Source organism: Schistocerca piceifrons, chromosome 4 (genome assembly GCF_021461385.2).
Source record: "Schistocerca piceifrons isolate TAMUIC-IGC-003096 chromosome 4, iqSchPice1.1, whole genome shotgun sequence".
NCBI classification, from domain to species: domain Eukaryota; kingdom Metazoa; phylum Arthropoda; class Insecta; order Orthoptera; family Acrididae; genus Schistocerca; species Schistocerca piceifrons.
In genome coordinates this window covers 358,160,072-358,232,160 of record NC_060141.1, presented here as the reverse complement: position 1 = coordinate 358,232,160, position 72,089 = coordinate 358,160,072, and the positions used below count along the sequence as shown (strand labels likewise).

The window sequence follows — 72,089 nt, the reverse complement described above, 5'->3', positions numbered from 1 at the left end:
CTCATTCTGGGGACATTTGCTATTATTGTACTTCTTAAATATCAGATTCTTTCTCTGTATTGTATTGGTGATAGCTAACCACATTTATTTAAATTTCGATACTTTTATCTAGATTTACTATCATTAAAACTTATTATTGTCTAATTTATTCGAGCTATACTGATTCAACTGCTCTATTTAGTTTATTACGAAACATTTTCTTTTCAAGGAAATCTGTAATTTATAATGTTCAAAAGCCAATTGTTTATAAAAAAAGGTACTGAGCTAATGATTGTTTGTTACCAGTGGGTCAAATCCCAATTGTAACACCTTATTTCCCTCTTTCTAGCAGACATGTTACTTTTCTGAAAATCATTAATAAACTGTTATTCATAATGTTCTCCCATGATAATCTTCTATTATTTTCACCTTTAACCACATTTCATTCCACGAATTATTGTGATGATTTTTATAACCTAAATTTTCTAATCTAGAAAGTACCTTTGGTTACAGCAGTAACATGTTAACTGAGAAATTAAGCAAATTAGAAAGTTTCATAACCTACGAAATTTACATGATGCTTATATAAATCCCTGCAGAAGTATACATAGTATTAACCAAACATTCCATCTTAACTTTTCAATTTTTCACTTATCTGACTTATAGTTGAACCAGGTTACTACTTGGTTCAGAGTGATTCCATTAACAGTAATTTTGACATTTTCCTGATTATGAACTTTAATTTGCATACAGATTTCACTAATTGTTAGTACAGTCATCCATATGTGAAAACTCTAGATAATATTTCCCGGAATCCACGGTAACATTCATTCACTCACCATTTCAGTGCCAAAGTACACACTCAGCAAGCATCAAGGCAATAGCTCATTCTCAAAGTTTGTTGTTTATATTCATGTAAGGACCTCTGTTTCAGAGATAGTAGTCAGTATAAATATGTTTATGTACTTCTTTAGACATACCATTGTAATATCTAAAGAGTTAGCAGAACTTAAGTGACCCTTTCAGTAAATCATCAATAATTGTAACTGTAATTCAAACTGCAATTTCTGGAAACATGATGTGTAGAGACACAGGTGCTGTTACAGAACTTTTTAAGAATATGTTGGCCACTGTTAAGGTTCCTGGCATGTACTTACTAGTTACAGTGGTGTAAACTATGAACAAAGTTAATAGAACAAGCTAGGCATCAAAAACCGCTTTGGAGTTAACATATGGAAAAAGATTCCAGTTATGGGATATGAGTTTCGCCGTTTTGCTATCACACTGGTTTTTCCTTTTAACTAAACATGTTTCAGCACCAATCATTAGCGAATTTTTGTTTACTGAAAACTGTAAACAGTGAGAATGTTTTAGGTTATAACCGATTTTAAAAAGTGAGACAACATAAAGTTTTTGTTCGTTTTGCTTCTTATCGTCATTTTACATCGTATGCTTTTGTAGGAGCCACTGTATGTTGTTCTGCAGTGATAGCCTGTCATCTACAAACCAAACGATGCAAAGGTAAATTTCATCAGCGAGTTAACAAGTCCATTGATTTTTAAAAAACGTGATTTTCTGTGTTAAAATATTTTGTGTACATATTTGTTACTACTCACGGTTTGTTTTGACTAATCCTTCTTCTTTTATGTTTTAAGGACACTACACACATATTAATGGACTTTGTTCCATTTCTTTCTTTATGAACGCCTTTTTTACTTCTGAAAACGCGGTGAGCACCATGTCGTTGTGTTTTTTAACCCCGTTGGTATTCATTTGTTCCCGAGAGAGTTTGGTGCCGAACTTGAATTTTGTTTACATTTTCTCTCTATGTCATACACACAGGTGTGTATGTGTGTGTGTGTGTGTGTGTGTGTGTGTGTGTGTGTGTGTGTGTGTGTGCGTGTGTGTGTATGTGTAAGCTCCTTTAACCGTTTGTATTACCTTTTCTGTAAAGTTCCTTTAATGTGCTAAATAATGTGCGTTTACAATGTGTAGTGTTTTCATTTAAAAATTCTTTGTGTTCTGTTGTTGCCTTCTGTATGTGGAAGTTCTCTTTTATTGTCAGTTTGTGGTATAGACTGTTTCTGGAATTCAGTATTTTCAAATCTGTTGCTACTGTATTTGGGTGGTGGTTATGGGCTATTAGATAATCAGTAAATGTGCTGTAGGTGCTGTTACTTTTGAGGGCTCTGAGGTCCTCTGAGTATCTTGTTTTAAAGTTCCTGCATGTTTCTTCTATGTGTACTGATTGACAAGTGTTGCATGTGAGTTAGAATATTCCGAAATTGTTGAATTTATCTGTGGGTGTCTCCCATGTTCTGAGTTATGACTGTTGTGTTGTCTGTCCTGTATCCTATTTGAAGTCCCTGTTTCTTCAATATCTTGCCTATTCTGCGGACGACTTTTGTTATTGTAGGTGGGTATGTTCAATTCATTTGTGTGTGTGTGTGTGTGTGTGTGTTGTACTGTTGTGTCTTGCATTTGGTCATTGTTTGTATTTGGGTTGATCTGTGTTGTGTAAGGTGTTATGTGTGTGTTGTGCTTTTGTTCCGGTTCTGTTTACGAATTTGTTGGTTTAATTTCTGTATCATGTGGGGCTTCTAACCATTTTCCTCTGCTAGCTGTTTTATTGTGTTTAGCTCCTGTGTGTGATTCTGTTTGCTTATGCAAAATGTTTTGGTACTCTAAAAACACGTTTTTTAAAATCAATCGATATGTTAAATTGTCAATGAAATTTATATTTACATCGTCTGGTTTGCAGATAAAACGCTATCATTGCGGGGCACCATACTGTTGGCCCTGCAAAACCACATAATGTAAAATTATGGTAAGCAGCAAAACGAGCAGAAACTTTCTATAGGCCTCAATTTTTAAAATCAGCTATAACCTAAAAAATTCACACATTTCACAGTTTTCGATAAACAAAAACCCACTTATGATGGCACAGGGATGCTGAAACAAGTTCGGCTAAAAATAAAAAGCAGTGCCTTTGCAAATATGCGGAACCTATATTCTATAATTTAACTTCAGATGCGTGGTTCATGGTGTGGGTTCCTGTAGTCATGACCTAGTTGATGAACCACGGGCAACGTTTGAGTGGCCAAGTAAGTAGTCCCGACAGTCGGGATACCAGTTACTTTGGAATGAGGCTGGGCATCTCGGACATATTCTGAGGCGTGGTCACCTTTGTGCTCATAGGCAAAGACTACCAAATCCACCGGTTACTCCTTCAACCGTTAGGGGTAAAACTCAATGGGACTCGGGGCAAGTAAGGCTAGCAACCTGCCTCCCTGGTACTTTAAATATGATGCTGGCAACAATCAGAGCACAATGCCTCGGAACTTTGGAGGTGACATGAGTCCCACCTGTAACTGACAAACCAGGGACTCCTAAGATACGAGTTGGCAAACAAATGGTAATGAGATGGGGAGCTATTAATATCAATGGGGGCTACTCTGGGATGAAGGTAGAGCTGGCAGAGGCTGCAAGTAAGATGGGGCTGGACGTTTTAGCTGTTAGTGACATTCGGGTAAGGGGTGGGAAAGAAGACGAAGTGGGAGAATACAAGGCCTACCTGTCAGTAGTCAAAGCAGGAATAGCACAATGGGGTGTAGGGCTTTATATCAGGAAAGAAATGGAACCCAGCGTAGTTGCAATAAGGTATGTAAACGAACGACTGATGTGGATAGATTTGACAGTGTCTGGCAAGAAAATTAGGATTGTGTCAGCATATTCGCACTGTGAAGGGACAGATCAAGATAAGATGGATAGTTTTTATGAGGCACTGGTGATGTACTAGTTAGAGTAAAGGATAAGGACAGTGTTCTACTCATGGGTGATTTTAATGCCAGGATTGGAAATCGAACAGAAGACTATGAAAAGGTCATGGGTAAATTTGGAGAGGATATGGAGGCCAACAGGAACGGGAAACAACTCTTGGATTTCTGCGCCAGTGTGGGCTTAGTAATCACAAACTCCTTTTTGAAGCATAAGAACATTCACCGGTTTACTTGGTAAGGCAGGGGAACCAGATCTGTCATTGACTGTATAATAACGGATCAGGAATTCAGGAAGGCTGTGAGGAACACACGTGTATTCAGGGGATTCTTTGACGACACTGATCATTATTTAATCTGCAGTGAAATAGGGATTGTGAGACCGAAAGTGCAGGAAGTCAGGTCCATATGTAGGAGGTTAAGAGTGGAGAAACTTCAGGATAATGAAATCAGGCACAAGTACATAACAATGATCTCAGAAAGGTACCAGTTAGTTGAATGTAGTCAATTACAGTCATTGGAAAAGGAATGGACAAGGTACAGGGACACAGTACTAGAAGTGGCTAAAGAATGTCTTGGAACAGTAGTGTGTAAAGGTAGGATGAAGCAAACAGCTTGGTGGAATGACACAGTCAAGGCAGCCTGTAAATGAAAAAGAAGGCGTATCAAAAATGGCTACATAATAGAACTCAGGTAGACAGAGAAAGTTATGTTGAAGAAAGAAACAAAGCCAAACAGATAATTGCAGCATCCAAGAAGAAATCTTGCGAAGACTTTGGAAACAGTTTGGAGACTTTGAGTCAAGCTGCTGGAAAACCATTCTGGAGTTAATTAGCAGTCTTAGAAAGGGAGGTAAGAAGGAAATGACAAGTATTTTGGACAGGTCAGGAAAACTGCTGGTGAATCCTGTGGATTGCTTGGAGAGAAGGAGGGAGTATTTTGAATAGTTGCTCAATGTAGGTGAAAATACGATCAGTAATGTTTCAGATTTCGAGGTACAATGGGATAGGAATGATGATGGAAATAGGATCACATTTGAGGAAGTGGAGAAAATGGTCAGTAGACTGCAGTGTAATAAAGCAACTGGGGTGGATGAAATTAAGTCCGAACTCATCAAATACAGTGGAATGTCGGGTCTTAAATGGTTACACAGGGTAATTGAAATGGCCTGGGAGTCGGGACAGGTTCCATCAGACTGGACAAAAGCAGTAATCACACCAATCTTTAAACATGGAAACAGAAAAGGTTGTAACAACCACAGAGGTATTTCTTTAATCAGCGTTGTGGGTAAAATCTTCTCAGGTATTGTTGAAAGGAAAGTGCGAGTATTAGTTGAGGACCAATTGGATGAAAATCAGTGTGGGTTTAGGCCTCTTAGAGGTTGTCAGGACCAGATCTTTAGCTTACGGCAAATAATGGAGAAGTGCTATGAGTGGAAGAGGGAACTGTATCTATGCTTTATAGATCTAGAAAAGGCATATGACCGGGTTCCTAGGAGGAACTTATTGTCCGTTCTACGAGATAATGGAATAGGAGGCTATCTTTTGCAAGCAATTAAAGGTTTTACATGGATATTCAGGCAGCAGTTAGAGTTGACGCTAAATTGAGTTCATGGTTCAGAGTAGTTTCAGGGGTAAACAAGGCTGCAACCTGTCTCCACTGTTGTTCATATTGTTTATGGATCATATGTTGACAACAATAGACTGGCTGGGTGAGATTAAGATATGTGAACACAAAATAAGCAGTCTTGCATATGCCAATGACTTAGCTGTGAGGGCAGATTCGATTGAAAGTTTGCAATGTAATATTTCAGAGCTAGATCAGAAATGTAAGGACTATGGTATGAAGATTAGCATCTCCAAAACGAAAGTAATGTCAATGGGATAGAGATATAAACGGATTGAGTGCCAAATAGGAGGAACAAAGCTAGAACAGGTGGATGGTTTCAAGTACTTAGGATGCATATTCTCACAGGATGGCAACATAGTGAAAGAACTGGAAGCGAGGTGTAGCAAAGCTAACGCAGTGAGCGTTCAGCTACGATCTACTCTCTTCTGCAAGACAGAAGTCAGTACCAAGACTAAGTTATCTGTGCACCGTTCAATCTTTCGACCAACTTTGTTGCATGGGAGCGAAAGCTGGGTGGATTCAGGTTACCCTATCAACAAGGTTGAGGTTACGGATATGAAAGTAGCTAGGATGATTGCAGGTACTAGTAGATGGGAACAATGGCAGGAGGGTGTCCACAATGAAGAAATCAAAGAAAAACTGGAAAGGAACTCTACAGATGCTGCAGTCAGGGCGAACAGGCTTAGGTGGTGGGGTCATGTTACACGCATGGGAGAAGCAAGGTTACCCAAGAGACTCATGGGTTCAGCAGTAGAAGGTAGGAGGAGTCAGGGCAGACCAAGGACAAGGTACCTCGATTCGGTTAAGAATGATTTTGAAGTAATAGGCTTAACATGACAAGAGGCACCAATGTTAGCACTGAATAGGGGATCATGGAGGAATTTTATAGGGGGGACTATGCTCCAGACTGAATGTTGAAAGGCATAATCAGTCTTAAATGATGATGATGATGATGAACTTCAGATGCGGAAAGGAAGCACAAGAGCTGCAGATGCAAAGAGGAAAATATTCCAGGTTATAATATCGATGCTGGTAAACCAATCGTTGACCTACTGGGTTACAAATCCAACAAGTTTCAGAGGAAGGCGTGTCAAGATTTCGTCATTACTAGAGAACTGCAGCAGTACAGACGGTTAGTAAAGTGACGTATGGTGCCTTCCCAGATGAGGATCAGCCTCTCTTCTGGCACTGATAACAAGAAATGAAGAAATGTATATGGGGCAGTGATTTGAAAACTGTGGCAATGAACAGTGTATGATAGCAGCCTGACAAAATGGACCACAACATTTTGAAGGTTCATGAAATATGTTTGCAAACCAAATAACACAGTTAATATTTGGAAATGAAACTGTGCTTTTGACAGTCGCAGGTTCGAATCCTGCCTCGGGCATGGATGTGTGTGATGTCCTTAGGTTAGTTAGGTTTAAGTAGTTCTAAGTTCTAGGGGACTTATGACCACAGCAGTTGAGTCCCGTAGTGCTCAGAGCCATTTGAACCATTTTGTGCTTTTGAAACATGGTTAACCAGGATGGACCATGTTGACAATCAACCACTGAAAAATCAGGAAGATCATAGCCATATTGGAAGTGATTTCCACCTATATGACGCTGCACAGCTCAACTCCATATCGATGAGTGGGGCAGTGGTACAGGCATAAAAAATGCATATCACAGACAGAATGTAAAAGACAGAAGCTGCCAGTGTGAAATACAGTACATTATAGCAGCAGCTGACACATAGAAAATATGAGGTAATATATTAAAATGTGTTAGCTGTAGACTTCGCAGAATGAGTGACAAAAAGCTGAAGCTAATGTCGATGAGAATGGAGATCAGGAACTAAGACATAAAGACGTGCAGAAACGAGCAGATTTGAGAGTTGAAAGTGAGATTTGTGATGGCAGTGAAATAACATCAGAGGTATCTACCTTTTACGATGCAGTAAAAGTTACCAAGGTTATTGATGAAATTCCAGTGGCAAAACGTACTGAATACTGTTACCGTCGGGAAGGGGGAAGGTGGTGTGGAGATAATAGATGAAATTCAAAATGAAGAGGAATCAAACAGTTGCTGTCATGTAAATGAGGAATTAGGTGATGCTGATGTAAATGGATTGTGCATAAAAATTGGCCCACTGTTCATGCAAATGAGATTAAATATTAAAGAAAATAATCGCAAATTATACAAAAAACGTAGTAACATGAAGAAAGAGTTTAAAAGTGACATTGGTAATCTGTGGTTTGAAATGAAAAAAACTTATCAGAGACTGTAAAAAATAGTGGCGACATTAGAACTGATCTCAGCAGAACAAATTAAAAATTGGATTTGAAACTGGACTAGACTAAGAATGACATTAAAAAGAATTTAAAAGTGATGTTAATAATAGAAATTCAGATTCGGTGAAAAAGTACACGCAGTGACAGTTTATTTAGAAACTAATGGAGAAAAGGTAAACAGAAACTTAGAAGCAAGAACTAATATTGTCTGCAAGCAGTAAGTATTACAACAAAAAACTTGGGAAAGTTGGTTGGTTGGCTGATTTTCGGCAGGTGAGCGATCAATGAGATCATCAGTCACATCGGATTAGGGAAGACTGGGGAAGGACAGCCATGCCGTGTCAAAGGAACCATCCTGGAATTTGCTCCCTGCCGCCGGTGGATAAGCAGCTGCAGCAGCAATCGTATACTCCTAGCTCACTCATTTGATACATAGTTTAATTCTTAATTTCTTTGCGTGTTTTTGGTACTTGCATTGTTTAATTCATAAATTTCGGGCATATTATAGTATTTGAGAGTTGTAGCATCGCGTTTTAGTACTTGAATAGTGTAAATTCGCGTAGTCGTTTGTCTTCTGTTTTTGTTTTGAACGGCCACTGTCGGTTGGTCACAGTTAGTGTGCTCCCTGCCGCCGTTGGATAAGCAGCTGCAGCAGCAAGCCGTATACTCCTAGCTCACTCATTTGTTACATAGTTTAATTCTTAATTACTTTGCGTGTTTTTGGTACTTGCATTGTTTAATTCATAAATTTCGGGCGTATTATAGTATTTGAGAGTTGTAGCATCGCGTTTTAGTACCTGAATAGTGTAAATTCGCGTAGTCGTTTGTCTTCTGTTTTTGTTTTGAACGGCCAGTGTCGGTTGGTCACAGTTAGTGTGCTCCCTGCCGCCGTAGGATAAGCAGCTGCAGCAGCAAGTCGTATACTCCTAGCTCACTCATTTGTTACATAGTTTAATTCTTAATTTCTTTGCGTGTTTTTGGTACTTGCATTGTTTAATTCATAAATTTCGGGCGTATTATAGTATTTGAGAGTTGTAGAATCGCGTTTTAGTACCTGAATAGTGTTTTTGGTACTTGCATTGTTTAATTCATAAATTTCGGGCGTATTATAGTATTTGAGAGTTATAGCATCGCGTTTTAGTACCTGAATAGTGTAAATTCGCGTAGTCTCCTTCCGCCGCCGAGCAGTGTCAGCTGCGCGCAAGTAGCAGCATTACTGCATTTACTAGGCAATCTTGTATTTTAATAACCGTTTAAATTTTGTCGTTTTGTTTGCGCTCTCTGTAGATTAGTTCAGACGTTCTTTGCGAAACAGTTTTTAGTATGGATAGGGACTGCAACTGCTGTGCTCGGATGCAGGCTGAGTTGGCATCCCTTCGCTCCCAGCTTCAGGCAGTGTAGGCTTCGGTCACACAGCTTGAAGCTGTTGCCAATGGGCATCACTGTGGGGGTCCGGATGGGGGTTTGTCGGGGACGGCCAGCTCGTCCCACGCATCCCCCGATCGGACTACGACTGTGGTTGCCGGGGATACTGCCCGCATTGAGGCTGATCCCTCACCTGTGGTAGAGTGGGAGGTCGTCTCAAGGTGTGGCAGAGGGCGAAAGACATTCCGGAGGGCTGAACGGAAGGCCTCTCCAGTTTGTCTGACGAACCGGTTTCAGGCTCTGTCTCAGGCTGATACTGATCTTCGGCCTGACATGGCTGCTTGTCCTGTTCCAGAGGTTGCCCCTCAGTCTGCAAGATCCGGGCGCTCGCAGAGGGTGGGCTTACTGGTAGTTGGGAGCTCCAACGTCAGGCGCGTAATGGGGCCCCTTAGGGATATGGCAGCAAGAGAGGGGAAGAAAACCAATGTGCACTCCGTGTGCATACCGGGGGGAGTCATTCCAGATGTGGAAAGGGTCCTTCCGGATGCCATGAAGGGTACAGGTTGCACCCATCTGCAGGTGGTCGCTCATGTCGGCACCAATGATGTTTGTCGCTATGGATCCGAGGAAATCCTCTCTGGCTTCCGGCGGCTATCTGATTTGGTGAAGACTGCCAGTCTCGCTAGCGGGATGAAAGCAGAGCTCACCATCTGCAGCATCGTCGACAGGACTGACTGCGGACCATTGGTACAGAGCCGAGTGGAGGGTCCGAATCAGAGGCTGAGGCGGTTCTGCGACCGTGTGGGCTGCAGATTCCTCGACTTGCGCCATAGGGTGGTGGGGTTCGGGTTCCGCTGGATAGGTCAGGAGTCCACTACACGCAACAAGGGGCTACACAGGTAGCAGGGGTTGTGTGGCGTGGGCTGGGCGGTTTTTTAGGTTAGATGGCCTTGGGCAAGTACAAAAATGGGCAACAGGCTCAACGGGTGCGGGGCAAAGTCAGGACATGCGGGGACCAAGCAGCAATCGGTATTGTAATTGTCAACTGTCGAAGCTGCGTTGGTAAAGTACCAGAACTTCAAGCGCTGATAGAAAGCACCGAAGCTGAAATCGTTATAGGTACAGAAAGCTGGCTTAAGTCAGACATAAATTCTGCCGAAATTTTTACAAAGGTACAGACGGTGTTTAGAAAGGATAGATTGCATGCAACCGGTGGTGGAGTGTTCGTCGCTGTTAGTAGTAGTTTATCCTGTAGTGAAGTAGAAGTGGATAGTTCCTGTGAATTATTATGGATGGAGGTTACACTCAACAACCGAGCTAAGTTAATAATTGGCTCCTTTTACCGACGTCCCGACTCAGCAGCATTAGTGGCAGAACAACTGAGAGAATATTTGTAATACATTTCAAATAAATTTTCTCAGCATGTTATAGTCTTAGGTGGAGATTTCAATTTACCAGATATAGACTGGGACACTCAGATGTTTAGGACGGGTGGTAGGGACAGAGCATCGAGTGACATAATACTGAGTGCACTATCCGAAAATTACCTCGAGCAATTAAACAGAGAACCGACTCTTGGAGATAACATCTTGGACCTACTGATAACAAACAGACCCGAACTTTTCGACTCTTTAAGTGCATAACAGGGAATCAGTGATCATAAGGCAGTTGCAGCATCCCTGAATATGGAAGTTAATAGGAATATAAAAAAAGGGAGGAAGGTTTATCTGTTTAGCAAGAGTAATAGAAGGCAGATTTCAGACTACCTAACAGATCAAAACGAAAATTTCTATTCCGACACTGACAATGTTGAGTGTTTATGGAAAAAGTTCAAGGCAATCGTAAAATTCGTTTTAGACAGGTACGTGCCGAGTAAAACTGTGAGGGACGGGAAAAACCCACCGTGGTACAACAACAAAGTTAAGAAACTACTGCGAAAGCAAAGAGAGCTTCACTCTAAGTTTAAACGCAGCCAAAACCTCTCAGACAAACAGAAGCTAAACGATGTCAAAGTTAGCGTAAGGAGGGCTATGCGTGAAGCGTTCAGTGAATTCGAAAGTAAAATTCTATGTACCGACTTGACAGAAAATCCTAGGAAGTTCTGGTCTTCCGTTAAATCGGTAAGTGGCTCGAAACAGCATATCCAGACACTCCGGGATGATGATGGCATTGAAACAGAGGATGACACGCGTAAAGCTGAAATATTAAACACCTTTTTCCAAAGCTGTTTCACAGAGGAAGACCGCACTGCAGTTCCTTCTCTAAATCCTCGCACAAACGAAAAAATGGCTGACATCGAAATAAGTGTCCAAGGAATAGAAAAGCAACTGGAATCACTCAATAGAGGAAAGTCCACTGGACCTGACGGGATACCAATCCGATTGTACACAGAGTACGCGAAAGAACTTGCCCCCCTTCTAACAGCCGTGTACCGCAAGTCTCTAGAGGAACGGAGGGTTCCAAACGATTGGAAAAGAGCACAGGTAGTGCCAGTCTTCAAGAAGGGTCGTCGAGCAGATGCGCAAAACTATAGACGTATATCTCTGACGTCGATCTGTTGTAGAATTTTAGAACATGTTTTTTGCTCGAGTATCATGTCGTTTTTGGAAACCCAGAATCTACTATGTAGGAATCAAGATGGATTCCGGAAACAGCGATCGTGTGAGACCCAACTCGCTTTATTTGTTCATGAGACCCGGAAAATATTAGATACAGGCTCCCAGGTAGATGCTATTTTTCTTGACTTCCGGAAGGTGTTCGATACAGTTCCACACTGTCGCCTGATAAACAAAGTAAGAGCCTACGGAATATCAGACCAGCTGTGTGGCTGGATTGAAGAGTTTTTAGCAAACAGAACACAGCATGTTGTTATCAATGGAGAGACGTCTACAGACGTTAAAGTAACCTCTGGCGTGCCACAGGGGAGTGTTATGGGACCATTGCTTTTCACAATATATATAAATGACCTAGTAGATAGTGTCGGAAGTTCCATGCAGCTTTTCGCGGATGATGCTGTAGTATACAGAGAAGTTGCAGCATTAGAAAATTGTAGCGAAATGCAGGAAGTTCTGCAGCGGATAGGCACTCGGTGCAGGGCGTGTCAACTGTCCCTTAACATAGACAAATGTAATGTATTGCGAATACATAGAAAGAAGGATCCTTTATTGTATGATTATATGATAGCGGAACAAACAGTGGTAGCAGTTACTTCCGTAAAATATCTGGGAGTATGCGTGCGGAACGATTTGAAGTGGAATGATCATATAAAATTATTTGTTGGTAAGGCGGGTACCAGGTTGAGATTCATTGGGAGAGTGCTTAGAAAATGTAGTCCATCAACAAAGGAGGTGGCTTACAAAACACTCGTTCGACCTATACTTGAGTATTGCTCATCAGTGTGGGATCTGTACCAGATCGGTTTGACGGAGGAGATAGAGAAGATCCAAAGAAGAGCGGCGCGTTTCGTCAAAGGGTTATTTGGTAACCGTGATAGCGTTACGGAGATGTTTAATAAACTCAAGTGGCAGACTCTGCAAGAGAGGCGCTCTGCATCGCGGTGTAGATTGCTCGCCAGGTTTCGAGAGGGTGCGTTTCTGGATGAGGTATCGAATATATTGCTTCCCCCTACTTATACCTCCCGAGAAGATCACGAATGTATAATTAGAGAGATTAGAGCGCGCACAGAGGCTTTCAGACAGTCGTTCTTCCCGCGAACCATAGGCGACTGGAACAGGAAAGGGAGGTAATGACAGTGGCACGTAAAGTGCCCTCCTCCACACACCGTTGGGTGGCTTGCGGAGTATAAATGTAGATGTAGATGTAGACATAATGGTAATGTTCATCCTCTTGATTTTATTAGCGAATTTAATATCCAGTCTACGTAATGGGACTGACAAAGACAAATGTTTGTCAGGAGTTTTTTGAAAGTATATCATTACGGATGGCAACAGAAGGCACAGATACTTGTAACTGTTGGGAAGAATTGAGTAAATTATTTTTGGAGAAACACTGGTCCAGAGATGAACAGTAAAGGATTCTAAGGGATATTTGGGGCCACCAGAGGAGGGACTATCAAGGGTTCCAGTCTTTACTGGATTAACAAAATTAAGTATTTGGGCAGAGTCAGGTTGTGAATCAGTAACAATGGGATTAGAGCATATGTTTCCTCACAGAATGATGGAATGGTTCTTTTCCAGCCCCTAGTAATAATATTAATTATTTTGTAAATTATTTTTGGAATGTAGAAATAGTCAAATAAACAGGAGTTGTGAGGACTAATGAAGCGAGGTATCCAGCAAAGAAAGACTGTCAAGTGAGTACAATGAATACGAAACGATCTGGGAGAAATATTAGAGGACTCAGAGCAAGTTTGGTAGTAAATGGTACAAGTGGGCGAATTTCCAATAGTACAAATACAGATAAGAGCGGTATGGGGAGTAGTAATTATAGTAATTACTAGGTAGACTATAGGTCGCTCCAATTGGATATTGCAATTAGGCAAAATCTACAATAGAGCCACCAATGAACCAGATTAATCCAGCATTATATGTAATAGAAGCAGTAAGAGAATGTAAAAAGTAAGAACAACCTAAACAATGTTTGATAGTAAAGAAAAATATTTCTGTGATGAAAATCAACCTAATTTATGCAAAATTACGAACAAACTGATGAAACAGAGGTGGTAGCTAGGGTTTGGTGTGATTTATCTTATATCAAGGGATGCTATGACCCCATGGAAAAGCGTAAGTAAATGCACAAAATTTTACATTTGTAGTGCCTTGCTTCCAGTTAGATAAAGAAAATAAAGAACAGCTAATTAAACAGGAAGTGGGAGACAGTAGTAGCGTCACAATTATTAGTAATATTAATTGGAAGGAGGGGAAATTTAAGTAGCAGAAGCAAAAGAGATATTCAATTTAATGAAATGTATTGAGTAAAAAAAGGTTAAGTAATGTAAATTAATAGTGTAAATGTAATAAAGAAATATAAGAAAGGGAGGAAGAAAATAAAAAGGAAAAGTATGCAATGTATCACTAACTGTAACAGGGGAAAATAAGTTTGAGAGCGAAAAAGATAGTTTTTCCAGAGATAAAATTAATGAAAATTTATTACATTGTAAAGGTACATTATTGAGTAATATAATAATATGCTATCCTACAATTCTAGTCAATAGACTGTGAATTCCATTTGATACTGGGTACAGAAACTTGATGCCCATGGAATGATAAAATTGATTTCAGTACATAAAGATTTATTTAATCACTCTTATTTTGTAATGAAAAGTTGAATGACATTAACTTTCTGAAAAAAATTGAATGTAAAACTGCATAGTGTATTGACTATGCCTTTGGGATATTTAGCCACAAGAGCTGACACAAGTAATTCTGAAGTGGGTACAATGCAAGCTGGAATAAAAGAGAAAATGAGATGCATTGAAAGTATATCAAGTAATGAAAGACAAGAATCAGCAAAAAATTTTAATGAAAAGTAGATCTGTATTTTATTAAAAACCAGGTTTAGTCAAAGATTCTGAATTTTTTGTTGAAGTTATAAAGCTATGAACCTTTTTTACCTTTTTTCATTAGATCATATGTTGTTCCTTTCCCTACGAAAGATTCTGTGAGGAAACACATAGAAAAAATTGCTAGAATGGAAAATATTTGAGGAATCTAATAGCTGAATAGCTGTTATGACTGCTGATCTGCAGTAGTAGGTGAAAGGAATATGTGTGAATGGGTGGGAGGGGGGGCAATCTGAGTTCTGTTAGATGCCAGAAAATTAAATTAAGTGGTAAAAAAGAAAGTGACAGACCTACCAGTGTTGTTGAAGTCTTACTATAATCTCATGTTTCTAAATGTCTCACCTCCTATGATGTTACGTGTGACTACTGGAATATCGATTCAGCTTACAAACACAGAAAATGTGCTGCTGTTTTACATAAAGGAAAGGGTTAACAGTATTGTGCGGTACCATTAGGATTAAAGGTGTTGTTTGTGAGATTATTAGGGCTACTCACATAATTTCAGGAGATGAAATACAGAATAAACCAACAGTGCATGTAGATGACATCGCATGATGCCATAAAACTACAAATGGGTTACTAAGAGCAGCCCAAACTGGAGGGACAAAGTTGAGCTTAACTAAACCCCAGTTTGTAAAAAGTTAATTTCATTTACAAGCCACATAATTGATGAAAACAAGGACCATAAAAATGTGAAGCCATTGAAAACTTTACTGCTTTTAAGAACAACTGAAGGCAATAATCGGGCTTTGGAGTGTTATAGTGGCCAGTCACAAGCGTTCGATCAACATGCTCAAAAACTGAATATTGGTATTCGACTAAAGTGTGTGAGGAGGCTTTTCAAAAATTGTAAAGTGAGTTAGGTAACAGAAGTCCATTATATCACCATTATTTTACTTTGCCTTCTTTTAAGAGTAAAATCTTGGGTGTTGATATATTTCAGTTAGTTGAAACAGATGAAGGGTGAATTCATAAAACAGTTACTTTGCTACCAGAATATTCCATGATGAATGAAGCATTATTATAGAGCAGAACTGGAAGCACACCCCATAGTGTACACATTTCAAAGATCTGAAGTATCCTTAGTTTCTTGCTACGATATAGACTGAAACACCAAAGATGAAATATGTGCAACTCGTTTTCATAACAGTCAGACATTGAAATAAGATAACATAATACAACTGTTTTTCCAGAATGCCAGATGGAAAAAGAGAAGGAGAGAGGCAGTACACAAGTGGGTGGCATGAAAGATTATTTTCTTTAAAAAAGGGTAAAAATGAAATATTGATTAGAAAAATTAGTAAATACATATTGTATGTGACAGAATGAGAGTGCAATCCTGATAGGGATGACCCACATTACAACTTTGACCATTGTCCAAAGATGAAGTAGTGTTACTAAGTTCTATTATTCAGAAGAAACTATTTATATAATCACAACTGGGTGTATTGTATTCTTGAAGAATATGTGGACAAACTAATTGACTATTAACTAAAAGTTATGGACATTATGGGACAATATGACTAGTAGCTAAGTTAGAATAAACAGTAATATTCAATAACTTATGAAGAAAAGAGAAAAACAGAGTATCAGAAGATGTGAAATGTCATCACTAAAACACCATTGTTCCACCTATCCTCCTGATGTTCCAAAGAAACTGACTGCAGATGATCTATTAGGAGAGTTATCTGTGCCAACTGTGGGATGCTAGGACATGTTTGCAGTATTGAATACCTTCACTAAATGTGTACAATTACAACGAATAAAAAGTTATAACAGCAAAACAATTGTGGGAAAATTAAAAAAGGATTACGATCATAAAGTAGAGGTTCGTAATACATTATTCTCTGGCATTAGGCGTTATTTAATCTCAGAGTGGTTTATGTAGTGTGACAGATATATTGTTCTCTGTCATTAGTCATTATTTTATCTCAGAAAGGTTTATATAATGTGTGGGGGGTGATCAAAATTAACCATAAAAGACATGGAAGGAAATATGAGTGAAAAAGTGATAAAAGAGATCAGCAGATTATGTTATATGTATCGTAGCAAGAAAACATACTGGTTGGACCAGCAGCATATAGTCTTTTAAAAATATATTACACAAAATGTGAAATTAATCAACTGGTTTTGCTCAGTGTGAATAAGAGTTACTGGGAAAGAGACACAATTTCCAATGTTAAATGAAATAACTCAAGATTAAAGGATTAGGATAACAAAAAAAAACACGAAAAAGAAACATGTGGAAAGGAGAAAACGGCATTATGGTAGAGTGAGACTCACTAATTTCAAAATAGAAAGTCTGGTATTAGTCAGAAACATGGAAAAGTCCATAAGTGTGAATGAGATAATATATAAATTCTTCGATGTAAATCTTTTGCTATTTGAAATAATCAGTACTGCCCACAATAATTGATATAATTAGCATTTGCTAAGTATAATAAAGAAAAGTAAGTTCAGATGAGTCTCAGGGACGTATGTTGGGATCTGGCTGTTCACATTGTGTATTAACGACATGGCGGACAATATTAATATAACTTCAGGCTTTCTACAGATGCTGCAGTTATCCATAATGAAGTACTGTATGAACGAAGTTGCATAAGTATTCAGTCAGATCATTATAAGATTTCAAAGCTTCGAAGTGGTGCAGAAATTGGCAACTTTCTTCAAATGTTCAGCTATGTAAAATTGTACAATTCACAAAAATAGAAAAAAAACGTGTCATCCTATGACTGCAATATGAATAAGTCATAGCTGGAATCAGCCAACACATACAAGTACCTGGGCATAGCACTCTGAAGGTGCATGAAATGGAAGGAATACTTAGACTCAGACGTGGGTAAAGCAAGTGGAAGAGTTTGCTTTATTCGGAGAATACGGGGGAAATGGAATCCATCCTCAAAGGAGACTGCTTACGAATCACTCATTTGACCCATCGTAGTGTATTGCACCAGTATGTGAGACTTGTACCAAATAAGCCTCTAGGGATACTGAACATATACAGATAAGGGCTGCACAGATGGTCACAGGGTTATTCGACTCCTGGGAGAGTGTCACAGAGATGATGAAGAAAGTGGAGTCAAATTAATATGCTGTGATTAATGAAAAAGCTGAGCCACAAAGAAATACGAAACACTACAGGAATAAAAAATTGGTAATCCCTGTTAAACAGCTAATAAATGATTTTGCAGAAAAGCTTAACTAAAAAAGAAACTAGAAATTTCAAAAATTATTTGTAAATGTATGCCAGGTGTTTGCCCTAAGAGACCTAGTAACCATTTTCACTAGTACTCTGGCAGATATTTGCAGTTTACTTTTTGTATTGTGTGGCTGGGTCAGCCCAAACAAATAGTACTCATTGACGTCCTGCGCCAGTACAATAAAGTAAATAACTTCCAAGCTGCACAAGCTACATTGACCAACCTTTATCAACTTGGTCGGCCCTCTTCCTCCTTCAGATGTATAAGGATACTTCTTCGCGGCCATAGACAGATTTATATGATGGATGGGTACAACAACAGTCACTGACATATCAGCCGAACTGTGACAGAAACGATATGTGTACATGGGTGGCACGTATCTACTAGCGTCCTCCACAAGTTATAACCGATCAAATCTTAACCCCCCCCCCCCCTCCCGCCGCTCCAGAACTAGCAAAACTGCGTGGGTTTCAGCGACACAACACGACCAGCTATAAATACAGCTAACAATGATGTGGCAGAATGTAGGCACAGAACGTAACAGGCGTCCCTAATCTGTCATAGAGGCACCTCCCTTAGCCCTGTTAGGACTCCAAATGGTGTACGAAAATGACATTGGTGCTTTCGTGGACGAAATGGTTTATGGTATCTCTACGAATTCCAGAGGCTACTTAGAGCCTGGATCATTACCTAATATGGCATCACTTCTGCAGCTGGTACAGATGTTTAAACACCACAGCACCAGTAGCCACGGCCTGCCAGCTTCTCACCATGGCAACCGTCAGCTATTTGTATACAGTAACTAGCACAGCTGTTTGTTTTTGATGCTGCTTATGGACTTAGTCAGATCGCCACAACAGCCATCGTACACGAGCTCATTCTCAGTGTCGAGTAGAGGGGATCGCGCCATGAAAATTCAATAACAGGCGCATCCTTGAAAGTATCCACCGACAACGTCAAAGTGGCTGGGATTTTAGCATGAATGGAGCCGGGTACCTCACCAGCACGTACAATGCAATGCTTCATCTTGTTAATAGACAAATAACAGATTTTATAGCGTTTTCAATAAACAGAATCTTTGCATACGTTGGGTCACTTGTTGCTGAAAACAAGCAACAGAAATGAGATTGTGATACACCACAAAGGTCATTAACAAACTCGCTATCGCATATATTGTCTGTCAGACGAAATCTAATCTACTCTGTGGAAATCATGTACCACTCAGGCTGAAAGTTGTTATCTGAAGGACTTCAGGCGCTGAAAACAAGTCGCATCATTCTGAACGTTCGAGAAAGGTGTGTCAGCCATCTTCTACATCTACATACAGGGTGACAATTGTTGAACTATGTGGAAAAAAACGTAAATTAATTACAAACTACAACGTGCACATACTTTATTCAACACGTAAACGCCACTACAGATATTCGGATTTAGGTTACAGCATGTTCGATGTGCCTGCCATCATTGGCGTTGGTGTGGCGCAAACGAATAGCGAAATTCTGCATGACCCGCTGAAGTATCAAAAAATGGCTGTTTTCAGCTAAGAAATGATTTTGGTGTTATTGCTGTACACCTTGTCTTTAACATAGACCCACAAAAAGAAGTCGCATGTGTTCAGATCCGGAGAATATAGCGGCCAATCGAGTCCATGCCTATGGCCTCTGGGTAACCCAGAGCCAGAATGCGGTCCCCAAAGTGCTCCTCCAGGACACCAAACACTCTCCTGCTTCGATGGAGGCGAGCTCTGTCTTGCATGAACCACACATTGTTGAAATCAGGGTCACTTTGGAAATGTGGGGATGAAATCATCTTCCAAAACCTTCACGTACCGTTGGGTACTCACCGTGCCATCAAGGAATATCGCTCCAATTCTCCCCTGACTAGACATTGCACACCACACAGTCACCCATTCAATTTAATTGCGTATTCTCAGTAATTCACTTCCTTGAATGCATAATGACATTTCTCTGTGCTGAAAGAAAGTCACGGAAAATGCAACCTTTTACCTTTTAAAAACTGCTTTCAACTTCATATCTTTTCATTACTTCTTTTTCAAATACGATAATTTCATAGAGATATGCCTTACAGTGTTCGGCTTCAACACCCTTTAAACTACATCCAGCAACTACTGAAACGTGGTTGAAGGGCTTTTGAAACCTAACAGCTTCTGCCAATACTGGTAAGGACATCTAGGTGCTGTAAAGACAGTTTTCGGCCCGTCCTCTGGCAGTACTTATAATCGATGAGACACACTACATATATCTACTGTGGAAAATATTTACATGCTCCCAAATTACACAGGATTTCTGTGATTTTTGGTATCAGACAGATATCTATGATTGCCCACTGTTTAGTTAATGTTAGCTATAAGAGATTCTATATTTTCTCATTTGATCCAAATAGCTTTTTTGCACTATGATGACAGTTGCACATCCTTAATGATGCCATTACTACAGCACTGGTCCATGAATTTTTCCACTGCTGGTTGTAGATGACAGGGCACCTTACATGGCTTATGGTAAACAGTGATTTACATCCTGTCAGAATTCTGTCTTGTACCACTAAAGTCCCCAGAAATCGACCCTGCGGCTCGACTCTTTCCCCACCTATTTTCAGTATGAAAACAACACTCCTGCATATAAAACATATTTCTTTACCTAATTCATTGTCCTCCTCCAGTGGTTCCACCACATCTGATACATTTACAAATAGTTCTCTTCCTACGATCACCTAAAGCATTTTCCTGTTCCTTCCAGTACTTTATTGTGAATTGAGTGTTAATGAGATTTTACACAGTGTAATTGGTTTGTTTACCACCACAGGCAAATATTGCAACAGGATATCATTGGCAATGGTTTACTCCAGTTGGAAAAATGTTGTTCCGAGTTCGACCATGTATTGCCGATGATCAGTTTTAGTATAGCATTCACACAGGGTATCTAATTCTAGGATCAAGTGGTGTGGTACCATTCACCTACATGCGTCAAAACCTCCCAACCCCACCTCAAAATTTAACATCACTGAACCTATTGATCATACATCGTTATCCTCCACTCCGCATACCGTGCCCTCTGGGGGGGCGGGATTGAACCACATCTTTCACAAGAGGTCCGGACTTGCTACAGACGTATGAGACCCTGTGTGCAATAAAATTATATTTTCACTACGGTCTGCTGCGCCAATGATGCAACATTCCACCTCTGCATACGTTTTTGTAGCATAAAAACTTATGGAGGCGCCGTGTGGAGGATTTGTAGTTCCCACTGCCATTTAAAAATCATTTGCACACTGGCCTTTCCTGTTACGCGCCCTACTTCTTCAGTGTTTCTCTCAGTGTCCTGCTCCCTCACTCTTCAGTGTCCTAGTCATTAGAAGACACACTCCTTCTATCCCACACTTTCATTACTACTTCCGTGCTGTGGCCACCAGGATGGTATCAATCAGGTCCTTTGGAAATTCTTCATGCATCCTTCATGATGCACCAGGAGGAACCCCCCTTAGGCATGTTGCTAACGCCCCATATTCCGATTTCTTATAACTGTATCAACCTTCTCATTATTCATTATTTGATATACAGTGACATTAATCTTCCATAGCCTATCCAGAAAATACTCAATCTGCACCTCCGCACTGAATTCTTCACTAAAGAATCTAGAGGCACTTTCCTTTTTATAAGAGGGTATAAGACAAGTTCCTGAATGTCAGTGCATTCCTTAAATCCTCATAGTACCTAACATATGTCTTGGCCTTCACTCTAAAGAGAAATTTTGTCATCTGTAACAACAGCTCATCTGTCCAGAAACCAGCTTTACAGCTGCCAACAGATCATCTACAAACGCTAGCACATCCACCGTTGCTTTACCCAAAAAGGGACTAACCATACTAGCGGCAGCTGAGTCTAATGTGGATCAGTCCCACTGCGTGAAGCCCCATCTTCTCTTACGGATTTAAACTTCTTAAAGAATTCTGTATTATCTGATTTCAACCTAGCTACTCACTCTAACAACGGCCACACGGCTTCTTGCGAGGTAACCCCCAATGTTTTAGGCTCAGACGCTGTGCGACATCTATCAAGTAAACAAAAATACAAGGAAGAAAACAAAATGGAAATTAAAAAAAAATATATGCAGCTCACTGTGACACCAAAACATTGCTTTGAGTAGTTACCTTTAATCATTCGTTATCTGGATTCACTATCTGCCTAGCGTAGTGGGCGTATCTGTGACACATGTCTCACATTACTGGGGCCGATTCTGTAGAAATCACGCTGTGGCCCAACGAGTTACCCAACATGCACCTCATTCGGAAGAGGCCTCTTGTATTCCCATAAAATCGCCAGACGTCTTAAGACTTATCTGGTCTCACAAGCTTCACCCACAAATCGCTATGATAATACAGAAAATCTGTATTCACAGTTGTTAGTACAAGAAATCAGAAGAGAGAGAAAAACAGTCACTGCACTCACCATACACTGATGATGATCCTGCCCATTGTGGATGTTGACACCATCCCTAATACAGTTGGTCTCTTCTCAATGTGGTTGGCAGAAACCATTTCTGTCACCAGCTTGGCAGATTAATGGAGCCAGAAGGATGATGGAAGGTCATAGCTACAGCTGCTTAATATATTCAGATATTACACACATAAATGTGGTGTTGCTAGGTGGTCTTCAGCAGTCCCACGCATGCCCCTCTTTCAGCTCACAAGCAACCTCTTGTCACACTCAGCATATGTCATTGTCTCATCCAGCAAGCAGAAGCTGAGCTGAGCTGATGTTACTTTTTCAGCACCCTTCTGGGGTAGTACTACATCTGCTACCAGACAGTCAGATGGTATGCCACTGTGCTGGACTCCATAAAGCCTCTCGTGTTAGCTGTGAAATTGCGTGATTCAGTGTGGAGGCACTTGAGCGCACATAGTTGAACCGAGGACCTCTTAGCAGGGCGACAGCAATAGGAGCTTCCAGTGATAGAGTGTGCCCACACAAGGCAAGCGAGCACCAGTAGTGTATGTCAGCACAAGAAAAGCCAGCGACAATAGAGTATGCCTGCACAAAGCAAGCTATGCTTCTACACCTAGTCAAATATTCGCAGAGGTCAGCCAGCATGATTCCCCAGTTGGAGAGCACCAGTTCAAATTCAAGTGGCATTTGGTTTAGGCACAGACAGTAGTTCCACGGCTAGACACGGCAGTATTTGGTAGGGGCAGCTAGATGACCCAAGTGAAAACAGGGTGACAGGTTTAAAGCATATCTCGCAGATGGCAGCAGATGGTGACTATCTCTGCATGTCTAAAATGGGAGGTATTATTGTCGTCTTGGCTTGTAGGTGTTTTGAAAGGACATCATTTTCCATCATGTAGGCTACAACACAGCCGCGGTTCGAGTCTCATTCGTGTGGTAATCGTGTCACCATCGGCAGTGGCTGGCTTCCATCTTTCCACTGCATCGGCAGTAGTCCATGCTGCAGCATCGAGGCACGAATTAGTGGTAACTTCACCTACCATACTACCTGGGCGTCGATTCCTGTGGTGTCAACGCAGTCCACATGTAGTTTCTTGTGACTGAACGCTTAGCTGTCTTCCATCTATATGACTCTCTCATGCTTTTTATGCCACACTAGTCTGACGTTTACTGCTAAGTCAGTCATGGATCTTCACTGCCATGCCGAGAGAGGCCATCGCACAACAATATGATCAAAGAAGTGTACACTAATCGACTGCTCTTGGATGACATGCCCTCATAATTTTAACAAGTGGGCTACGCCTTGACTGTAGCGTCTGCCACTGGACGTTGATAACCTTCTCTATGGCCAAGAAACGAACCAATGATTAAAAGCACGCGCGCTCTTGCATTTTCTTCACCTCTTCTCTTAATCCAACAAGAGTCCAACAAACTATGCTACTCCCTATTAGAGTAAAAGTGCCTTTTCTCGTTGTGATAAACTTAAGGGTGGGTGCATCACCCTTCCCTTCCACTCTCTTGATTTCTGCTAAGAAACAACATGCATGATCTGCTGCACATACTACCTACTTGGACGTTTCACTGCAATCCCATCCATTAATAATTCCCTTTGTTATTAATCCACTGATGATTTTGCCTCTTGCAATGAGTTCTTCGAGTTTCTCTCGCCTCATTTGGATACCTTCGATATAGATATGATCTACCTCATAAATGTTCAGCAATACTTCATTGGTAACCACATCTATTCTGCTAACCTTCGATATCCTACATTACTGGCAGATGTCTAGGACAGCTTCCCTCCCCATGCACCCATATATATGTCAATGATCCAGACAAATTTCTTTCAAGAGTCGTTTCCTATTTTACAGACTTATGCTCATGCTAGCGAGTAAATTTTTTCTTCAGTTAATATTCTTTTAGCTTGTGTATTCTGTTGCAAATTATGTTCAGCTCCCCACTGCATTAAGGAAGAAATAATTTCTTTCTCTGGTACAAGGTAATTCATAAGTATCGCAGAGGGTTAAGGAGAAGATTGCCTGAAAACAACAAGACCTACATGGCACGTCCCAACTTGTCGGTCGTGACAAAGTTAGTTAGTTACTTAGTAAGTTAGTTGGTTTTATGTTCCATGTAGCATTTTGCACGGTAGATAGTAGTGATGTAGAACTAGTCATTCTCCATTCACTTCACAATTTAATTTTACGTATGATTCTATTCTGAAAATTTCTAAGTTTATATATATATATAAAAAAAGAAAAAAAAGATATGTAGATGTGAATTAGTAATTCCTATCCACGGTCTTTTACAAACTAGAATTCAATGGAAAAGAAGGAGATCTCCAGGAGAAACTTTCTCAGCTTGTTTTCATTCTTTACATTGCTGTCTGTTAGAAAGTTAAATCGAATTAGTGATCCAATATTTTTTGTTGTTGCATTGTACATCCCTTTTTGTGCGAAGGAAAACCTTAACGTGGAGTAATGAATGTCATTTTTTCTTCTGGTATTTCGTTTACGTTTACCATTAATCCTTTTGAACTGTAGTGGATTATTTATATCAAACTTCGGGGAGGAATAAATATACTGTGAAGCAGTAGTCAGAATGCTCAGCTCCTTAAATAGATGTCTGCAAGATAATCGTGGGTGAGCACCACATATTATTCTTACAGTATGATTTTCCACAACGAAGACTTTCTTTCGTGAAGATGAGTTACCCCAGAGAATTATTCCATATGACATTACTGAATGAAAATATAGGAAATAGGTCATCATACTGATTTGTCTCTCCCAAGAATTTTCAGTCATTCTAAATGCAAATTTGGCTGAACTGAGTCGTTTTAGGAGTTCCAAAATGTGATTTTTTGAGGTTTAAGTTTTCATCAATGTGTACATTTAAGAATTTGATGTTTCCATCGTATTTATTGTTTCCACACCATGTGTTACACTTATCAACTACACTACGTGACCAAATGTATCCGGACATCTGGCTAAAAATGACTTACCAGTTCCTGGAGCTCTCCACTGGTGATGCTGGAATTCAGTATGGTGTTGGCCCACCCTTAGCTCTGATGACAGCTTCCACTCTCACTGGCATATGTTCCATCAGGTGCTGGAAGGTTTCTTGGGGAATGGTAGCCAATTCTTCATGGAGTGCTGCACTGATGAGAGGTATCGATGTCGGTCGGTGATGCCTGGCACGAAGTCGGCGTTCCAAAATATCCCGAAGGTGTTCTGTAGGATTCTGGTCAGGACTCTCAGCAGGCCAGTCCATTGCAGGGATGTTATTGTCGTGTAAACACTCCGCCACAGGCCGTGCATTATGAACAGGTGTTCTACTGTGTTGAAAGATGCAATCGCCATCTCCGAATTGCTCTTCAACAGTGGGAAACAAGAAGTTGCTTAAAACATCAATGTAGGCCTGTGATGTGATAGTGCCACGCAAAACAACAAGGGGTGCAAGCTCCCTCCAGAAAAACACGACCACACCATAACACCACTGCCTCGGAATTTTACTGTTGGCACTACACGCGCTGGCAGATGACGTTCACTGGGCATTCGCCATACCTACACCCTGCCATCAGATTGTCTCATTGTGTACCGTGATTCGTCACTCCACACAACGTTTTTCCATTGTTCAGTCACCTAATGCTTACGCTCCTTACCGAGCGAGGTGGCGCAGTGGTTAGCACACTGGACTCGCATGCGGGAGGACGACGGTTCAATCCCGCGTCCGGCCATCCTGATTTAGGTTTTCCGTGATTTCCCAAAATCGCTCCAGGCAAATGTCGGGATGGTTCCTTTGGAAGGGCACGGCCGACTTCCTTCCCAGTCCTTCCCTAATCCAATGAGACCGATGACCTAGCTGTTTGGTCTCTTCCCCCAAACAACCCAACCCAATTCTTACGCTCCTTACACCATGGTGTCCGGATACTTTTGATCACGTAATGCAGATGTGTGTAACGGAATGTGTTGCGTCTTCTATAAATGAGGGTGAGACCATTCACATACAACGAGTCAAGAATATCTCTAAGAAGTGTATTTACTATTACTTCTGTTTCTGTATGATTTGATTGATTACAGTAGTCACGTAATCTCCTGAAGGAGCTAACTGTGCTTGTTGTATTTTATGCGGAACATAGTTTACAGCCGGCCGAAGTGGCCGTGCGGTTCTAGGCGCTGCAGTCTGGAACCGCGAGACCGCTGTGGTCGCAGGTTCGAATCCTGTCTCGGACATGGATGTGTGTGATGTCCTTAGGTTGGTTAGGTTTAACTAGTTCTAAGTTCTAGGGGACTAATGACCTCAGCAGTTGAGTCCCATAGTGCTCAGAGCCATTTTGAACCATAGTTTACATACATGAGGAACAATAGTGGACCTAAGATTGAACCTTGGGCAACAGATATTGTAATTTCTCCCTTGTCAGAATTATGTCCCAGGAGTACACAAGTTGAATTGTTAGTGCTAAGGGTCGTTGATGGTATCATGCGTGAAAATTTTGGCACCTATTGAATGGACAAACAATCTACACACAACTTTCTGAACTCATTTGGTTCGATATGGTATTATCCAGTGGTTGGCTGTATACTATACTATTAAAAAACCATTTTATGACAGTGAGAGCATAGAGATGTGATTTGTGGACACCTTTGTCAGTGTCGCTGGCGTACCTCAGCGCCGGCATGGTTATCGGCTGGAGTTCACCGATGGTCCCGGAGCTGCGGAAGAACACGTCGCACATTCACATCACGGCAGACCAGGGCTCGTGGCTGGCGTCCGTGGGGCTGCTCGCCTCGGTGCCACCTTCTCTGCTGAACGGCGTGCTTGTGGATGCTGTTGGCCGCCGATGGATGTTGCTGTTCGCTGCCGTACCCCTGCTGACCGTCTCTATGTGGCAGCGGTTCGCCACCACCTTCTGGGAACTGCTCGCCTCCATCGTGGTGGGCAGCGTCAGCGCGAGTATCATCCTACCTGTGAGTGCCCAGCAGCTGCTAACGTCTGTCGTGATGCCACATCCTCAAGGGATGGTGACATCAATGCCTTATTCCTTATTTACGATTTATTTCCTCTGGTTCGGCCATCTGTGACCACGTTCTTTCAGACCAGCTTCCTTTCTTCCACTCTTAGCCCCTGTCCAACATTCTTTCACTCTCATACTTTGTAGCCCTCTTCGCTTTTATGGCGATGGTGGTTTTGCTCTGGGTCCAATTCTCTCCTGCACATCTAAACAAGCCTTAATACCAGATTTGGAAGGCATCCAATCGTACATCTCTGGTTTCTACATTTTCGTTCTTTCCATGTCTTTTGTACCTCTTGGATCCAATGTCCTACGTTCTCTTCTGCTCAAGGAATTGCATTATCTCATATGTCAATCTCTCCTGCTCTACTCTAATAGTGTAATGAGGTGACAAAAGCGATGGGATACCAATATGCACGTATACAGGCGGCGGTAGCATCGTGTACACAAGGTATAAAATGGCAGTGCACCGGCAAAGCAATCATTTGTACTCAGGCGGTTCACGTAAAAATGTTTCCGACGATATTATGGCTGCACGTTGGGAATTAACTGACTTTGAATGTGGAACAGCTGGAGCTATACGCGTGCGAGTTTCCTGTAGAGATCCACTGTTTCGAGATCCACAGTGTCAAGAGCGTTCCATGAAAGAAGAATAGCACATTTCAGGCATTACCTCACACCACGGACAATGCAATGGCCGACGGGCTTCACTTAACTTCCGAAAGCATCGGCGTTTGTGTATAGTTGGCAGTGCTAACACATAAGCAACATAAAGTGAAAAAACCGCAGAAATCAATCTCCGACGTATGACGAACGTGCCCGTTAGGACAGTGCGGGAAAATTTGGCGTTAATGAGCTACACAGTCGTGGGAGCCTTTGCTAACAGCACAACGCCGCCAGCAGTGCCTCTCCAGGGTCCGTGACCATACCGGTTTTAACCTTTTCTTTTTGGAGTCCTCAATCTTCTGACCGGTTTGATGCCGTCCGCCACGAATTCCTCTCCTGTGCCAACCTCTTCATCTCAGAGTAGCACCTGTAACCTACGGCTTCAATTATTTCCTGGATGAATTCCAATCTCGATCTTCCTCTACAGTTTTTGCCCTCTTCAACTCCCTATAGTGCCATGGTAATCATTCCCTCACGTCTTAGCCGGCCGGTGTGGCCAAGCGGTTAAAGGCGCTACAGTCTGGAACCGCGTGACCGCTACGGTCACAGGTTCGAATCCTGCCTCGGGCATGGATGTGTGTGATGTCCTTAGGTTAGTTAGGTTTAAGTAGTTCTAAGTTCTAGGGGACTGATGACCTTAGAAGTTAAGTCCCATAGGGCTCAGAGCCATTTGAACCATTTTTGAACCTCACGTCTTAACAGATGTCCTATCATCGTATCCATTCTTCTCAGAGTATTCCACACATTCTTTCCTCTCCGGTTCTGCTAAGAACCTCCTAATTCCTTACCTTATCGGTCCACCTAATTTTCAGCATTCGTCTGTAGCATCACATTTCAAATGCTTTCATTCTCTTCTGTTTCGGTTTTCTAGCACTCCATGTTTCACTACCTTTCAATGATGTGCTCCAAACGTATATTCGCAGAAACTTATTCCTCAAATTAAGGCCTGTGTTTGATAGTAGCAGACTTCAAATGGCTCGGAATATTTTTTCCGACGCTAGTCGTCTTCTAGTATCCTCCTTGCTCCGTCCTTCATTGGTTATTTTGCTGTCTAGGTAGCAGAATTCCTTAACTTAACCTAGTTCGCGACTGTCTAGTGCTTTTACCTTCCCTAAAGACAAATTGATCGTCATCTAACACATCCTCTATTTTCTTTTCCATTCTTCTGTATGTTAGTGTTGTCAGAAACTTGGACGCATGAGGTGTTTAGCTGTGTGATAATTGTCGCACTTGTTAGCTCTTGCAGTCTTCGGGATTGTGTGGATGATATTTTGTCGAAAGTCCCAGCCTAATACATTCTATACACCAATGTCAATAGTTGTTTTGTTGCAACTACCCCCAACGATTTTAGAAGTTCTGATGGATAGTTATGTATCCCTTCTGCTTTATTTGATCTCAAGTCCTCGAAAACTCTCTTAAATTCTGTATAGAGAGGCTGTAGAGATTTTTAAACACCACAATAATTTTAACAGGAAAGAAGAAGGCTTGTAGCTAGATAAGATATGGCGATCGACTCTGTACCAAAGATGTGACAATCGATTACCTTCGATCGAGAGTAATGACGCCAGCCAGAGATAGTTCTACTGTTGGCAACACGTGACGAGTGGTGGCGCCCTCTACGCGCTCTATATAAACAGGACCTCCACGGCCTAGCAGCCAATCGTAGACTCACCTCAGATGATGTTGCCCGCAGCTGGCAACGAAACGTCAGGGAGAAGTATTTCTACTATTGGGCCACGGCCTCTTAGCCCGGAAGTTTTAATTACTGAAGACGCCGGCCGTGAAAGCCTACACGCTATGATTCTCTTAAATTCTGATTCTAATACTGAATCTTATGTCTCTTGTAAATCGACGCCTGGTTTTTCTTCTATCACGTCAGACAGATCTTTCCCCTCACAGAACCCTTCAATTTACTCTTTCCACCTGTCCGCTTTCTCCTCTGTATTTATCATGGAACTGCCGATACACTCTTAATGTTACCATCCTACCTTTTAAGTTCACCGAAGATTATTTTGACTTTCCTGTAAGCTGAGTCAGTCCTTCCGACAATTATTTCTTATTAGATTTCTTCACTTTTTCACGTAGTCATTTCGTTGTAGCTTCCCTACACTTCCTATTTATTCCAAACCTCAGCGACTTGTATTTCTGTATTCCTAAGTTTCCCTGAACATTTTTTGTACTTCCTTCTTTCGTCGATCAACTAAAGTGTTTCTTCTGTTACCCATAGTTCCTTCGATGTTACCATCTTGTACCTGTGTTTTTCTTTCCAACTTTATGATTGCTTTATTTAGAGACGTTCATTCTTTTTCAGCTATACTGCCTACAGAGCTATTCCTTATTTTTCGTATCGCACTCCTTTGCGTGCTGATACTTCCTCACTAACCTCTTAAACTTCAGCCCACTTTCCATCACTATTTCATTGTAATCTGAGTCTATATCCACTCCTGGGTACGCCTTATATTTCAGTATCTGATTTCCGAATGTCTGTCATCACGCGGTGTAGCCGCGGGGTCCTAGCCGCCTAGCCTCGGTTGGCACGGCTCCCTCCGTTTGCGGTTCGAGTCCTCCCTCGGGCGTAGGTGTGTATTGTGCTTAGCGGAAGTTAGTTTCAGTCAGATTAAGTAGTGTGTAAGCCTAGGACCGATGTGCTCAGCAGTTTTGTCCCACAGGAAATTACCACCAATTCCCAGTTTCCATTCTTTCTCTGACCATGATGTAATCTAAATGAAATCTTTACGTATCACGCGGCCTTTTCCAAGTATACCTCCTCCTCTTGTTACTGCTGAACAGCGTATTCACTATTACTAGTTGAAATTTATTACAGAACTCATTTAGTTTTTCTCCTGTCTCATACTTTGTTCCAAGACCATATTGTCCTGTAACCAGTTCTTCTATTCGTCCCTCTACAACTTCATTCCTCTGCCCCATGACTCGTAGACTTTCATCTCTATTTACGTACTGTATTAATCTTTCCATATCCTCATATACTTTCTCTAACTCTTCATCTTCAGTTTGCGACGTTGGCATGTATACCCGAACTTTCGTTGTTGGAGTTGGTTTGCTTTCGATTCTGTTAAGAACACCGAGTGAGGTGGCGCAGTTGTTAGCACACTGTACTCGCATTCGGGAGGACGAAGATTCAAACCTGCATCCAGCCGTCCTGATTTAGGTTTTCCATGATTTCCCCAAATCGTTTGAGGCAAATGCCAGGACGGTTCCTTTGAAAGGGCACTGCTAACTTCCTTCTCCATCCTTCCCTAATGCAATGGGACCGATGACCTCCCTCTTTAGTTCCCTTTTCCCAAATCAAGCAACCAACCAAACTGAGAAGAACAACACTACCATTGAACTGTTGACAGTAACACACTATCTGTCCTACCTTCCTATTTATGACGAATCCTACTCCGTTTGTACCATTTTCTGCTGCTGTTGATATTACCCTATACTTCTCTGGCCAGAAATCCTTGTCTTTTTTTCATTTCACTTCACTGACCGCTACTACACCTATATTGAGCCTCTGCATTTCCCTTTTCAGATTTTCTAGTTTCCCTAGCACGTTCAGGCTTCTTAAATTTCAGGCCTCGACTCGTAGAACGTTATCTTTTCGTTGGTTATTCAATCTTTTTGTCATGGTGACGTCACTTTTGTCAGTTCCCTCCTGGAGACTCGAATGGGGGACTACTCCGGAATCTTTCGCCAATGTAGAGATATTCATGAATGTAGAGGTCATCTTGACACTTTTTCAACTTCCGGCCTCATGTCCTGTGGATAAACGTTATGTGTCATTAATGCATTGCTTTTCATTGCATTCTGCATCCTCATGCCGTTGGTCATTGCTGAGTAATCTGTGTTTAGGGGAAGTTTCCCGCTCGAAGGACACGTGAGTACCCTGAACCTCTGTTCCTCCGCCCTCTTTAACAAGTCGGTTGGCGGAATGAGAGTGATTTCTTATGCCGGAAGTCTTCGGCCACCAATGATGATTATTAAATGAAATTTAAGAGGTGGCTGGTCTCCAATCCGGGACCGAGGATATTTTGATTATTAATCAAACACGCTATGCCTAAACAACGGGGAGACCAGGACACCTCTAAGGCACCTAACTTTGTCGTTCCTCTAAGTATCCTTCCCCAGAGCAGGTTTTTCAACTTTGGTGAACGTATATTGCTTCAGTTCAAGACATTCTGCGCCACCTGCCGTGATGCCCTCAAGAGAGGGATGTAAACAGCTGATAAATAATTAGAAGTAGCTCGTTATTTTGCGTTCGACATCTACATCAACTTGTAAACTTCGGATATTTCCTTGACGGATTATCTTACAACAACTACCATACTGCCTGATTCTGTGACTGAACTCCCTATGGAGTATCTGTGTACATTCAGTTCACCTTCCTTAGCTGTGGACTGTGTTTCATGCGCTACATTACCGGTTCGAACGTGTGTAACGCTGCTTTCTATCCGATCGTTCACGGCGTTCTGCTTACACAACATTTTGTGTAACGTCAAGCTTGTCAGTATGTAGGGACATGTAGCAGACACAGAAGAAAGAGCAACTGAATATAAAAATATAAGAAACAGTGAAGTACTTCTATTAACTGCATGTCGCATGAATGAATCCTGGTCGTAAGTTTGTTTGTGGAATGCATGACTGTTAGGTGTAGGTGGCAGTAGGATAGAGGTTAATTGTCTACGCATAGCATGATAAATCGTCTCCGGCAGTTCTGCTAGCTCTGCATTTTGTCGACCAGTATTCGCAGAAGTTGGCCGCACACAATCCGGTGTCCAGCTGGATTAGCCGGGTCTGTATTACATGTAACTCCCTGTTCACTGTACTGCTGGCTAATCTTGCATAATACAATATTTCCACCGTAGTGCTCGTACCATCCTGGTGTTGTTCAATCCTCCTTTCTGTAGATTGTTTATCCTGGGTGATCTGCCATTCCGTTCGAGCTTACTACCATCCACTAAACTCTTCAACTGCACAAGTCACTTAGTTCCTGTAATTCACCTATGTTCACGGTCAGAAATACTTCTGCAATGTTTCTTCCAGTGTCTCACTTTTCCATGTTTTTACTCATTTTGTTTGTTACGAGAATGTCCACGACGACAGCATTTCGTATCAATAGAGAAAATATTTCCTATACTATGGACATTTATTTTTTCCACTGCTATAGGCAAGGTTTTGAAAATTCTGCACACATCTTTCTTGAGATGTGAGGAGGCATTTCCCTTAGCAATGCGTCTAATATCCTGTGTTCGGCTTCCTGCAGAACGATTCTACTTGTTTAGTCATCATCCATCAGTTGATCATTGATCTTTCATCTCCACCTGCAAAACTAGAGTCCAACTCATTCTGCTTCGTGACACTGTATTTAATTCTGTGCAGCAGAATTTACAGCTATTTTTCATCCTACAACGTCGTACCGGGCTGTTAACGGATTTTATCAAATGATTGAGCGTTTCCTGTCAAGGGCGACTTGGTCATCTGTAACAACTATTCATCTATCCATAATACAAAGTTTTATGGAGACAATAAGTTATCTGCAAATGCTAATACATTCTCTTCTGACTTATCTGAATCTTCGCTGCAATGAAAAGTGCCATTGTTTTGATTATTGCCACTTGGTTAATAAAGGAACAATTAATGCTGTTTGTGGACGGCGCTGGAATTGTCGACTTATGATATCCAACATGTGCTCGATTAGAGACCGATTTGGTGATCGAGAAGGTCAAGGGAACACGCCAATACCCTGTAGAGCACTTTGGGATACAACAGCGGTATTTGGGTGAGTGTTATCCTGTTGGAAAGTACCCCTTGGCATGGCAGCATAACAGGTTGAATCACCGGACTGACGTACAATTTTGCAGTCAGGGTGCATGGTATAATCACGAGAATTCTCCTGCTGCCGTACGAAATCGCACATCATACCATAGCTCCAGTGTGTCTAGCACGCAGCAGCCGAGGCAGAACCATCTTCCATCAGAAAACACCCTGCCCTCCAGTGTGCTCTCACTTGACGCCACTGAAGTCGCAAATGGCGATAGAATATACGCTACAGGGCGTCTGTCTCGGAGCTGTCCTTGAAGTAACCGATTTGAAACAGTTCGTTGTGTCACTGTGGTGCCAACTGCTGCCCATATTACTGCTGCAGATGCAGTACGAAGCTAATGAACCATACGCCGAACACTATGGTCTTCCCTCTCGTTACGTGCCACGTAGCCTGACAGAGTCCGGACTTCTTTCGACCGTACATTCTCTTGACAACCACTGCCATCAATCATGTACAGTGGCTGCTTTCCTGCCATGGCTTTCTGAAGTACCGCAGAAGGAACACCCGCCTCCTCGTAGCCCTATTACGTGACATAGTTCAAAGTTAGAGAGCTGTTGATAATGGCCTTAGAGGTATTCTTGATTAATGTCATCTCACTACGTCCAGTCTCGAAGATAACTACCGCTGACGAACGTTTAAAGCAAACCTGATTTGTGTCCTCATAGTGGCGCTATTGTCACCTCTCTTAAATTAGAGCAGAAATCATGTTTCGCATGTAGCAACATCTACCGACTTTCGTTTATGTGTCAAAACTCCTTCTTGGTGTTACTATGCTTCTTTTTTCGTCAGCATTTCTCCAAAACCCCATTAGCTTGTTTTCTGGAACTGTGCGCCTTGAGAAAATGAAGTGATTTGTGGACTATTTTCCGTTTGTCTGCAGTTGGCTCCCGTTTACTTGGTTGAAATAGCCGAGGACCGCATCAGAGGGTTCTTGGTGTCACTGGGTACATTGATGCTGGGAGTGGGTTCCCTGCTGATCACCGCTATTGGGCCAAAAGTGTCTTTCTTCACGGTGACCGAAATCATGATGGTCGGGCCGGTCTTGTTTGTGGCCATCTTCTGGTGGATGCCGGAGAGTCCGTACTTCTTGTTGGCGAAGCATCGCAAGGACGAAGCGACCAAGGCGCTGATGAGGTTGCGCGGGAAGAGTTCGGAGAAGGAGGTGAACGGTGAGCTGGAGCTCATTCAGAGGGGACTGGAGGAGCGCTCGCAAAAGGAGATCAGCGCCGCAGACGCCTTCCGGGAGCTGTGGAGGAACGCCAGGTCGCGGAGGATCTTCATGGTGAGTGTCTGATGAGACGGCTGCTGGCTGGAAAATACTTTAGTGTGTTTGGGGTTCACTTCCGAGGAGAATCGTCTCTAACATACGCAGCGAATTTCTAGATTACATCAGTTTAACACGTAGACGATTGCTCTGCCATTCATACTCAGGTCTTTCGCAGAGTGTACATAGAATGACTATCAGACTATTTCTCAACCGTTCCACTCTCGAATGGCACATGGAAAAAAAAGAATACCTATTCATACCACACTGATGACTGTTAACAAAAAGCCAGAGCATAAAGAAGAGCTTCTCACATATGTGAATAGCTCGAAGAGTTTAAGTAATCACGGTCGTCGCTACCATTAGGCAAGACTAGACGGCCACCTAAGGCGGCAAAATTTTACGGGCGGCGAAAGGAAGGCAAAGTGTCAATACCTTTCGACAAAAAACTTCATCCACGCCTCATCGGTATCCGAACGTAGATCCATCTCGTAAGAATGATCAGAGTCCAGTCGCTTCTATCAGTGTGCCACCGGGGCCGCTAATAAAAGTAGTGAAAGCCCCAACAGAAAATGCAGAGAAGACATGTTTTATTCATGTAATCTTATAAAAGTGGATGCTCTGGAAGATATGGTTTGTTCCTTATTCTATAAATACTTCAGTTAAAACAGAAACGAAATAACACCACAATTATCAAGACGGCTTACTTGGATGCTTCACCGTGTCTCCCATCAGCATACTATAATTTCTAAATTATGGGAAAAATGCCACATTTGGTTGCTCCGGTATATACAGTTGACCGCTAGTTTCAAATGTTCTGCACGTTCTTCCTATTTCAATTATTGTAGGAAACTTCAGAAACTGAGGATAAAATATAAGAAACGGATGGCATTTGTTGACGCCGGCCGGTGTGGCCGTGCGGTTAAAGGCGCTTCAGTCTGGAACCGCGTGACCGCTACGGTCGCAGGTTCGAATCCTGCCTCGGGCATGGATGTGTGTGATGTCCTTAGGTTTAATTAGTTCTAAGTTCTAGGCGACTGATGACCTCAGAAGTTAAGTCGCATAGTGCTCAGAGCCATTTGTTGACGTCAATAGATTTTAAGGAAATTGAGGGCAAAGCCTGAAAACTGAGAACAGTTCCCAGAAAATGAGGACGTCTGGTCACCTTAGTTTGATAATGTTTAGAAGTAGTATAAAACGAGAGTTGCATTGCTCTACCGTTGGATGTTTTTGGTGGTGGAGTGAGGGGCGGAGGTGATATTATTGGGGAGACCGATGATAAAAAAAGAGGCGTGTCATCTTTCAGTTCTGCCTAGGGCTGAAAACACCTACCAACGACCCTGCAAGTAACAGCACGCATTACGTTGTGATGGACGGCAAGTGTTCTGCGGAGACAAAGTTTACAAAATTGTTAAGGCTTTCTTCTTTGTTGTTGAAGCTACTCCCGTGTTTGTGTATTTCTACAGCTTCTCTGAACAAGCGGGTGTGATAGTGCTTCTCTACAGCCAGAACTCCCGTGTTGGCGAACTTTATTAAGTGGTCGGTCTCAGTCAGCGCGTGCTCTACCACGGCTGATTTCTCCACGTGCGCCAACCTGAAACGTCGCTTATGTTCTTTGATCCTGGTGTTGATTGATCGTCCAATCATTCCGACATAAACTTTTCCACATGTCCATGGTATACGGTATATTCCCGACACTGCAAGTGGGTCCCTTTTATCCTCTGCCGTTCTAAGACATTCTTTGATCTTTCTTGTTGGTTTAAATTTACGATGGAAGTAGAAAAGGACAAAAAACTACCATTTCTAGATGTGCTGAGCGCAAGGGATGGTGAAAACCTAGGAAGTAGTGTGTACTGTAAACCGACACACACCGACCTATACCTGCGCAGACTATCAAACCACCACCCGCGCCAGAAAAAAGGCATGGTTAATACGGTCGTAACGCGAGCAGGACGAATATGTGAGCCGCAGCACCTCAGATGCGAAATGCAACAACTGGAAACTGTTTTGAGGAGCAGTGGGTACTCCATAAATTATATTAGAAGTGTAACAGAGCCAAACACCTGGCGCAGTAAGAAGTTAGAAAAAGAAATGTGCGTACCGCCTTTCTGCCATACATTCCCAGAATGACAGACAGAATCGGCCATATCTTGCGCAAACACGTCATAAAGACGATTTTCAAACCAACAAGGAAGATCAAAGAATGTCTCAGATCGGCAAAGGAGCAAACGGAATCATTTGCACTGTCGGGAATATACCGCATACCATGCACTTGCGGAAAAGTTTATGTCGGAACGATTGGACGATCAATCAACACCAGGATCAAAGAACATAAGCGACATTATGAGATATTCACTCTGCAGCGGAGTATGCGCTGATATGAAACTTCCTGGCAGATTAAAACTGTGTGCCGGACCGAGACTCGAACTCGGGACCTTTGCCTTTCGCGGGCAATTGCTCTACCAATTGAGCTACCCAAGCACGACTCACGCCCCGTCCTCACAACTTTACTTCCGACAGTACCTCGTCTCCTACTTTCCGAGTTCGAGCCTCGGTCCAGGACACAGTTTTAATCTGCCAGGAAACTTCATAAGCGACATTGCAGGTTAGGCCAAGTGGAAAAATCGGCCGTGGTAGAGTACGCGCTGAGTCAGACCGTCCACGTAATAAAATTCGCCGACACGGAAATTGTGGCTTTAGAGAAGCATTATCACACCCGCTTGTTCAGAGAAGCTATAGAAATACAAAAACACGGGAATAGCTTCAACAAGAAAGAAGAAAGCCCTAAGGTAAACGGATCCTGCCCTCCCTTACTGCAGCGAAGGACCGTCGCAGGGAAATGGGAGAACAGCATCGGAGATGACCGCAGAGAAGCCCTCGGACGCTGGCGAGACAGGTACATATACTCTGCGGCCGCGAGCTCGGCTCCAGTTCACCACCGGCAATGGAGAGTGAAACTTTGACAATGCCAGCCACTCGTGCTGGCGAAACGTCTGTGAAATCATCAGACGAACGTCGGCCGAAGAACCAGAGACAGAAGCCAATAGTCAGTTTGTCGTAACAAAGTCTGTCAGGAGAGCAGCATGGAAGTGTGGTAAGACTGCTCTTGTTTTCTGTATACATAAACGACGTACAGCAGTCTGTGACTGTTTGCTGATGACGCTGTAGTTCACGGCACAACGTCGTCCACAAAATGGTTCGAATGGCTCTGAGCACTAGGGACTTAACATCTATGGTCATCAGTCCCTCGAACTTAGAACTACCTAAATCTAACTAAACTAAGGACATCACACAACACCCAGTCATCACGAGGCAGAGAAAGTCCCTGACCCCGCCGGGAATCGAACCCGGGAACCCGAGCGCGGGAAGCGAGAACGCTACCGCACGACCACGAGCTGCGGACCGTCGTCCACCAGTGACTGTTGGACGGAATAGGATGGCTTGGCCAGAACTTCTGTGTAGAGTGATGAATGGCAGCTTGCTTGAAGGGTGAAAAATGAAAACTGATGGAGGTGAGCAGAAGAAAATATCCTCTAATGTTCGAATACAGTATTAGTGGATGCTGCTTAATACTGTGGCATAGATAATATACAGCGTGCTCCATTGATAGTGACCGGGCCAAATATCTCACGAAATAAGCATCAAATGAAAGAACTACAAAGAACGAAACTCGTCTAGCTTGAAGGGGGAAACCAGATGGCGCTATGGTTGGCCCGCTAGGTGGCACTACCATAGGTCAAACGGATATCAACTGCGTTTCTTTTCAATAAGGAACTCCCATTTGTTATTACGTATTCGTGTAGTACGTAAATAGATATGAATGTTTTAGTTGGACCACTTATTTCGCTTTGTGATAGATGGCGCTGTAATAGTCACAAACGTATAAGTACGTGGCATCACTTAACATTCCGCCAGTGCGGACGGTATTTGCTTCGTGATACGTTACCCGCGTAAAAATGGAACGTTTACCAATTGTGGAAAAGGTTGATATCGTGTTGATGTATGGCTGTTGTGATCAAAATGCCCAACGGGCGTGTGCTATGTATGCTGCTCGGTATCCTGGACGACATTATCCAAGTGTCCGGACCGTTCGCTGGATAGTTACGTTATTTAAGGAAACAGACAGTGTTCAGCTACATGTGAAACGTCAGCCACGACCTGCAACAAATGATGATGCCCAAGTAGGGGTTTTAGCTGATGTCGTGGCTAATCCGCACATCAGTAGCAGACAAATTGCACGAGAATCGGGAATCTCAAAAACGTCGGTGCTGAGAATGTTACATCAACGTCGATTGCACCCGTACCGTATTTCTGTGCACCAGGAATGGCATGGCGATGATTTTGAACGTCGTGTACAGTTCTGCCACTGGGCACAGAGAAATTACGGGACGAAGACAGATTTTTTGCACGCGTTCTATTTAGCAACGAAGCGTCATTCACCAACAGCGGTAACGTAAACCGCATAATATGCGCTATTGGGCAACTGAAAATCCACGATGGCTGTGACAAGTGGAACATCAGCGACCTTGGTGGGTTAATGTGTGGTGCAGCATTATGGGAGGAAGGATAATTGACCCCCCATTGTATAGATGGCAGTCTAAATGGTGCAATGTATGCTGATTTCCTACGTAATGTTCTACCAGTGTTACCACAAGATGTTTCACTGCATGACAGAATAGCGATCTACTTCCAACATGATGGAAGTCCGGCACATAGCTCGCGTGCGGTTGAAGCGGTACTGAATAGCATATTTCATGGCAGGTGGATTGGTCGTAGAAGCACCGTACCATGGCCCGCACATTCACCGGCTATGACGTCCCCGGATTTCTTTCTGTGGGGAAAGTTGAAGGAGATTTGCTATCGTGATCCACCGACAACGCCTGACAACATGCGTCAGCGCATTGTCAATGCATGTGCGAACATTACGGAAGTCGAACTAATCGCTGTTGAGAGGAATGTCGTTACACGTATTGCCAAATGCATTGAGGTTGACGGACATCATTTTGAGCATTTATTGCATTAATGTGGTATTTACAGATAATCACGCTGTAACAGCATGCATTCTCAGAAATGATAAGTTCACAAAGGTACATGTATCACATTGGAACAATCGAAATAAAATGTACCTACGTCCTGTATTATAATTTAAAAAACCTACCTGTTACCAAACGTTCGTCTAAAATTGTGAGCCATGTGTTTGTGACTATTACAGCGCCATCTATCACAAAGCGAAAAAGTGTTCCAACTAAAACATTCATATTTCTTTACGTACTACACGAATACGTAATAAAAATGAGGGTTCCTATCTAAAAAAACGCAGGTAATATCCGTTTGACCTATGGCAGCGCCATCTAGCGGGCCAACCATAGCGCCATCTGGTTTCCCCCTTCAAGTTAGACAAGTGTCGTTCTTTATAGTTTTTCCGTTGGACGCTTATTTCGTGAGGTATTTGACCCGGTCACGATCAGTGGACCACCCTGTATATAGGTTGAACGCTGCAAAGGGAAATGAAATGTTATGAGCACGCGAGGTCGGTTGCAGACAAGGCGAATGGTCATCTTCAGTCGATTTCGAGAATTCTAGGAAAATGTCGTTCGTCTATATGGCAGATCGCTTACAGGACACTGGGTTGACCCTCTCTTGAGTACTGCTCGATTGTTTCGGATCTCCAGCAGGTTGGATTAAACTAACAGACCGAAACAATTAAGAGGCATGTTGCCAGGTTATTGAGAAAATTCAGAATACCGATTTTTGCGACGTAATGTAGAACAACCCTACTGCCATCAAAATATATCCTGCTTAAGGGACACGAAGACAGGATTAGAGAAATCAAGATTCATACTGAAACGATGTGAAAAGTCGTTTCTCTCCCGCTCTCTTTGGGAGAGGGAGGGCAAAATAAATGATTGGCGGTAATACGACTTACCGTCGGCCATGCACCATATCGTGGCTTGTAGGGTATGTGTGTATGTAAAAGAAAAATCTTATTTTATCACGATAGTCATTTCTCCGTATGTACGTGGAGGACAACGGAATATTTGGCATTTGGCGTAGGAAGATGCTGAGTGAAATGTCGTCAAAGATCTCGCCGTAATGAACAATGTCATTGTTTTTATAATCGCCACCCCACTCGTTTATTGTGTCCATAACACTCTCTAGAATATTTCGTAATATTATAAAACGAAGTGCCTTTCCTGCAACTTTTTCGACGTACTCTGTCTATTCTGTCTGGTAATAATCCCATTAGTACAGAACAGACTGACAAACATAGTGTAGGCAGCTCTTCAGTGCTTCTGTTGCATCTTGGTCCGTTCTCCCAGTACAACACAGTAGAAAAACCTTCAAATTTATCTGATTTTTCTTCTAACCAAAACACAATAATGTAACTCTGCACATATAAAGATCACTCAGTGAGAGGTGAAAATGTAAACGTAAGTAAACTGAATGACTGACGTCAAATTCCGTCTAAGCCGACCACAAACTGACGACATTTTCAAATAGGAAAAATTTAAGAAATAATATTGTTGTGTAGAGCTGCTAAACTCTGTTTTCGTTTTTTCTGCACAATTACAGAGAACCAACACATGGTACTGTAATCTAAGTGTCAGCTACTAGCAGAAATATTCTACGTCCCTCACTGGCAAACTGTGTCAGTGTTAGCCTCAGTGTACAAAATTATAATCCCAGATCACTTTACGCAATAAAGTGGCAAGTTCTGCGGAACTGCTAGCGGAAAGTAATCAGAGTGCTGGCTATTTATAAATTATTCAGAAGTCCACAGTGAACTCATGGGAAGTAATGCTACGTGTCGCGAGTGTCTGTCTCCCAAAACGTATGCGGCTGGAATACCGCTCAGGCTAGCACTGATGTTGCCTCAGTAAATCCAGTTTCCTACGATTAATTAAAAAATTTAATGAACAATGTCACCTTCTTCTCGCACTATTGATGTAATGTAAGAGCACACATACTTTCGTGATCATGTTCCCTGGAAATGAGGAAGAGAAAGAAGAGGACTACCCTGCCTGAACACGCCAGTTTTCAGACAAGATAAGAATGTGCATACGCAGGCATTCACGCGTGAGGTAAAAAAATTCGGGGAACCCATTCTGCACAACTTATATGAAGTTAGGGTATAAAAGTTGGAAGACTTGCTTAGAGGCTTTTAGTCGATGTTGCACAATCAGAGACGTCACCAGTGCAGGAAATACTATGCTTGCGAAATTGAATTCTGCTGCCGTAAATTACATAAATAGGAGGTTATAAGCTGATTTTAACGTTTCTAGTTGTTATGAATTATATGTTTGATTTGATTTTTGTAACGAATAGTTGTGTAATACAAAATAAGGTGAATTAAGTGAAAAAGTCTACTTTTTCTTATTGCTCCCACAGTCGCTCATCTAGGCCTAATTTTACAAGAATGGGAATAGTTGTCGATGTCGTGGTGTTAGCATTGGCCGAGGAGGCCAATCGTTAGGAGTGTTCGGTGCACTATGTATTCAGACACACTTGCGCTCTGCCCATCATTAAAGTCTGATGTTAGTTTGGTGACAGTTCGCCGCCTGTCCAGTTTTACTAGTCTTCCCAACCTACAACGTCGGATATGGGTAATGAGGGGTGGTCGCCCAACCCCACGACCTGTGGACGTGGTTTCACCTTGGTTTCGTTGAGTGTTGAAGACTCACCACCCGACAAGTCGTGCTGTATTTCCTAAATGTTCGTGCCGAGCCTCAGATAGATCGCACGTCTTCCCCATTCTACACGTGGACTGCACGCTCACTGGTACTAAATGTACCGTCCGTGTGTCCGACTAGCAGTCATTTCTTGGCAGATGACGCAGCTATCGCTTGGACGATTTTACGTCGACAGCAGGTCGGTGGTCATAATGTTATGACTGATAAGCATATTTATGCATGGATCTGTTCCCCTCATGGAAAACTCCCGTCGTGAGGTTTTCTTATGGTAAAATCTTGATATTAGCGTTTATTTAATTCTCATGTAGAAATATCTTTCATGCTTGAGAAGTCAATGTTGATGCATTATCTGACGGCAAGGCAGCAAGTTTACCAATTGCAGCCATATAAAGATTTACAATTCTTTCAATGATTGGACGTGCTGCAGTAAACTTTGTTGCATATTGTTCGTTACACTTTATTTGCTTCATTTCATTAATGACCTTAACTCTTTTCTGCATGGGATGGAGTAAGTAATTTGGCAATATCTTTCGTGGGTTGAACTTCCATTTGACACTGGTACATGTCAGTAATATCTGTTTTTTCCTTTCAAATACATGTAGAAAGTAGACGTTGTATACATTAACAGTAATTATTTTAATCTTGCCTCTTTCAGAAAGTCAATGGTAGGACACGCTTCAGTCTTATCATCACCTTGATTTTCACTGCTGTAACTGGACAAGTGTGTGAAGGTGTGCTATGAGTGGATGCTTTCTTTGTCTTAAGAAACTTTATTTGTACGCCCCTGCAGTATTAGCCGTGTTCTACCTTTGTTTTCACTACATCAGCTACAATATTTTGGCCATCGATGTTAAGAAACCATTTGCGTGAAGAGAAGTCGATCACTGCATCCTTCTCCCATAGGAAATCAAAACGAAAACTGCATTCTACAACTAATCCACCTACTATTGCGAATGGACATTTTATAACTTGACTTCATATTTTAACTTCCACCAGTGTTTCTATGTTGTCATTTTGTGACTTAACCCCAGTAGCTCCAATAATCTTACAAATTTGTTCAGGAAACATAAGTACTTTCGTGACCTCATGAATCTTACAAAATACGTTAGATGAAATAACATTTACCGTAGCATCCATGTCTAAAAAAATTCTAGTTGAGACTTTCCCTACTATAGCGCAGATAGTAGCTTCAACAATTTCTTCCCTATGATCATAGTATTTGTAATTCTCTCATATCTATCTCACCATCACAGCATGATAGATTTATGGGTAACTTGCATTGTCTAGAGATACAACTTTATTTTGTGAACTATTTTACGTGGACAGGTATAAAAGTCTACTCGAACAATGTATTTCCTTTTACACATACTGTGTAAGCTTAAAATATTGATAACTCAGGAAATATAGTTTTAAATTATTTTCTTTTTTATCTTGTTACCTTCTTTTGTCTCTTTGCTTGTTATCTGTGCTTCTCCTAGACTTTATTTCTACAGATGGTTATAATCACGTAAGTTAATTTAGATGATAGTAATTATCATCAAACATATTTATTGCATATTAACCATTGAGTTTCCTGACACTAATGGTAAATTGTAAATGAGCAGATGGCATCGTTGGCCAGGGGGCTCAAACCGGGGAGGTTCGGCCGCCATGTGCTAGTCTTATTTCATTCGACGCCACATTGGGTGACCTGCGCGCCGGTGATGAGGAAGAAATGATGATGAGGGCAACACAACACCCAGTCCCCGATCTGAGAGAATCTCCGACCCGGCGTGAAATCGAACCCGGCCCCGCTTGCGTGGGAAGCGAGCTCGTTACCACCCACTAATGGTATATGTGCATCTTTAACAGTCCATCATTTGAAGTGTCAGTGAGCTTGTTTCATTATCAGAAATGGCCAGTTTTGGTGCCATCTGCTTATCTACCGGTGAGTATGGCTCGTTGAGGCAACTAATAATTACAGTAATTATGTAGAAACAGCTTGTTTCTTTAATCATAAAGTCCGATGCAATAGTGCAAATAAGATTGGCCCACGTCAGATACTTAAAACTCATGGTCACAGATCGATTAACCAAGACAACTACTTCTAAAACAAAATATTTCGTGTTTTTAATTTTATCGCTTGATCTGAACCGTCAGTGTAACATTTCGTTACAACTGCATCCACACTACCTCATGGCCAACGATTCAACGAAGAATGCAGTCAAACTTAGTCGTTTGTATGAGATGCTGTGGGATGGGTATCTTCCAGCTTAATACACTACTGGCCATTAAAATTGTTACACCATGAAGATCGCGTGCTACAGACGTGAAATTTAACCGACAGGAAGAAGATGCTGTGATACGCAAATGATTATCTTTTCAGAGCATTTACACAAGGTTGGCGCCGGTGGCGACACCTACAACAAGCTGACATGAGGCAAGTTTCCAACCGACTGCTCGTACACAAACAGCAGTTGATCGGCGTTGCCTGGTGAAACGTTGTTGTGATGCCTCGTCTATGGAGGAGAAATGCGTAGCATCACGTTTCCGACTGTGATAAAGGTCGGATCGTAGCCCGTCGCGATTGCGGTTTATCGTATCGCAGCATCGCTGCTCGCGTTGGTCGAGATCCAATGACTGTTAGCAGAATATGGAATCGGTGGGTTCAGGAGGGTAATACGGAACGCCGTGCTGGAACCCAACGGCCTCGTCACACTAGCAGTCGAGATGACAGGCATCTTATCTTCATGGCTCTAACGGATCGTGCAGCCACGTCTCGATCTCTGAGTCAACAGATGGGGACGTTTGAAAGACAACAACCATCTGCACGAACAGTTCGACGACGTTTGCAGCAGCATGGACTATTAGCTCGGATACCATGGCTGCGGTTACACTTTCACTCCAGGCAAATGCCGGGATGGTTCCTCTGAAAGGGCACGGCCGACTTCCTTCCCCATCCTTCCCTAATCCGATGAGACCGATGACCACGCTGTCTGGTCTCCTTCCCCAAACCAACCAACCAACCAACCAAGCGGTTACACTTGTCGCTGCATCACAGACAGGAGCGCCTGCGATGGTGTACTCAACGACGAACCTGGGTGTACGAATGGCAAAACGTCATTTTTTCGGATGAATCCAGGTTCTGTTTACAGCATCATGATGGTCGCATCCGTGTTTGGCGACATCGTGGTGAACGCACATTGGAAGCGTGTATTTGTCTTCGCCATACTGGCGTATCACCCGGCGTGATGGTATGGGGTGTCATTGGTTACACGTCTCGGTCACCTCTTGTTCGCATTGAGAGTGCTTTGAACAGTGGGCGCTACATTTAAGACGCGTTACGACCCGTGGCTGTACCCTTCATTCGATCCCTACGAAAAGCTACATTTCAGCAGGATAATGCACGACGGCATGTTGCAGGTCCTGTACAGGTTTTTCTGGACACAGAAAATGTTCGAGTGCTGCCCTGGCCAGCACATTCTCCAGATCTCTCACCAATTGAAAACGTCTGGTCAATGGTGGCCGAGCAACTGGCTCGTCACAATACGCTAGTCACTACTCTCGATGAACTGTGGTATCGTGTTGAACCTGCATGGACAGCTGTACCTGTACACGCCATCCAAGCTCATTTGACTCAATGGCCAGGCATATCAAGGCCTTTATTACGGCCAGAGGTGGTTGTTCTGGGTACTGATTTCTCAGGATCTGTGCACCCAAATTGCGTGGAAATGTAAACACATGCCAATTCTAGTATAATATATTTGTGTAATGAATACCCGTTTATCATCTGCATTTCCTCTTGGTGTAGCAATTTTAATGGCCAGTAGTGAAATATTTACGACACGACTCTGGGTCCACAAACCGGTTTCCAAAGTATGGTTTTTTACTGGAGTTTCTTGCATGTTGTGATTACTGTGCGTGGTTGTTTGTTTGCTTTATTCAGTTTCGGGATTCCGCCGATTGTTGTTGTTGTTATAATATGTGTGTGAATTCCAAAGGGACCAAACTGCTGAGGTAATCGGTCATCAGACTTACATACTACTTAAACTAACTTATGTTAAGAACAACGCACACACACCCATGCCCGAGGGAGGACTCGAACCTCCTGCGGGAGGGGACGCGGAAGGAGTGACATGGCGCCTCTAACCGCGCGCCAACTCCCCGCGGCGTTGTTGTTAGAGTTGGACCACTACCCATTGCTATTACCATAGTAACCAGGATGATGCCTGTTACCACTTCTTCTCTTTTTAATAAAATTTTTTGGACAGTGAGCAACCTGCTGCACATTACACACCGGTGGTGATCCCAGGTGTGTCATTCAATTTACGTCATTGCTCTTGTTCCACTATGATTGTATGTTTGTACGACTGGTAGAGAGGACTGTACTGTGTCATTATTGTGACTGTTATTCAGTTACGAATCTTAATGTATAAGGTCAAGTGAGTGTAATAGCGACAGGAAATTTCTGTGATTGTTATCTGGCACATGGACTGATTTCTTCCATAGGTCCATGTAAATTTTGGTTGTGGTATTGGCAGAACGTCCCTATAAGATCTGGGTTCCTTCCAATAACGTCTTACTCGATTACTTCTCAAAATACTTGCGTACGATTCCTTACCTACTGTTCAAGAGTTCAGTATCAAATGCCCCCTTATGGTGACTTTCTTGAACACAACCGCGCCAGTCTTTTGATAAGAACACACATCTGCATTTACATGGCTGTTCTGCAAATCATACTTAACTGCCTGGCATAGTGTTCATCGGACCACCTTCACACTAGTTGTGTGTTATTCCAGCCTCAAACAGCGCTCAGAAAAAATAATATTTATATATTTCCTCGCGAACTCTAAAGTCCCTTATTTTATTATGACAATCGTTTCTCCTTGAGTAGATCGGCGTCAACAACATAAATTTGCATTCGGAGGAGAAAGCTGGTGATTTAAATTTCGTGAGAACATCCGATCGCAGCGAAAACCGCCTTGACCTTAATGATTTCCACCCCAATTCCTGTATCATATCCGTAAAACCCTCTCTTCTATTTCTTGATTATATAAAACGTGCTGCCCTTCTTTGAACTTTCTCGTTGTACTCTGTCAATCCCATCTGGTAAAGACCCCACAAAGCGCAGCAGTACTCAAAAAGAGAACAGATGAGTATAATGTAGGCAGTCTCTTTAGTAGATTTGTGTCATGTCCTAATTGTTCTGCCAATAAAACGCACTCTTTGGCCGCCTTCTCCACAACATTTTCTTTCCAACTGAAGTTGACGAAAATGCCAGAAGGCTGTGTTTAGTAACTCGCCTTAGCATCAGTGTCATCGATAGTATCTCCCTTGCTATCGTGCAGAGAAGGCACCTACTGTGTCTTTCCGCTTGCATACTTTACAAACGAATAGAATCTCTTTGGATTTTCTGTCAGGTTTTTAGACAAAATTTCATTATGGAAATTATTATAAGCATCTTTCATTGAAGCCCTTGCTAAATTTCGAGTTTCTGTGAAAGATAGCCAATCTCGGGGATTCTGTGTTCGTTTAAATTTGGTATGCGATTTTCGTCGTTTCTGCAGCAGTGTTGTGACCTGTTTTGTTTACCATGGTGGATCAGCTCCGTTGTCTGTTAATTTATTTGGTATATTTGGTATAAATCTTTCAATTGCTGTCGGTATTACTTCTTTGAATTGAACATTTCTGGTCTGTGCTTACATTGTTAGTTTGGATGGAGTGGTGATTGTCTGCTTTTTGAATATATATAAAGGCATACAAAATAGTGTGAAATCACTCAAGTCTATCTCACAAAAAGCCAAATTACGCCACTACGACACGGTGGTGCTCCGCGAGGCGCTATATGCAGCAGAGACCACACTAGTCCTAGGGCATACACGGATCAGACAACTAGAAAAAGTAGAACGGAAAATACTTACGAAAATATTTGGCGCAACTAACAACAATGGAATTTGGACCAAGAAACCTACAGAGGAACTATACAAACATACAGAGACAATCACAGAAAAGATTAGAAAACGCAGACTACAATTCTATGGACACCTATACAGAATGCCATCACACAGACTGACCAAACATATCTTTGCCTGGGTAACCACTAGAAACAACAAATGGGTGGCAGAGGTAAAAAACGACCTGAACCAACTCAACATAACAGCAGACACGATAAACGACAGAATAAAATTCAGAAACATCATTAAGAAAAGTAAACTGCATGAGATACGCTGTGACAAACGAACAGGCGTAAAGTGGACCGAAGAACGCAAATAAGATCACAGACGGAAGATGAAAGAAATATGGGCAACCAAAAAGGCAATCACGATGAAGCCGATGAAACAAAGCCGACAAGAAGCAAGGGCGGAGGACCGGAAACAGAAACACAGTGAGCTAATGAGGGAAGTTTGGGCAGCAAGGAAGGCAGGAAAAGGAACTGGCCATGTAGTTTAGTCCAACTGCGCTCTTTAAGGGCAAAACACCTATATATATATATATATATATATATATATATATATATATATATATATATATATATATATCGTTTATTTCTGGTGGAGTTGGGAATTAGGGTATTCAGTCTCGCTACGACAATCCTGTGTTCACTATCCCTTTATCCCGTAATTAGCTCAGGATTATATGCTGCTAAGTGGTAATGTGTGTTTTCATAACTGTTTACTGTTCGAGTCGGCTCATAACTAATTGCTTGAAATAATTTTCAGGGAATGCGTTTAGCACAATTTCGAATGATGTTCAATCGTACCTCCGGAGATAAACACGTTGGCCAGCATATATACGTAAATCGAAGTCACCATCAACTATAATTGTATGAGTCCGATATGTCTTTGAAACCAGATTCAAGTTTTCTTTGAAGCTTCTGGCGATTGAATGTTCTGAGTTGGGAGGTCGGTAGAAGGATCCAATTATTATTTTATTCCGGTTACCGAGAATGGCCTCTATCCATACTACCTTAGAAGGACGATCTACTTCAATTTCGCTACAAGATAAACTATTCCTAACAGCAACAAACACACCGAACACCATTAGTCCTTCGCAGACTTACTTCCGGCTTTAGTCAGCTTTCATTAGTTATAAGGAGTTCAACACCAGTGCTTTTTATTAGCGTTTGAAGCTCTGATACTTTCTCATCATAGCTACGACAATTTACAACTGTTATAACGATGATTTTTGTATCTACTTTCTTCCTGTGTTCGGCTTGCACCCTCTGAGACTGAAGTCCTTTTTGTGTTTCCTCAAGACCTTCTAACCCAAAAATCCTCCCAATCCACGCCACACAGCCCTCGCTAACCATGTGGCCGCCACCTGCGTGTAATGGACTCCTGACCTATGAAACGGAACCCGAAACCCCACCACCTATGGCGCAAGTTGAGGAGTCTGCAGCTCACAACCGCAGAAACGTCTGAGCCTCTGATTCAGACACTCCACTCGACTTTGTACGAGAGGTTCGCGACTGGTCCTGTCGACTTTGCTGCAGAAGGTGAGCTTCTTGCTCATCTCTAGCTTACGAACAGATTTTTTTATTTGCAGTTGTTCGTCAGACAACTGTTTTATTGCGTGAGCAATGTTGTGATCCGCAGTTTTCAATGTTGTGATTGCAGTGGCTAATGTACTTTCTGTGATATCAACATTTCACACAGGTTGACATAGCATTTTGTTGTAATATTGAAATTGATGTAGAGGATCTTACTCTCGTTAGCTTATTTAACATCTCATTAGTAATTCATCATGTTTGGATGGCATTTGACATGAAAATTGAGTTAATAAGCGATTTGACAGCTCATTTTACGTTTGTTGAAAACATATCTTTAATATTTGTTGTAAACTACGATACATTGACTAATTTTAATCTCCCATAGTAGTGACTACTGGATTAACTACTTCCCTTTCAGTACACGATTCAGCTTCGTGAGGTGAAGTTTCAATATTCTCACTGGCCGCTTTAGCGAATTTGCTATCACCATCATTCGGCTATATTTCATTTCGTACTTTAGTTGCCAGTTTTTTGGCTCTTCCAATTTTTACCATAACATAGAAGATGAATGATATCACATGTGTAAAATCACGGCTTTCAATTAAATATCAACACACCATATTGCTGAACAAGAACGTTGTTGAAAGACGACATTACTGGGTTAAAACGATAAAGCATAACTGTGTCATTACACTGTCTTGCAATACGAAGTCATCCATCTTGCACAGACTTGATTTTTGCTATTGTTAAAGCAAATTACCACAAATTTGCTAATACTGCAATGCCATTTAAAATTTATCAGTAAATGGTTACTTTGCCAGCATTACTACTCCATGTGCAGGCAGTAGAGAATATATGATGTTTCTCTTTTATACGACATCGTATATTAGGTTATTTCAAAATTTAGTTTTTTCTGATAAATATTCATTCAGCTGTCGTTGTTCCATAATGTCAGTTACACTATGTGATCAAAAGTATCCGGACACCCCGAAAAGCATACGTTTTTCATATTAGGTGCATTGCGCTGCCACCTACTGTCAGGTAATCCATATCAGCGACCTCAGTACTCATTAGAAATCGTGAGAGAACAAAATGGGGCACCCTGATGAACTCATGGACTTCGAACGTAGTCAGGTGATGGGGTGTAACTTGTGTCATACGTTTGTACGCTAGATTTCCACACTCTTAAACGTCCCTAGGTCCATTGTTTCCGATGTGATAGTGAAATGGAAACGTGAAGGGACACGTACAGCACAAAAGTGCACAGGCCGATATCGTCTGTTGACTGACAGTGACCGTCGACTGCTGAAGATGGTCGTAATGTGTAATAGGCGGTCATCTATCCAGACCATCACACAGGCATTCCAAACTGCATCAGGATCCGCTGCAAGTACTATGACCGTTAGGCGGGATGTAAGAAAACTTGCATTTCATCGTCGAGCGGCTGCTCATAAGCCATCACGCCGGTAAATCCCAAACGACGCCACGCTTGGTGTATGGAGCGCAAACATTGGACGATTAAACAGTGGAAATACGTTGTGTGGAGTGACGAATCACGGTACACAATGTGTCGATCCGATGACAAGGTGTCGGTATTGCTAATATCCGGTCAACGTCATCTGCCAGAGAGTGTAGTGCCAACAGTCAAATTCGGAGGCTTGGTGCTATGGTGTGGTCGTGTTATTCATGGAGGGTACTTGCACCCCTTGTTGTTTCCCGTGGCGCTATTACAGCACATTAATGTTCTAAGCATCTTCATGCTTGGCTCCGTTGAAAAGCAATTCCGGGTTGGGAGTTGCATCTTTCAACACGGCCGAGCACCTGTTCATAATTACATCCCTGTAATGGACTGGCCTGCATAGAGTCCTCACCTGAATCCTATAGAATACCTTTGGGATGTTTTCGAAAGTCGACATCGTGCCAGGCCTCACCGACCGACATCTATACATCTCCTCAGTGCAGCACTCCATGAAGAACGGTCTGCCATTCCCCAAGAAACCTTCCAGCGCCTGACTGAACATATGCCTGCGAGAGTATAAGCTGTCATCAAGGCTAAGGATGGGCCAACACCATACTGAATTCCAGCATTACAGATGGAGGGCGCCACAAACATGTAAGTCTATTTTAGCCAGGTGTCCGGATACTTTTGATCACATAGTATACATTCCGGTTGTTCATCTCCTGTTTATCTTTTTCCATTACTCTTTTTTTTACATAAACAAATACAAAGAAAGTTGTAACAATGTGACGACGATAAAGTTTACATACAATGTACGTAAAATTTTTGCTTGCTGTCGTAGGATTGCCATTATAGTGCTTCCTTACACACGCGCTTTTATGAAGTTTATGAATATTTAGAAATTATATGTTTTCAAAATAAAACCTCAGCAGACTGACAATATCAAGAGAACAATATTGTTCTAAAAACGGATCGTAAACTTTCAAAATATCGACGAAATTATAGCGCTTCTGGTTTATTAAATATTTCGAAGGTTAATTAGTGCCTTTGTAATTATATGTGACATTATCAAGAGAAATTTGGAAATTTGTGGTAAGGTCTTATGCGACCAAAGAGCTGAGGTCATCGGTCCCTAAGCTTACGCACTACTTAATCTAACTTAAACTAGCTTACGCAAAGGACAATACACAGACCCATGCCCGAGGGAGGACTCGAACCTACGACGTGTGGAGTCGCTCAGACCGCGCGACTACCCCGTGCGGCTGACTTTATCAGGCACAGAGGTCGTTGTTGGCAAGTAGAAAATCTTGCTAACGCAGGACCGTGATAACATGACGTTTCAGTGTAACAAATTACTTGCATGTTAATAACAATGATAATCAAACTTCATAAAGAAGATCGGGCTGCCTGCTCGACTTGTTAGAATGGAAATATTGAAATCAGAACCTGTTTATTTAGCTGGCTGAAATATCGAAACGCACTTTAATTGGAATTAATGGCTATATCATTACATGAAAACATAGTTAGGCTTAATTATTCTTATTATTATTAAAAAAATTATAGATAAAAAGAAACAGTACATTACAGCTTGTGGTTTAGATACAAAAGGGAGCACGAAGAAGACTCACCTTATTTCGTTTTTTTTTTTTCAAAATATAAGATGAACGAAAATCTAAACTAGATGCTATTTAACATTAAATATATATAAGTTTTACTTGAAGCACAGTGATTCGATCGCTGTCATTGAAAAATGTTGGGTTTGTTACAGGATGCAAGACCAAAGTTAACTTGTGTATACATTAACTTACTGAGCTGAAAAAAATGAATCAAATGGAACAGCTGGAAGGAGGACAATAACCTAATACTACACTTTATCAACTACAGTATGGTTGGTCCAAGGTCCGGTTGAGAAAGAACGAGGAGAAGATGTAACACCTCGTTAAGAAAGGTTGGTTCGCCTGGCCCATGTGATAGTACCTCGTGATGGTCCCTCGCCAGGGTACGGTGAAGACCTCAGTGGCGGTGAGGGCGGAGAATGTAGAATTCAGAACGACGGATCTGGCACAAAAGGTAACCTGTCTTTGTGGGACTAACACGGATGGAGTCCACTGTCTTGTGGGATGAGGACGGATCCTCGAAGGCTAACAGAGTAAACCTTGGCAGAAAATCCTGGATATACTCTCGGTATAAAGAGACCCCTCTATTTCACTAACGGCTTCCTAGGAAGGGGGATGAACTGGTAGGAGTTTAAAATCCTCAACGGCACACTAGGCGAAGGGACAACAGAAGTGTCCCCTGCAGTTTGAAAGACGGACTTAAGGGTGGAGCAGGTTCGGAAACTCCAGTCGTCGTAACTACTGCGCCACTGACCACAGGTCCCAAACCTGTCAAAAAACGTGTGTTCGTTGTTGTGCAGCAGCATTTCCACACCAGACGATACCACACACAGGCGTCTTCTGTAGAATGTAGCACATCACCACTAGCTATGCGATGATCGGGGAGTTGTGAAGAGAGCAGTATCGTATCGTATGAGAGCTCCTGGTGACGAACCGCCTCGTAGGTGACGAATGTTTGACCGCCGCTTTGCTTGAGTAGAGGCTGTAAAGCATCTCGTATTGTACCTTCGTGACTGAGCAGGCCTATTCAGGAACCACTCTGCTCGCTCCGAAAGGGGAGACGGTTGTAAAAGGTGCCCTAGACGTAGTCAGCCTATATATTAAACCCTGCTGGGAACCGCGCTCAGAAGGTGTACATGTGCTCGACGGAATGATACGGTAAATCGACCAGAAAGGCGAACAGTTATTGTTTCTCTTGAACTTAAAAGATTTAGGATCAGTATTGCGGCACTGAGTGAGACTATAAGACCAGGCGAAGGACAAATCAGAAAACAAGGAACTGGAGGATAAGCAATTCATGAACTCAGTGTTTATGGTGTTGACTTTGCTATCACAAACGAACTTGTTCTTCACTTTTATAAACTCCCTTCTGGCATAAGCAAAGCATCACGAGCCTTGGCCTCAAACTCACCAATAACCAATGCGTTTTAGTTATTATTACAAACACCCCGACCCTCGCTTGTGAAGACGACGAAGAGAATCTGAAATCTAACAAGAATACCCCAAGCTGACGAAATAATTGTCTTGGAAGACGTCAACACACCAGTAGTAAGGACTCAACACTATGGCCTAAAATAATTGGAAAAGAGGGGGTAGGAAAGTGCAACTCTAACGGAACTCTTCTGATCACGAAATACTCAGAGCACGACTTAGTTATCAGTAACACAATCTTCAGGCATAAGCATAAATTTGAAACCTCACGGAAACATCCACGGTCAAACTATTGGCACCTGATGATTTATGTAATTTTGAGCGCCAGAGCCCAACGCTATGTCATTATTACGAAATCTTTGACGAGTTCTGATGACTGCTGAATAGTCCACTGACTGACACGGGCTGTGACGACCCTACCCATTCACTTTCAGTTTAGAACACTAAGACAACTTGTAAAATCTAAAATGAAAGCAGACCTTCTTAAGGATAGCAGCAATAAAGAAAAATTCCAAAACCTCTTGAATGAGAGGCTGTCGGATAAATAATCTGAAAGCACTGAAGAACACTGGAACACTCTGAGGGCTGTAAAAATGTCAGCTATTAAAGAATCAGTTGAATACTGCAAGACCAAACACCAAAAATTTGGTTTGACGAAAATGACCGAGAAATTCAGGCACTACTAAACAACAAGAGAAAGGCATACATCCTTGGCAGAGCAATTCTGAGACAATCACCAAGAAAAGAGAATATGAGGAAGCAGGTGGAAGGGCAGAGCAAAACTCATGCTTTGAAAAACAAAGTGATGATGAGATCTCAAGAAACGCAATATCTAGCAGAAACTAACACCACTCAAGCTGTCTTCTGCATGACGAAAACTATATATGGCCCAGTAACCTAAATCTAGGGATGGAGCTACCCGCCCGAAGGACAGCCACTCCATTAACACACGACGGAAGAACGACTTCCACAAATTCTTCAATAAAACCTATTTTCCACAATTCCACAAGAACCTACAAAACCTCATTCAGGCGAAGTCTCTTTTCTACAAGAAATGAAAAAGCTTTTAAGCAACGGGAAAACAACAAATCCGCCAGGACAGAAGGAATCCTCGCTGAATTTATGTCCCTGAATATATACTAATTCTCCTTGTCAAACCATTCTTTCTGATTTCAGAGATGCATAGATAGCTACCATCTTCAAAAAAGACGACAGAACTGACTGTGATAACTACTATGGAATATACCTTCTATCTGCTGCTGGAAAAATACTTGCTCGAATTATATCCAACCACCTGTAAATGTAAAGAACAACAACATCCTCTGTAAATGACATTCATAGATTTTTTACGGCTTTCGGCTCGGTCGAGGGAGATGGCTATTGTGAAGTACATTAACATTCTTAGGCTACTACACGATAGCATGAATGGCATGGTTTTAGTCAACGAATATCGAAATCACAGCGGGTGCGAAGCCAGGTTGTGTGATAGCTCCCACTTTGTTTTCAATATTTATTAGAACTATACTTCATTTGGTCGATGGTAAGCTGCCAAAGTGCTCAGAAATAGAATATAGGACTGGTAACGGTTTATTAGTCTCAGTAGAGTACTGGCCTAGAGTAAAGTATCCACTAGAATCGTCATTGAATTTCAATATGGAGATCATAATGTCGTTCTTGCAAACTCAGAAGAAGACCTACAATCTATGCTAAATCATTTGATGACGCATTAATCTAAGCCTTTAAATCCATAAGACGCAGATCCTACATCCAACTACACCCAACTCTACCGCCATACCCGCAATAATAGAAGTCCGAGGCAAAGTTCTTCAGAACATAGAACACTTCGCATACCATGGCAGCCATATTTCAGCAAATTCAGATATTGATGCTGAAATGCAATATCGCCTCAAATGTGCTAGTACAGCTTTGGTCATCTTCGCATAAGGGCCTTTGACAACCATAACATTAACGTTAAGGCCAAGCTGCATGTAAAGCATGCTACTATTATACTATCTCTCACATAAGCTTGCGAAGCATGCACTACTTACAGGGGCCACATACGATGTCTGGAAAAGTACCGTCAGCGCTGCATGAGAAGAATTCTTAGGGTGAGATGGCAAGATCGGCGCACTAAGATAAGTGTTCTCGAAGGAGCAAACTCTAGTAACATTGAACCCACGATCATCAAGCACCACCTCCGTTGACGGGCCACGTTGTTCGGAAGCCCGAATCATGTCTACCAAAACGAAATATTGTGTACTCCCAGATAACAGATGGCCAAGGAAAACTTTTAAGACCACAGAAACGATACAAAGATTTAGTAAAGGACAGCATGAAAAGATGTCAAATTGCAACTGTCATTGGGAAACTACTGCACGTAACCGTCCAGTATAGTGCTGCAATGTTTGGGAAGCTATTCAGCGCTTCGGGCATGTGAAGCGGAAAACAGAAACTGACAAGTGCAATGGAAGGAAATAACGACAGCTCCTGAAGATAAGTAACGCTACGCAGCCAGTCCCCACCAGATCAGACCTGTGTCAACGATGTGGAAAAATCAGCAACTCTATGATTGGCCTCTACAGTCAATTAAGACCGCATAGAAACCGAGTTTCGAAGAAGATAATCGCACTCCTCAGCGAATAATAGCCATTCACACTTTATCATTTTGAGGGGTATGGTACACGGTTTTTAAGCACAACGCACGCAGAGTAAAGAAAAGAAACCGTCGACAACCAGCACGCTAGCGTCATCACAGCGTCGTCACAGCGTCGCAGCCTCGCGAACAGCTTCCTTCGACCGCACGAGCGCAGCAGCCAAACACCACGCTGCTGGAACTGTGAAGTGCACAGTTCCATAAAAAGATTTTTGCATTTTTTACGTAAAATGGGCGATGGCTGCTGCTTAAGCATTGTATATTGTACAAGTATAAAGAAAGGTTTAAACTAAAAAGGACCCATTGTTAAATTTTATCATTAACAGGGGGTGTTGGAATTCCACAGTGTCTATGAGCAGGCCGCCACTGGTTGACAGCCGTAAGTGTAGTAACAGAATAGCTCAACTGTCACAATTTGGATTTAAAAATGGCGATTCTATTGATTCAGCTATTTACACATTTACTGAGCACATGATAAATCTTTAAATGATGGAATATCACCAACTAGGAACTTCCGTGACTCATCGAAGGCTTTAATTATGTGAGTTATCTTGTTCTCTCAGAAAAGTTAAGTGATTATGGAATACATATTTCGTTAAATGCCATGTTTACTTCTTATTTAAGAAACAGAATGCAGAATGGTACCGCAGGCTGTTCGAGTCACGTGGTGAGGGACACCACCTCATCTGCATTGGGAAAAGCTACAATGGCGGTCTCACAGGGTTCGAACACTCGCTTCAAAATGGTTGAAATGGCTCTAAGCACTATGGGACTTAACATCTGAGGTCATCAGTCCCCTAGACATAGAACTACTTAAACCTAACTAACCTAAGGACATCACACACATCCATGCCCGAGGCAGGAATCGAACTTGAGACCGTAGCAGCCGGCCAGTTCCGGACTGAAGCGCCTAGAACCGCTCGGTCACAGCGGCCGACCGACCACTGGCCAACTACTCTTCATCTACATCTACATGATCACTCTGCAATTCACAGAGGGCAGACGGTTCATACTTCTCTACCGTTGCACCGTCTAACAGTGTGCGGGAAGTCTAACACTTAAATTTTTCCATACGAGCTCTGATTTCTCTTATGTTATTATGATGATCATTTCTCCCTATGTAGTTGGGAGCCAAAATAGTATATTCACTTGCTGAGGAGAAAGTCAGTGATTGAAAATTCATTATAGGGTCCTACCGCAGTGAAAAATGCCTTTGTTTTTATGACTGCCATCCCAATTCGTGTATCACATCAGTGACACTCTCTGCACTATTTCGCAATAGTACTAAACGATCTACTCTTCTCTGAAATTTTGCGATATCCTTCGTCAGTCCTGTCTGATGCGGATCCAACACCGCACATTAACACTCCAGAAGGAGGCGGACAAGAGCAGTGCTAGCAGTCTCTTTAGTAAACCTGTTACATTTCCTAAGCGTTCTGCCAATAAATCGCAGTCTTTGGTTTGCTTTCCCCACAAAATTATCTATGCACTCGTTCCAAATCAAGTTATTCGTAACTGTAATCCCTTAGTTCTTGAATTTATAGGCTTTAGATTTGTGTGATTTATTGTCCAACTGGAATTTCGCATCTTCTGTTTAATTTTCGTGTGAATGTTTACACTTTTTTCATGATTTTAAGTCAAATGCTACTTTTTGTACCATATCTTGTTCAAATCTGTTTGTAATTCGTTTTGATCATCTGATGTTTTTACATGACAGTGAATGACAACATTATTTGCAATCAATCTGAGATTGTCTCCTAAATCGGTTTTGTAGATCAGGAACCCCCCCCATGAACCATGGACCTTGCCGTTGGTGGGGAGGCTTGCGTGCCTCAGCGATACAGATGGCCGTGCCGCAGGTGCAACCACAACGGAGGGGTATCCGTTGAGAGGCCAGACAAAGGTGTGGTTCCTGGAGAGGGGCAGCAGCCTTTTCAGTAGTTGCAGGGGCAACAGTCTGAATGATTGACTGATCTGGCCTTGTAACACTAACCAAAACGGCTTTGCTGTGGTGGTACTGCGAACTGCTGTAAGCAAGGGGAAACTACAGCCGTAATTTTTCCCGACGCTATGCAGCTTTAGAGAGCTGCATCAAACCAGTCTCAGGACTGAAGACCACAACAACAACAGATCAGGAACAACATAGGGCGTATAACACTTCCTTGGCGATGACTTTCCGTCATTTATTACGAACTTTGACCTTTCTGATAGTAAATCACGAGTACAGTGATGCAACTGAGACGGCATTTCACAGGCACATAATTTAATTAGTGGGCCCTTGTCAGGAGCAATGTCAAAAGCCTTCTGGAAATCTAAAAATAGGGGATCAGTTTGACCTCCCCGGCCTATAGCATTCATTACTTCGTGAGAATAAAAAGTTAGTTGCGTTTCACAAGCATGATATTTTCTGAATCCGTGTTGGGTATTTGCCAATAAATCGCTTTATTCGATATGATTCATAATATTGAGTATAATATATGTTCCAAAATGCTACTGTATAACGAGATTAATGATGTGGGTCTATAATTCAGTGGATTATTCCTATTTCCTTCCTTGGTTATCTGTGCGATTTTCGGAACTTCCCAGTCTCTGGGTACGGATCTTTCAACGAACGAGCAGTTTTATATGATCGCTAAGTATGGGGCTATTGTATCAGCATACTCTAAAAGTAACCTGACAGGTATACAGTCTGAACCGGAAGCTTTGCAATTCTCAAGTATTTTAAACTGTTCTTGACTCGAATTCTGGAATATTAACTTCGTCTCCTTTTGTGAAGGAATTTCGGAAAACCCTGTTTAGGTACTCTGTTTTAGTGGCGTTATCATCAATAACATCTCCATTGTTATGTCTCAGTGAAGTTATTGATTGTATCTTGCTACTGGTGTCCTTTACATACGACCAGAATCTCTTGCTTTGCTTTATGTTAATGATACGCCACTTTATTTGAATCAGATGGCATGATTAGTCCTATTTACGGATGATACACGCATATTGTGAGTCTAAGCAAAGAATGTGTGCGTGGTAAATACTATGGGACCAAACTGCTGAAGTCATCGGTTCCTAGGCTTACACACTACTTCATCTAACTTAAACTAACTTACGCTAAGGACAACAAAAAAAAAAAAAAACGCCGTTCATTTAGTTTCGTTCTGCCCAAAACATCCCAACTGCTATTGCTCTAGTGTATGAAGAAGAAGTAATAAGCAGAGTAGATAACTGTAAGTTATTAGGTGTGCGTACTGATTGAAACAAACTGGAAATACCCTATAGTAGACTTGCTAATACATTTAAGTTTGTCTACTTTTGCCGTAAGTATTATTTCCAACATCAGTGCCATAGATGTCAGTAAGTTAATATATTGTGTGTTGCTCATTCATTGCTTAATATTCTGGGGTAACTACTTGCTTAGGCAAAAGGTGTTCAGAGCAAAAAAGACGGTAACTAGGAGTATGTGTGAAGTTCACACAGGTGCATCTTGTATGTATCTCTTTCAGTAGCTGGGAGAAGGAAGCACAGGCTCACAGTACGTTTATTCGCTTATGAAATTTGTTATCAACAGTGCATCTAATTTTGAGTGTAACAAAGATAATCGAACGTCTATCACTGGGAGGAAAAAAGATCTGCATTATTCTTCAATGAATCTTTGGCACAAAAATGGGTGAAATATCTAGCTATGAAGCTATTTGACAATGTACCCGTGGAAGTAAAATGTTTGGCAGCTAGAAGAAGCGTTTTGAATTTAGATTAAAGAGGTTTCTCCTTACCAACATCTTGTATACCATAGGAGAATCCTTGGATAGAAAGAGTTAGACATTAGAAAACTGTAAATGATTAGCATTTAGCCATACAAGTATTACGTTTTACACATGTTTTAAGTTTTATATAAGAGTTCTATGTTTTTTCTGTTGTCACATTCCACATCATTAAGTAACTCATGAATCTGATCTATGCAACAAGGAACTGGCAAACTAATTCATGACCCATCATCATCGTCGTACCTTTCGCCAGTGTTTTAACTCCTATGCAACAAAAAAAGTAAGTCTGACGAGTACATATATTAGACTATTGCTAATGTGACAAATGCGAGTTGCTTATTTTATTGTTCCTAATATGTATTTTGCTCATTACTCATGCTCGTTTGTCATTGTTGCGGATCCTGCAAGCAGTTGCTGTGAGAGCAGAGTCCTTTGTTGGAAAGTCGACACGTGTGACAACTGCCTGCAAAAGAATGTACGTCTTCTTCTGCTAATGCAGTGTACCATTGAGACATTTGTTACGTTTCATTTCTTATTTCTGTCAGTGCTACAGAATCTGGGAACAGCAGCAGAGAACCTGTGGGCTAGTAGCCACCTCCTCCTGATCTACCAGCGGTAGATCTGCAAGCAACATAACCAAAAGCAGCAGAGGATCTGCAGTTGTGGAACAAGGGGAAGAAGGAGGCTGCCTTGCGAGGATGAATTTTGTCAACCTACCTAACAATAGTGTTAAAATGGGTGCACCGACATTAAAACACGCTAAATTATATGATCTCGAATTGGTTGCTGTCGAGTCTACATTTATAAGTCGTATAGGTAATGGTGTGATAGATAATAGGCTTGGGTGCAAGGAGCCTAGACATTTCTTGGATGCTGATTTCACATTTTCGACAACAAAATTCCTGTGAATAAGAAACTTCTTAAGATCAATGTTTTTCTAGTCTGCTGGTTTCTGTTGTTTTCCCAAGCAGACAAAGAAAAACAGATGTATCTCAATACAATACTTGCAAGTATAATACTGACCAAAACTAGTAATGTTTAGTATTCAACTAATGTCACTGATAAGCAGTTACGGATACTGAAACATTTTAAAACAGATATTCTGCCTGGGCGTTGAAGGAAATACTTCAAATACATATTAAACTTAATGAAAACCAGCAGTTTTATGCGGGAGTGCCGACGAAACAGTCCAAAATGACGGCAAATAAAACTGCAGTAGTGAACGTTAAGTCAAACGATAATACTAGTTTAAGTGGTCTGTGCTAGTAGGTTTATATACTGAGATGACATATGTCAAGGGATAGCGATATGCACATATACAGATGGCGGTAGTATCGCGTACACAACATATAAAAGGGCAGTGCATTGACGAAGCTGTCATTTGTACTCAGGTAATTCACGTGCAAAAGTTTCGGACGTGATCATAGTGGCACGACGGGAATTAACAGATTTTGAAGGCGGAACGGTAGTTGGAGCTAGACACATGGGACACTGCATTTCGGAAGTTGTTATTGAATTTTATGTTACGAGCTTACGAACAACAGCGGTAAGAGTGTGCCGAGAGAACCAAATTTCAGGCATTACCTTTGCCACGGAGAATTCAGTGACCGCCGGCCTTTACTTAACGACCGAGAGCAGCGGCGTTTAAGTCGAGTTGTCAGTACTAACAGACAAGCAACATTCTGTGGTAGCAGACGACTGGGAAACCGTGGCTTGATTACATACATCCCGATTTCAGATGGTAAGAACTAATGGTATTGTGGGGTTGTATCGCACGGAACCATCGACCCAAGTTCTCAGTAACAAGCTGTACAAGTTGGTGGCACCTCAGTAATGGTGTGGGTTGTGTTTCCGTGGAATGAATTGGGTCCTCTGTTAAAAATGAACCGATCATTGTGTGTAAATGATTATGTTCGTCTACTTGGCGACCATTTTCAGTACTTCATGGGCATCAAGTTCCGAAACAAAGACAGAATTTTTATGGACGAAAATGTACCATGTCACAGGACTACAAAATTGTTCAGTATTGGGTTGAATAATATACTGGACAATTTGGCGATCCAGATCATCTGATATGAATTTCATCTAACACTTATGGGACATAATGGAGGTCAGTTTGTGCGCAAAATACTTCACGAGCAACACTTTCAAAATCATTATGGACGGCTAAAGAGGCAGCATGGCTCAATATTTCCGCAGAGAACTTCAAGTGCCTTGTTGAGCCATAGAGTTACTGCATTACGCCGGGAAAAAGAAGGTCCAACAAGATATTAGCAGGTATCCCATGACTTTTGTCATCTCAATTGATGTTGTAAATTAGAATGCACACTGTGTGCCTAAATATATTCTAATTGCCGACAATTTTATCCAGTGAAGACATGTAATCTGTAAATGAGTCCTTTGTCGTGCGTCCCACATTGATTTCTGGAGCGTATTTCAGTCGTTGCATGCGTGCTATTTAGGAATCGTGTCATTATTCAGTTCGTGCAACTACCAGTTCATTACGCTGCAAATTCCTCCACTTATGGCATGAGCGATTCTCGAACGTGTTGTTGCAAAGCAGAGGCCCCTCCCAGAAGAGTCAAGAAGACTGATGAGAGCGTGGAAACAGTTAAGACACCCGGTGGCAGCAAGCCGAAGTGCACATGGCTTGTACAAGGCTTCACAAGATGGCTGCCATTCCCACGTCACAGCCATTTCGCAGTCAGAGAATGACAAGTTCACAAGGCTGTTGAGCTGATACCCACACAGATGCTCAGGTCGCGATGTTCCAGAGACCTCTCGCGGCATCAATAGAATTCGCTAAAAATTGATAACCGTGTCGCATACCTGGCAGCTCGCTTCCTGTACAATTCTCAGTCAACAGTGAGCTCACAGATAAGAATTTCGCTTGCTCGACGGGGAATGTTTTCCCATTTTACTCAGTAAATATAGATTGTTCCTTCTTGCATTGATAAACATACTGTTGACGCACACATTGTTCCAACACACTTTACCTTGTGAGTGAATGGGTTTTATTTTGTCAAGTTGCGCAATGGATTGATCCAACAAGTTCCCTTTGGCTCCTGCAAGAAACAATTTCCACCTACACTAGTACAGAAGTCAGACAGACTCTCCTAATGTACCAACAAGAACTGCTTGAAAAACATTCAGCAACAAATATCTTCTGGAGTTGTCCACTGTAAGGAAAAGACATAAAAATATTCTATATTCTTATGTAACTAGTGGAATACTTGGGTACTGGAGTATTGCTAGTTAGTGTAAGAAAAATTTTAAAAGAACGAAAAATATTATTTATTGCAAAGAAATTCTGAGAAATCAAGTGAAACTTTTTTTATAACTTAATAAATTTCCGGCTACTTTTCAGAACAGTGGATTCCCTCTTATGGATAGGAATGCTACTATTATACGAAGTATGGAAAGGTTCTCTTCTCCCTTTTCTTTAAGAATGTTATTTACTCGGCAGAATGGCTGAGAGCCGCACTTGCACAACTTGAATAACTTTTCTATGTACAGTCAAGGCTGTCGAGTGAGAAATGTAATGGAGTATACTGTTAGGGAGGAAAGATGGGGCTCGCATAGGTTGTAGGGCACAATAAAGTGAGCAGCGACGACTGCTGCCTGCGTCGCTCGCTGCTGACAAATAACACAACTACCTCTTTCTTCTGGATTGACCTACGCCAATCAAACTCTCCCTATATCTTGATAAAGTCAAGGACTCCTATCCGCCCCTAGTCTAACTATTGGCGTGGTACACCGGTCAGATAACCAGTCCACCGCAATGCAACTCAATATTTGCCCACAGGCGTTTAACTAGTACTCTGTCTGTGTTGACACCGCACAATAAGTGTGGCGGCCAACATAGTGAACAACGCTTAATTGCGAGCGACTCAATATGGAGTATCACTCCGTTTCGCTAACTACACAGGTGCTCTCCCAGTGAAGTACTAAGGAGAGACCATGTTCCTCGCTCTTTGCGTACATGTACGAGCGCACTCGCTGTCTTTATGTGCTCCCGCTCCAAGAGTGACAACGGAATGGCCCCCCTCCAGGCAAAAAAGTGAAAGGGTATATCCTTCGCTGTCTTCCCTCACTCCTCTGGCTCTTTGCATCAGAAATATTTCGCCAATCGGCGTTGCTCTTTTAAACGGGAGTACGACGTTTCGTTTAAGTCGACCAATGGGGAAATATGTACCATCTCCGTCAAGCGTATACTGTCTTCCTGTGGGAACTCCGTAACTATGCAGTCGGTCCGTCAAAAAATCCATCTTCTGGGTGCTCCCTCAAAATGTAGCGGAATTTGCTTTCAACTCAAACACGGGCGTTGTTATCCCTTGGCTCTGGCAAAAGCTGTCCTCTCTCTGCGTGGTTGCTCCGGCCAAAGTAGGTGTGTGTTGACTCACCCCTCTGAAGGGACAGGCTTCCCAGTGGGCTGGTTGCCACTTTAGAACGAAAACTTCTGTGGCCATTATGTTGTGCACGTCAGCCTCGACTTTTTCAACCTTGGTGCGCATATCGCTTACATGAAGTCATACAGAATTGACTCTACCTTATCGAATTTGGGTTCGAATGAAGTGTCTTGATGTTCAGAATACGATTGTGAGGACGGAATATGTAAGAAATGAAGGTCAGGAGACCACGCCACCTTCCTTCCCCCGCCCCCCTCCTCCCCCTTTCCCTTGTGACAAGATTTTTGTCTCGGGTTGTCAATGCCGAGGAAAACATTGAAAAGGTCAGGCAAAAATTGTTCTTTTAGATCTTCCAATAAACTTACCCAGCCATTCTTAATAATTTTGTAATTATTTCTTTATAGCTACTGTTTCTAGTTTTCTGTTGTTATGCAAACATAGACTTTACAAAGGTTGATTTTCTTTGTTGTTGCCATTACGTGTCTCTGTTTTTCTTTTTCATTTCCAAAAGTTGCTTTTACCATATTAATTATTCTAAACTCTTTAGTGTAGAGTGTATCATGTCTTAGTGTAGTTATTTCTTCTCTTTAGTTAAGGTTTGCGTGAATGTTCACAAAAGCTTTGTTGCGTCACTTTCTTTCGTATATTTCTTTCTTTTATGTGTCACTGTTTTTTTTAAAGAATGAAGAAACTTTTATCTTAATTCTATCCTCAGTACTAATGTTATGATTGCAAAAAAATGTATTTATGAACATTCTTTACAGAAGGAAAATACTACATAATTCTTTTTCTAATAAGAGGATGTATGACTATCCTAATTTAGTTTCTTTCTCAAAAATTTTGAGGTATGTATAAATTAGGGACTTAACATATTTAATAAAGCAATTACTTTTACAAATAGAAATAAAGTAAATATTATTCACATATACTTAATTTTTATAATCTACACTGGTTATATTTACTCTGTCCATTTCATTGTTTGACGATCCCCATGGAAGTGCTGGAAGGCGTCGACTCACTTATATGGGTGTCACAAATCATGTGAGGAGCACTCTAGCATGCAATGCCGGGTCTTATTTGTTGACATCATCATGAAGAGTTTTTTTCTTAATCGACGATGATGACTTGGGATTATGAGTATATGGTGATGTCTTGGTAATCCTTTAATGTCACGCCTGGAGCAGTATAGCAGTTTGATGATTGTAGTAAGTTGGTAATTACCATAGATCGTCACCTAATATATGTGCTGTGACGTCTTGGTATTCCACGCGTTGTTCGGTATGGCAATTTGGTGATGTGGTAGGGAGAATGATGTTCATTTTGCTGAATCCATTTTTGGATAATGTTTGTTGGTACTGATTAATATTCCATTTGCCGTTCGTTTGTATTTGTTTGACTATTCAAGGTTTATTTTTGGAGAGGTGTTTGTAGTAGTTACCATGTCTCGAAGTTCATGGAAAGACGTTTGCAACAATTTTCTTTGTAGGATAGGACAGAAAGGTATATTGCTGTCTTCTGCCCTTCTTCGCCTTGCATCTTCTGTTATTCTCTTCTTTCTTGCATTCTTCTGTTCTTCTTTGGCTAGGAATATGTGAATTTTAATGTAGGAGATATATAGGATTTGTAGGATCTGACTGTCTTTCCAAATTTAAGTTGATGAGTTTATTTCTTGTACCTACTTTGTAGTCTCGTCGTATCATGATTCTCCCCACACTTGCCCATGAAGTAGCAGTATCATTACATATGACATGCCCATGCTACCCGTTGTTCTTCTGAAGTCCAACCTGGTTGCAACCTGCATTTACAGTGTGGCGTTGATCTTCATGTTGTTGTCATAGCCCTAAGTGCTTTCTCAACATGTCTGTACCCTCTCTGTCGCTATCTCGAAGCATCTGGTGTTGAGGGAGCTGGCGATTAATGTTGGTGGTGATGTCCCTCTGAAACATAGAAATATTTACAATTTTTGTGTTACATATATTTGTTATTGTTATTTACAAAAGAACTCTGATTTTGTATAATGCAAAAATTTTCTGATATTGGCAAAAATTATTAGATTGATATTTTTCTTTATTCTAGTTCTTCATCCTTTTATGGGTTGTGTGTCATTTCTTGTTTGTGTCCATGTTGCAGGATACTCAATACTACAAGAAATTGTTAGTCTGTTTTGTGTTCCTTTTTTGCGTTGTTCTGTTGATCCGTTAATTTTTCTTTTTAGTGGTTAGTACAAGATAGGGTGTTTCCTTTGCCTCTCTATCTTTTACCCATTCTTCTCCTCTACCGTTCCTTTCATTCACATCCTTTTAAATGACTCATATGGCAGATGACAATACATTTACCTGTTTTTGGGTTCGTTACCTCTACAGCATTTTCGTGAGCGATCCTGGAAATTATCATTGGCTCTTTATAGACTGCAAAAAGTTTACTGCATTTATTTTGGCTCTTATGTGACAGGTAATGAGTTTTTATGAATACTTTTTGGCCCAGCGTGAAGCGTTTCTTTGTGGCAGACTTGTCTTGCTGCTGAGCGAATGTTTCGTCAGGCAGAAGCGACGTTTTGTCTGTGATGCTTTCGGGGAATAACTGGAAATTTAATGATTTCTTTTATTTTTCTGGTGGATCTGTATTCTTTAATACTGTAATTGGTGGATAAGTCGTGGTATTATGTGGTGTCTTATTAATTACCTCTTGGAATTCTCGTAGATATAGGTCCCAAGTACAATGGTTCTTTCTACAAAATAGTCCACAAAGTGTTTCGAAATCTTTCATGGTAAATTCGGCTGTATTTCGACTTGGTTTATATTTAGATATAAAGGTGGGTTTGATTTTTAATTTGTCTGACGTGTTTTTCCAATGCACTGATCTCTATTGATGCCCATTATCTGAGATGATTCTTTTCACTCGCTCAACTTGTTGTATGAAGTCATTTTGAAATGCTTTACTAATTGTAAATCCAGTGGTTTTCTTTAAGGGTGTAAGTGTAGTGTATTTTGATGCGAGTTCAGTTACAACAAATATGTAGGTGAAGCCTTTCCTTGTTCATGTAATTGGACCATAAATATCTGTAGCAGCTATCTATCTTAATTTATCAGGAAAAATTGGATACATTGGTGGTCTGGTCTGATATGTCACATGTTCTGACTGTATGCATTTTTTACAACTTTTAAGAACGCGTCGAATACGTCGCTCCATATTTCGGAAGTGTAGTGTTTTTTTCATTTTCAGATAGCATTTCTTGGGTCCAAAACGTCCACTGCTGAAGTGGGTATACCAAATGTATTTGGTAATAAGTTCAACAAGGATGCATGCTAACCATTGTGCGGTATCATCATTACAATTTTAAAAAAATTGTATTTTACTATGTTATTTTTTCTAATTTCTGTGTTTGTTTTGTCAGTAAGTTTTTGTTTATTCTTGAGGAGGGTCTGATCTTGGTTGTTCGTCAGATAAATTTCTTAAAGTATTTGTGATGAAATTTTCGAATGGTACGTTTTTTAGGTAACTGATAGTTCGTTCTTCATCTTCAATGTTGATTTTCTGGTCCTCTGCCATTCTCTGCGGTGAACGAGACAATGCATCACCCAGAATATTTTCAGGTCCTGGTATGTATGTTATTGAAAAGTCATACTCCTGCGATACTTGCATCCATATTGTCAAACGTCCGTGGGTTGATTTGGAAGAGATTAAAGACTCTAATGCTTTATAGTCTGTGTATACTCGTGTTTTTCTGCCAAACAGAAAATGTCGAAATTTTTGAAATGCCCATACTATGGCTAGAGCTTCTGACTCTGTTATAGGTTAAATCTTTTCTGCTTTCGATAGTACTCTACTTGCAAAGGCTATTGTTTTATGTATCATCTTACCGTTTTCTTCAATTTGTTGAAATAGTACCGCCACCAGCCCGGTCTTTGCACTATCAGTAACTAGACAGAACTCCTGACTTTAATCTGGGTATGATAAAATCGGAGCATTATTCAGTGCCTCCTTCAACTTATGAAATTCTTCATCTGCCTGTTTATCCCATATCCAGGGTGTGTTTTCTCCTGTAAGTCCACATAGTCTAGGTGCTGTACGAGTGTCTATCCATATAAATTTTTTGTAAAAATTTATCAATTCCTAGAGTCTCCTCAAACTTTTCATGTTGTAGGGAGTAGGAATATTATGAATATCGTCCATCTTCTTCTCGTCTGGCGTTATACCTTCTGCAGATAAGTTATATCCTAGAAATTTTATTTTTGACTTTCCAAAATGCGATTTGGTAATGTTAACGGTGACCCCATGTTTTTTCATAATTTGTAGGAAATTATCCAGTTTGTAATAATGTCCTGCCACAAGAACGTCGTCCACATCGCAAACAATTTTCTGAAGTATGTCGAGATTCAGTATAGAGTTCAGACTGCGAATAAAGGCAGCTGACGAAATATTCAGACAAAATGGTAAACGTCTGAATTGGTAGCAACGACCAAAGACAATAAAGTCTGTGTATTTTCGACTTGAAGATTCCAATTCTATTTGCCAAAAACTTCAACACAAATCCTTGGAAGATCGGATCTGTACTCCATGAAACTTCTGAATCAACTCCTCCAATTTCTCTGGTCTATCTGTTTCCGAAATTATAATTGTATTTATTTGTCTCGAAACGAGTACCAAACATATGCTCCCGTCCTTTTTACTCTCAATGTATAAGGGTGAATTATATGGTGACTTGGATGGTTTAATTCTGTCATCATCCAACATTTTACTGATCTCAAGAAATACTTGCTCTCGATAACTATGTGGTATGGAATAAGATGGAACACAAAAGGGTTTATGGTCTTTGACCTCAAATTTGTATTGAAAATCTTTAATGCTACCCGTCTTTGGTGCAAATACATCCACATGTGATCTCAATATGACTTTCAAATTTTTCCTATCCTGGAGCGAAATAATATCTATTTCCTCTATCTTATTACTAATCTATTGATGAATTTCTTCTATTATTTCTGGTGGGAGTGGATCAGGGCATTCCTCAAACTTATATCTATGGTGTCCCTCCTCCTCTATTTCATCCCCTTCTTGACTTAAATGCAATTTGGGACTGACAAGCCGCCGTGCTCACATGGGCAGTCAGTCAGTGAAGCTTACTACCGAAATAGCCTAATGAGGTTGCAGAGGGCTATCAAGACGAAGTATCACGGAAAGCTATTCGAGTATTCGTGCCTTACAACACCCCAGCACAAGATCAAGGCACACATGTTGCTTCATTTATCAAATTTTGTCTCGCTCCCTGTATCCTCACCCGACACGCAGTTACTTCTTCCTCTTTCCTACGATGAAGAAGCAACTGCGTGGCAAGCATATCCAGAGTGACAGTGTTGCGATTTTCTAGATGTTTCCTTAAAAGCCAAAATGCAAACTACGAAAGGTTACACTCACGTTACCCATCGTTGAGAAAAATGTCATACTGACGGATGAACATCTAAAGAAGGACTAACCTTAGTAGGCGCAGCTCTATCTCTTAGAGTAACAGTTTAATGACTTTAGGTATAGTCACGAGACACATCGAAACATAGTCCAGTATGTAACTTCTGAATTTATCTTCATTTTTACGATTTTTCTGTGGTTAATGAGGTTCATTGTACTTATAGATATCAAGCTATTTCCCTTAAAAGCTCTTTTTATCAGTCAGCTTTATGGTAACAGGTATCAATGGCTTTCGCGACGTTCTTGGTGCTGGGCGGCGTCGACGCCATCACTGCCAACACGATGCAGATCCTGGTGGAGAGCGACAGCTCGCTGGACCCGCAGCTTTCGGCCATCGGCGTCTCCAGCTGCGCGGTGCTGTCCAGTGCGGTCTTCTCCCTCGTGGTGGACCGACTGGGCCGGAGGCCGCTGCTGCTATTCTCCTTAGGCGGTTGCTGCGTCGCCACTGCATCCCTCGGCGTCTACTTCTTCCTCATCGTCTACGCCAGCGAGGGCGCCACAGACGATATCTTCTGGCTGCCTCTTGCCAGTCTCATTGTCTTTTTTGTAAGTAACTAACGTTAGCCTTTCGTCATATCTGAGTGCTTTTGTTTTTATTTGGGCATTAGTAGTCATGGAGCCCTGGACTAACAACGAGATGTGAAAGGGGGAACGGAAAATTTACCTAGCGTACCTACATTGCATGAGAAGACCCAATAGGAGGTGAAATTCCTGCCTTGCAGGAGAAAGACGTACACAGGTGTAGTCCTCCTTGAAATATCCACGCCACAGTATCCTCCCATGGCACTTGATAAACCAATACTGTTGTGTACAATTTCGCACACAATGGTAAGGACAGACGGACTTCAGAGTGGTATGGCAACTGTCGACGTAGGGAAGCTGGACAGGAGTAGAAATGATTAACAAACAGTAAACGCACAATTTACTTAACTTGTATTCTTCCAAACGAACGAAGACTCATTAGAAATAATGCAGCTGGAAAGAGAGTCCAGCTGATACAATAGCAACTAGGACGACGACCGCTCTACGAGTCATAAACGATGGTGTCGTAGCCGTGAAGCTCCAAGAGCAAGTGGGCCATAGGTCTGCCACGGGTCGTCCTACATCGTGGCGGGAAGGGGGTACTCGTAGTCCACAGTAACTGGAGGCGTGGTTCAGTGAGCGTGCCCAATTGC

At 41.7% G+C, this 72,089-nt stretch overlaps 1 protein-coding gene across 1 annotated transcript; it reads left to right on the top strand.

Annotated features, from left to right (window-relative positions):
- The first annotated feature begins 26,880 nt into the window (after nt 1-26,880).
- Nucleotides 26,881-71,472, top strand: LOC124795836 (facilitated trehalose transporter Tret1-like). The gene is made up of 3 exons (XM_047259919.1): nt 26,881-27,171; nt 34,589-34,990; nt 71,134-71,472. Exons 1-3 carry the CDS (start codon nt 26,881-26,883, stop codon nt 71,470-71,472), a joined length of 1,032 nt encoding a protein of 343 aa, XP_047115875.1.
- The last annotated feature ends 617 nt before the right edge of the window (nt 71,473-72,089 follow it).

Bases quoted from the DNA above. Each gene is read 5' to 3' on its own strand.
- LOC124795836 (XM_047259919.1), top strand. From the start codon at position 26,881: ATGGTTATCGGCTGGAGTTCACCGATGGTCCCGGAGCTGCGGAAGAAC. The intron at 27,172-34,588 runs GTGAGTGCCCAG...GTTTGTCTGCAG, and splicing joins GCGCGAGTATCATCCTACCT to TTGGCTCCCGTTTACTTGGT. The intron at 34,991-71,133 runs GTGAGTGTCTGA...TTATGGTAACAG, and splicing joins GGTCGCGGAGGATCTTCATG to GTATCAATGGCTTTCGCGAC.